This window comes from Dryas octopetala, chromosome 3 (genome assembly GCF_963921425.1).
Source record: "Dryas octopetala chromosome 3, drDryOcto1.1, whole genome shotgun sequence".
Lineage (NCBI taxonomy): Eukaryota > Viridiplantae > Streptophyta > Magnoliopsida > Rosales > Rosaceae > Dryas > Dryas octopetala.
In genome coordinates, this window is record NC_141368.1 from 22639746 (window position 1) to 22692468 (window position 52723).

Genomic DNA, 52723 nt, shown 5'->3' on the forward strand with positions numbered 1-52723 from the left:
TTATAAACCGGAGAAATTATTGTGTATAATAGAAACATCACGTGATATGTTAACGTATTATTACCAATCAACTCAAAACACATGTCAAACTAAACCCTAAATTCGAAAAAATTTCATTAAAAATTGTACACTTGTGATAATTTAAATGGATTGGTAACAGTGTAACACCACGTCGCATGATGTTTCGGTTATACACAATAATTTTCAATAAACCGCTTCTCATAATGCAAATTTCTTGGGATTAAGTTTCACATTGTCCTAACGTGATTTAAATAATGGTGTTATGGTCACACATAATAATTTTTCAATAAACCGCTTGTCATAATGCAATTTTCTTGAAATTGGGTTCTACACTGTCCTAAGATGATCCAAATGGTTCAAGACTACTTTCCAATAATATATATCTTTTAAGTTGCTTATATATTTTGTTCAAGTTCAAGTCATCCAAATTTGTGGGGACTTATAGCTCTAGTAATTCTCTCTACACTCAATATCAAAGTTGGAACTTCCCCTCAAGTAATTTTTGAGGACTTGTAGCCCCTTCTCATAATGTAATTTGGGAAATGCTATCCATCTTCTCCAATCTACCTTCTTCACCGATCTTCTTCTTTATTATTTTCATTTTGTAGTGTATTTTCATGATCAAAACAAGTCATTTTTTAGTCATGTAATTGTTATCAAATAAATGAACGGTGAATCAAATTATTACCAAAACTATATATTTATTTGATCATAGTTACATAATCAAACTATATATGTTCGATTTGGTTAATTTTTTGCAAAGGAGATCTCCATCGAATGATCTTAAAAATTAACGATTCTGATCATGAATTTACATTGTAGAATGAGAACAATAGAAGAAAAAGTCGGTGGAGAAGGTAAATTAGAGAATGTGGATAGCATTTCTCATGCAATTTTCTTTTGCCACTATTTGGTGTCACTAATACGTTTTACAACAACAACACCTTTCATGATAAAAAACTGTCGTCTAAAATAGTATTTTTTTTTGTATCGTCTCTATTGTTATTATTATTATCCAAAGATATATTACTCTTTTTTTTTTTTTTAAGAAATAAATATATCACTCTTTTTGAAGTAATATGGTAGCTTTACTTCACTTAACAAGCGGGGTTTTAGTAGCTAATTTGTCTTTCTTTACCTCTTTTATTTGCATCCTAAAAAGAAATTATTCCCCAAAAAGTTAATGGGCCATGAAACAAAAGTTTGTCGCCAAAAACGTGTATTAGTGAAGATGTTTCCGCTGCCAAATCGTGGGACAAATATACAAATTGTGCTCCCAAGCTTTAGGTCATGATGATTCAAAAATTTGTCATATTCATCTACCAAAGGCAAAGTCGATCGATGAACTTGCCATCGTGTAATGGATGATGTCTCATCCCCTATATCTTTATGTCATTTGGTGGGCAGATCTAAATGTTAACGGTACGTGAGATCGCTAATGATCCAGCTTTGAGGACATGATGGTTTCGGATTTTCGGGAGATGAAGACTATCGCTGCAAAAAGGGTATATTTAGTGACGAATGTCCGTCACTAAAATACTTTTTTAGTGTTTGCTGTTGTGTGTAGTGCTTGGACTCAAAAATGGCAAACATCAAATATTAGTCTCTTTGTTGCTTAGTTTAATCAAAGGTGGCAAACTTTTTTTTTCCTTTTTTGGACTATTTTTCCCAATAAATTGGTCCACACCATTACCACATATCACTTTTTTGGCATGGGCACAACCCCGTTTTTGTGCGTGATGATCCCATGCATGCACCTTTCCATCTTGTTGCACACCACAAAGAGACATTTTCATTTGGTCATTATGTAGTGCATGTGTGAGCTTTCGATCACCATGACCAGAAATCCCATGTGCTTTGGTATATATATATATATATATATATATATATATATATATATATATGCTTCTTTCTAGTAACTATTAAGCAACAGAAGAATAGGATGTACTAGTGGAATAAAGAGATATGTAGGATGAGATCATGAGAGAGAGAGAGAGAGAGAGAGAGAGAGAGAGAGAGAGAGAGAGAGAGAGAGAGAGAGAGAGAGAGAGAGAGAGAGAGATTTGGGTTTAGTGTTTAAGTAAGATCGTACATTACATATAATTAAATAGAGGAGATATTTTCGTACTGTATGGGTGGGTGTGTTTTGGTTTTGGGAGTGGAGTGGGGGTTATATATGTTAGTTTAAGTTGCTACTTGGTAGTGGAGTGACATACATGTACACTAAGCAAGTGTATAGAGTTTGGTAAATATAGCGTATTTCATTTTGATCATTTGCTTTAAGTAGGCTGGGCCTCTCATGTCTTTGTCACATATTTTCAACCCAGAGATGATACCTTTCCTTTGGATGAATCATACACATGTGACAGAGAAATGAATATCATGATTTGGGACCTGCTTTATAGGCATTATCCACACAAAATTAAACGCACACACAGGGAAAGGAAGTAGTTTGTGGGTTCTTTAAAAAATTTATCTTGTCGGTTAAATTGTCTTGAACCGTATATTGATAACATTATAGATTTTTATTTGAATATGTGATTTAGATTAAAATTTTAATAGAATAACATGTCAAATTGTGCTAGAAATAACATGTATAACATACAGACTGTTTAATAATTACACGTGATTTGATCGCATCAGAAATGAACACACAAATCTAGATATGCTTCTTGAGCAGCAGCCAAAGAATTGATAAATCCAGGCGGATAATATCTTCCACCGTGAATTCTTAAGCATTTGTGGCGGATAACTCTAATCCGTCAGCATTGTCCGCCAAGATTAAGCATTTTTGTAGTAGTGTTCATGTTGGATCCCATCCAGGTAAATCTTCGCTTGATAAAGCAATGGCTAGTTGAATTCTGATATAATTAATAATTTACTAATCTGTTGAATTCTGATCAAGGTGAAGCATATATATCAGAAATTCTATCGTCATCCGCTCTTTAATTACATTTTTTTTTATCTTAAATTTGGCAAGATATAATTATTTAGGATATAAATTATCAATCGAAACATATTCCTTGATTTTAACTCTCATGATTTTGAGTTTATATTCCTCGGTTAGAATTTAGTTTTTAATTCCCAAGTTTTGGGCTACTACCGAAATCTCGAGAGTTAAAATTTAAAATATAACCTTGAACAATAATTTTATATCATAAAATATAGAATCCTATACCCTAATATGTTGAACCTTGTAAAAAATGATCTAAATAAAACAAAATGTCTTAGAAATATCCATGTCCGTTATTTAGTTAAAGAACAGATATCCTGCAAAATGAATTTGTGTGTGTATATATATATATATATATATTATAGTTACTAATTAATCAACAACAAGACTTTGTTGAAGCAAATAGCAAACAATACTTTCCCCTCATGAGGTCTGCTCTTTACTTTCTGTTAGGGCTACCCTTTGGTTTAGTTTTTACCAAACCAACCAATTATTGACCAAATTTTTTGGTTTAATAAACCGATTTTCACAATTCGAAAATCAAAAATCCAAAACTGAAAGAATTCGAAAAAAGTTGGTAAACCGACCGATTATCGAAAATTATTATTGAAAGAAACCGAATCGATTATTACCGAAAAAACCAAAATATATACCGAAAAAAACTAAAACAATCATCGGAATTTAGTTATATATGTTTATATAATACTATTATGTTAGTGGAACAATAAATATTAAACTACTAATATTATAAACAACTATAAGAAAATATAATTGTATAATGTTATCATATTAATATTATTAAAAGTGTGAGTTAAGATATAGAGTCATTCTCTTATAAAGTAAATGTTATTACTTTTAGGAAAATAAGAATATCATCTTTACGTAAGTAATGCATATGTATATATATATGTCTATATAATTAATAGGATATGTACTAATACATATTATTAAACTAATTATACTAGTATATATTATTACTAATATTAATATTATTGTAATTAATACTAGTACTATACTAAACTACCAATACTACTTGTGCAAATATATATTCATCAAACATTATATTTTATGCATTATAGTTTATTAAATTTTAATTTATATTGGTATATAATAATTAGTAGGGGAAATTATAGATTTAGTCCACTTATTTTATACCTAGTTCAATTTTGGTTCACGATTTTTTTTAAGTTCTGTTTTGGTTCACTAATTGTTTCACTTGTTCAATAAAGGTCCAGATTTGTGAAAGGCCTCCCTTTTACCCTATCAAATCACACTCAAATTCAACAAACATATACTTATTTTAAAGCTATGCATCTCCATTTTACAACCATATAAAGATTATTCAAGTTGGAGTTCTAAAACTCAAGATAATTGACCCCAAAGTAGGGTACCCGAAACGGCCAATTTTTCAAACTTCACTCAATCTCAATTCTCTTAAATTCTAATACTCTAAATTGGTTCCCATGACTAAGAAATGATGAAATATAACTTATACTTTAATTATAATTGAAGAAAACACAAGCCAAAGGATTTAAAGTCAGAAATCTAGACATTTATTGAACAAATAGAACAATTAGTGGACCAAAACATAACTTAAAAAAGATCATGGACCAAAATTGAACTAGGTATAAAATAAGTAGACCAAATCTGTAATTTCCTCTAATTATTATTATTATTATAATTAAACCAAAAATTAACTGAAGATATACAAAAAATAAATCGAAGATACATCAAAGTAAATCGAAAATGAACCGAAAGTATTCGATACCAAAATTACCGAAAACTGAAGTTTACCAAAAATTACTAAACCGAAAAATAACGAAACTGAAAAATACCGAAATTTTTTTTTTTTTTTGATAAGCCCCTGTATCGAACCGAACTGATGGATGAACAGCCCTACTTTCTGCTAATGCTATTGATACTCCTTATCCTAGCTGTAGTTGTTAGGTTTTTTTTTGGGTTTCGGCATGTTGTACCAAAAAAAAAAAAAAAAAGCAAACAGTACTTGCCATGCTTGCGACTTCTAGTGGGGCACAACTGGATATTGGGAATCATGATGATGGAGCACAGAGGGTCATTTTCAATACTATATAATAAACTAGCCAGCTAGAGAGCCAGACAGCCAGAGTTTCACTAGCTAGGAACCTGGTCCTGACCAAAATATGCTCTGGAACCTAATGGGAATCTACCCCATAGTCCAGTTACTCCAGTATGTGATTAAATATTAGGTTACTGTAATGCCCAAGTTTAACCCATAATCCATATCAACATTTTTCAGCTTTATGCTATTTAAAAATCGATAATGCATGGTGAAAGAAGTGGCTCATACTAAAATAATGTGAAGGACCATATCAATATCATTCCAAATCTAGATTTTTTAAGAAAACCCACTTTATGTTTGCAAAGATATATCTTAACATGGAATGGCATTTTCCCTTTTGGACTGTGATTGATTCAGAAAGCATCTCTCCCACTTTTTCCCTCTCTGTCTCTCTCTGTGTATCAATCAGTCTCTCAAAGTAGAAAAAAGCAATAAGAAAAAAGACAGAGATCTATAGGTTATCCAAGGGTGTCTTTCAATTGTTTTTCTTTAAGGATAAAAATTATCATGATATGTTTTCTCATTAGTTTAACAAATTTAAGACAAGATTTGAATATATTTAGTCGGCTTGCAAATTGTACCTAACAAGTAAATTCGAATATTTTTGCATACACCGAATTTAGAATATCTAAATTTAGAGCTCATTTTATGTTTTTTTTTTTTTTTTTTTTTTTTTTTTTCTAAACACGACTCATCTGTGCAGATTCTTTATTATATTTGCTAAAGATCGATTTGATTACTTAAATATAGTGATAGAGAAGAATTGCATATGGAAAGGGGAAGGTGGAAAGAAGATAAGCTTTATAGCATGTTTGTGATGGGATTTTTTTGTCTCTTTGGTGACTTTCTCCTCTCGTTCACAGTAAGTTCTCTGACTTAGCAGGGATATAAAAACAAATTTAATTAAACAGATCCTCCAAAAGACTCCAAGTGTAGTCAAGCTCACAGGTTCAACCATTTATTATAAGAGTCAACCTCTTGGTTGATTTTTGTCTATATGTCATTGATATAATGCACAAACATACATGGAGCTACATGTGATTGTAGTTTGTACCGTATATTATGGGTGGCACAACCAATTTTTGTCTTACCCAAACCAAGAGATTGTCTATAATGTCATATCTGACAAATAAATAGATTGCGAGATACACCTACTTTTATGAAATTTTTATTTTGGATTACTGATTTCAATTGTGTATTTTCAATACAATATCAATTAAGGTTAAATTATTAACTTTGTTTAAATTGTTAATGGAAACTCTAACGTAGAAGCATGTGCTCTGCAAATGAGTGAGATTTCGGACATTTTAGTCCACCTAGATGTCTATTTAAGCCTCTATTCGCTATTTAACATATTCAATTTAGGGTTGAAAGTAAATGCCAATAAAGCTTAAATAGATGTCTATATAAGCCTTATTTTTCCAAACTAATTGTGTTTCATGACGAATAGGGACTTACATAAGTATCTAATTGTATTTCATTTTGACGCTTGCTGAAGCTGTTTGAATGGGTTGGTTGGGTTTGTGTTAGGGACACGCTTGGTATTTTTTATGTTTGTTGTGTTGAAATCTTGGGCCTTCTAGAAAGTTAAGTTAAGTTTGTGTTTTAGGGTGGTTTTAGTTAAGTATTTAGCTTATCAGTAACTTGAAATTAATGCATTCTTAAAATTATGTTGATATGTTGTATAAGGTGGAATTTATTCCAACCGGATCTAAACACTAACTTAGGTTTGTTTTATCCTACTTTTTTCACCACCATCGATCTGCTGAGATTCCATTCACATGATAAACGAAAATATGATCCATGGATTCTCTTCTTGCACAAATTAGTCTAATTAAGACATGCATGGTAATAATTGGAGATAAACTATGATAAACCTAATGGAAGAGTGGTCAGCTAGCTTCAAAGGACTCAAATGAAACACAAAATAAATAGACTATCACATCTATGAACAGTTCTCTTACCGAATGTTTGATAATCTAATAAGAATCTTGAATAGTGTATGTATAAATGTGGTGCATGTGCTTCCGGTAGATGGTCTCTTCATATATCACAAATACCATCTATTTTGCACATTACTAATTTTGTCACTCACAAAGTGATCATGTGTGAAAAGGGTTAACTCTAAAAATCTGGAACTCAATTTCAGAGACAAAAAGTCCTTGCATCGCTTATCAAAATCCTTTTTAAATTTCCTAGAAATAATAATAGACAGCAGCACTATATGAGCATGTTTGATACATCGTATTAGACTCTGGATATGAATAAATAGTCCATGTCAATTATTTGGTGTCAACTTGTATTATTTAATTACTTGACTATGTTAACCGGACTAGACTTTTAATACTCTCCTTACCTAACTAACTAATACAACTCACACACTTAGGATTAGATAATACATGCTTAATTATAAAGACTTGAGAAAAAAAAAACGCACTAATTATCTTCTTGGCAAAAACAAAGGACAAAAAAAATCTTGTCATATGAATCTTGCCAAAAATAATTTGTCATATGAATTTTAATTTTCACTAAGTTATCAAAAAATTAAAAAAAATAGTCTGATTCACTGCTATTCGAAAGAGCACCAAATACAATATAACTTAGTTAGACTGTTTATTCAGAACAATATTAAATGCCTGATAATATTCTGGATAAATTAATATTATCCGATAGAAATTAGTCAATATAATCCGACGTACCAAACAAGCTCTGAAGACATTTGAATACCATAATATATATTAATTCTTGTGACCTATAATTATATACCACTGTCATTCTGTCAAAGGAATATAATAAAGAACTTATTTGAAATAACCAATGGTGAAAAGTAATTGATTAATGATTGAATTGATGCTAGAAAGATAGTTTGATCCACTGAGTACTTGTCTACTGACCATCAAAATTTGCATACGACTGTCTTCCGTACATGAGCTAAATTAATGCAAGTTAATTAACTTTGATGCACCAAAAAGAAATAAAAATTTCAAACCGGAAATTAACTTACAACCAAAAATAAATTAGCAAATTCATTTAAATTAATAAAATATTTCAATTTTACAAAATAGTCATTGTGGACATTTTTCTCCCATTAAGGTCGATGAGTTTCCAAATTTTACCCCCCATTTTTTGAAATTCATTTACTAATATCGTGTATTTTGATACATCAAAAATTACCAATTTGGCCATTCTATTTTTTTCATTACTTATTAGTATGAAAATACAACGTTATCCTTAATCCGATCTAAGGTTTAGAAATGAGATTTATGGCTTAGAAATAAGGTTTAGGGTTTATAAATGAAATTTAGGGCTTAAAATTAAGATTGTGGAGCTTATGGCTTAGGAAACTCAAGAGCTAAATCCAAAATTGTTTTGTTGTGTAGCAGATAAAAACAAACTTAGAGAGAGAGAGCGAAAAAAAAAAAAAGAGGTTCGAATTTAGGCCCCGTTTGGTATCCTATTCAATTTTTTTTTTCAAAAATTAAGATTTTTTTTTAAATGTGAGTTTTCAAAATTAATTTTTAAAATTTGAAAACTTATTTGGTATGAAATTTGAAAATAATTTTTAAATTTAAAAAATGATGATAGCTAAGAAATAAGAAAGTTAAAAAAAAAAAAACGATGTTTTATCATTTTTTTAAAAAGACATGTTTTTGAATTTTTTTTTCCTAAAAACTGTTTTTGAAAATGGTCTACCAAACACGTTTTCTTGATTAAAACTTATTTTTTTGTTTAAAAAAATTTTTTTTTTGAATAATACCAAACATGCCCTTAGAGAAGTGGGAAGCATGTTGATAAAGAGGGTCAAAAGGATTAATCCCCTGCTTGGTTGCAGAGGAGGAGGATATATTGAAAAAATGAAATAGGAGCCTGCTACTACTAGTCAATTAAGTTAGTTTGGTTGCTTCATAATCTCTTATGTTTCATGCATTTTCTGGGTGCACAAACAGAAAAATAAACAATCATGGTTGTATTATACAATGCCATATGAAGCTAGAAATTTCAAAAAAATTAGAATGAGGGCAATTTGTATCATTAAAATAATAAAATAAATAAGAGGAAAGCATGATGACTTTTTGAGAGTGTCAATAACACCTTTCTTGATCAATTGTGCTTAAAATAGAATTACAAAAAATTAGATTGAGTAATTTATAAATATGAAAATATCAATAATTTCTCTAGTAAAATGCGAATCAAACAACTCGAAAAAGAACGTACACATCCGTGATTAAAAATTTAAAACAGACTTTTACTTGAAGTAAAAGGAATAAATGCACTCACCTTTAACCTTTTCTTTAACTTTTCTCTATTTCCAGAAAAAAGGACAAACACTCTTTATAGCACAACTTCCAGGAACATGGGGAAAAGTGTGTATTAATGCATTAACCAGTAGTGCCTCCGTTGTACAAAAAAAATTGCAGTAACCAGTAGTCACCTTATCAAAAATTAAAAGAAAGAAAAAAAAAATAGAAATAAACAAACAAACAAACCCAAACAAGAAAGGAAATAAATATGGTATAACACATGTGATGCAGATGTAATTTTTAGCATTAAACATGTTAAATTCAATTTTTTTTTAGGTCCATTGAGTTTAAGTATTAAATTGTAATGTTTTTTCATTTTAACTATTAAAATATTTATATCATTTCACTTTAGATATTAAATTTCAGTTTAGATACCAATTTTTAAAAACAAGATTATACCGAATTGTGATTGTCTAACAATCATAATTTTTTTATTGATTTGTTGTTTTTTCAATATTTACAAGGTTTAAACTTTAATGTTTAGTCTTTGAGTTATAAGACTTTATCCCCCAAACCTAAATAAAAAACATTAAAACCTTATAAATTTTGAATTTTCATGAATTTGAAACAGTCACAACTGTATTTCAAACTAATTTGTGAGCTAATCATAAATAGTTTACTCTAGGTTAGTACCAAAATTTAAAAAAAATTAGTATCTTACTACTTTTCTGAAAAATTATTTATATTTGATATTTAATCTAATATTTTATTTTTTATTTTTGCTAAAATATATAAATATTAAATCGTATCATGTATTCGTATCTCATGCAAAACGTTCGCACCAAAAACGAAAAACGTTGTCAAGGACAAATTTGCAAGCATCAAATGTAATGCCAAAATGTGATCCAGATTTATAAGCAGCACAGTAGAATATAGTACACTATTATGGTAGTTTGGTAGATTCGTCAGAAAGCCCAGCTTTTGTCGTGAACTCGTGATCAATGCAAGGTAAAAAAACCAAGATTGAAAATCATAAATAATAATAAAGACACCAACAACTTCTGCAGAACTGAGTGCAGACCTTTCTTCAATGTCGCATTCTTCTTTTTCTGCTTTTTCTTCTTTGTTAATGAATAATGAATGTCACATTGTCACGGGAGCTTACACAGCATGTGCCTTTTCTCTCTTGCCGACACAGCTAGTCTTAACATTTCTCTTTCTTTTTCTTTATAAATTTCTTTTTGGGGTCTGATTCTAAACCACTCATACTCAACGAGTGATAGAGTCTATTTTTACTCACCACAAAAATATGAAGATGGGCATTACTACTATAATGGATGAGTGACACGTGTCATCTGCATCCACCATGGTGGTAATATAGGTGAGTAAAAATGAATCCATGAGTGATAATACAACATGCATACACTTTGACTGCTAAATTCCATCATGCGTTCTGTTTTCAGTGTAGTTTACCGATCTTTGTTTTTGGACAAAATAGACCTTCATTACATGACCTAATAACATGATCTGGTGGCCAATCAACCTCTAAATCTCTCACAAAAAAAAAAAAAAAAAATCAACCTTTAAATCTCTAACACATTTGGGGAGAGTTTTTTTTAGATATTGAAATATCATACATTCACTATTTAAGGATGAAAACTATAACCTACTTTTCAATGGTGTACTCTCAAAACTCATCCAAAGATCACAACTAGAAGTGTGAACAGTTTAATTAACTAAACCGTGAACTCCAAACCTATATCCAAACTGACATGGTTGTAGGGGTCACCAAAAAGTCCAAGGCCCGAAGCCCACCCGAAGCCCGCCCGGCCCATTGGGGCCGAAGCCTGATCTGGCCCGAAATTTGGGCCGGCCAGACTCGGCCCGAATAGTCATTGGGTTGGGCTTGAGCCATCCCCTTGAAGCCCACGGGCCGCCCGAAGCCTGCCCGCTTAGGCCCGGCTCAAAACCCAGTTACACATAATATATCTTCAATAAAAAAATATAGGATTTTGGCTATGTTGTGAATGGAACATAAGACCTCATGGAACAAACTGAACTGACTAGTTTATTTGTTTAATTGATGAATCATTACATATTTAATAAGTTTTTCGTTTGTATACTCTAATAAATTATTAATATGCTTATTAACTTATTATATAGTACTATAATCATATAATGTTAGTAAATAGTAATAGTGTAAATTGTGTAATACCATAAATAATAAACTTTTAAACTTATATACAACATTACAAATTTACAACTATAGTTATTTAAGTTATTATAATAAACTTTTATAATACAACTATAATTAAAGTTATTAAACCACGATCGTTCATTAATTCAACGATCTAAACCGTTCAAAAATCATCTTTACAAAAAATTGGCCAAATAGGAATTCATTTACCCGTTCAAATGTTCGATTATCATTAGAAAAACCACGATCATTCATTAATTCGACCACCGTTACTTCACTCTTACATCTCCGAATGAGCTAATTTTTGGCAAGGATTCTCTTTGAGTAGGGAACTAAAGTTTGAACGGTTCGGATCGTTGAAAACACAATCAATATGTGAGCTTCTACATATAAATACATTTGAAGAGTATAATTCTAATAAATTTCCCGTTGAAACTTTGTTATTTCCATAATTATGAAGACCACAACGTGATTTCAACAATCTGACCCTTCATTTTCTATGTTCATAGTCAAAGATCATCCTTACAAAAAATCAGTCAAATCAAAATTCATCTACCCATTCGATCATCATTAGAAAAACCACGATCGTTCATTAATTCGATCACTGTTATGTCACTTTTACATCTCCGATTGAGCTCATTTTTTGCACGAATTATCTTTGAGTGAGGAACTAAAATTTGAACGGTTCAGATCGTTAAAAACACAATTGCATCATTTATTTATAAAAATATGTAATAAAATATATAATAAAACATATGTACATTTATGTTTTAGAGGAAATTACAAATTTGGTCCACTTATTTTATACCTAGTTCAATTTTGGTTCACGATCTTTTTTAAGTTCAATTTTGGTCCATAATTTTTTTTAAGTTGTGATTTTAAATCATTTTGATTATGTTTTCTTCAATTATAATTGAAGTATAAGTTATATTTTATCATTTTTTAGTCATAAAAACCAATTTTGAGTATTAGAATCAAAGAGAATTGAAGTTTTGTGAAGTTTGAAAAATTTGAAAATTTTCTAGGAGAAATTGATAGTTTCAGGTACCCTACTTTGAGACTAATTATCTTTAGTTTTAGAACTCCAATTTGAATGATCTTTATATAGTTGTAAAGAGGAGATGCATAGCTTTAAAACAAGTATATGTTTGCTGAATTTAGCTGAGATTTGATAGGGTAAAAGACGAGACAAGTAAAACAATTAGTGGACCAAAACAGAACTTAAAAAAGATCGTGGACCAAAATTAAACTAGGTATAAAATAAGTGGACTAAATCTGTAATTATCTCTATGTTTTATTATAGTTGTAATGTTTTATATAATTTTAAAAGTTTATTATTTATGGTATTTAACTATTCTAACATAATAGTATTATATAATAACTTAATAAGCATATTAATAATTTATTGAAGTAAACAAACGAAAGAGCTATTAAATATGTTATGATTCACAAACTTGACAAATGAACTAGTCAGCTCAGTTGGTTAAAATCACAACATAGCCAAAATCCTATATTTTTTTATTAAAGATATATATGTGTCTAAACAAGCCTAGCCCGATGGGCGGACCTTGGGCTTGTGTATTAAAGCCCAAGCCTAGCCCGAAAGCCCTATTGGACTCCTATAATTCAAGCCCGAGCCCGACCCGAACCCGAAAAATTTGGGCCGGGCTTGCCGACCCCTACATGGTTGGCATTGAAATTCCTATAACCATAACAAAACCACATAGCACTCTAAACTACCGGTTTGGTTAACCAATGGTATGGGTTTGGTTCAGTCAATTAATTTTGTTTGAACTGGGTCAAATATTTTATGAAAAAATATTCAAAGAAAGCCCAAATTTCAAATGGATTTGAGCCCCAAATTTTGATATTAATTAAATATTTTTTTTAAAAATAGAATATAATTAAAAATGTTTTCAGTTCATGGGCTTTATTTAACACAAATATATATAAATAAGTGTTAAAAATAATAAATAAATATTTGGAGTAATAAATAACCTTTAGTTTGGTTCAGTTATAACCATCGAAATGAGATTTATAAATCGAAACCAAATCGGTTTGAACTTATCGATTCTTCAATTTTTCAATTATATTTACCCACCCCTAATCACAATTGTGTCTATGGCCTCGTTTGAGATTGTAGTGGAGGACTCAAAAGTTGCTGTGAATGACAATTCTCAATCACCTACACTAGTTTTGGTGTTTGGTAAAAAAATTAAAAATTGATTTTCTCTACAATTCTTAACTCCCCCAACAAAAACAGAAAACAGGTTTCTAGGTGCTTTTGAAAGCTGCAGTGAATCACAGCAACAATAAATATTTTATGTTACCCATAATACCCTCATTGATTTCTATAATTTTTATTTGTTTATCTTAAATTAAAAAATATGTCTATTGTTAGTTATATTTTATATTGTGATAATTAATTATGATATTTTATTTGTACGATTAAAATTATAATATACCTAAAAAAATAATAGGCATACTTATTTAATAATGTTGTTCTTAGAAAAATTAATGCTAATAAAAATTTGTAGCCAAAAATTTAAAAAACAAGTAAAAAAAACATTTTATTTTTACCAAAAAAATAAATGAAAGACACTTTCAGCATCATGTCTATTTTAATAATTATACATAGTCACATCACTTTTACATTAACATTTACCAAACACTTTGATATTGTTTTTTGCACTCATAACACTTTTGAAAACATAGTTTACCAAACACTCAACTGCTTTACTTTACAACTGATTTTACTTTACAGCTGTTTTTCGTCACAGTAATACCATACTGACCCTATATCACATATGGATTTGCACAATAACACGATCCCTTTACATGCATGCTTATTACATACTATAATGATTACATGCATGCTTATTACATACTACCAAGGAATAAAATTTCAGGTTTCAAGGAAATTTCGACGAAAATTTCGAAGATTTTTAAATTTCGACAGAAATTAGACGCAAACGACGGAAAATACTATTAAAATATGGAAATTTTGAATGAAACTTTACCATATATTCATTTAACATATTATCTACTACATTGATAAAAAACATTGAAGAAATTAAATTATATAGTAGATTTTATGTGATATAAGATGAATATAATGCGCGCTGGAGGCAAATACTGTTAAATAAAATTAGTATAATGAATAAATGAAATTAGTATATTCTTTATACTCTATAAATCTATAATCTATACGCTAAATCCTAATACTAAACTCTATATACTCTATAATTTATACACTAAACCCTATATATTCTATAATTTATACTCTATATTGTTTAGGATATGGTATAAGATATTAGAGTTTAGGCCTTTTAGGATATTTTTAATTTTTTTTTATATAAAAATGTGTTGGGTTTAAAAATAACTAAACGAAATCTCAAAACGGCCAAACAAAACCCCAAATTTTTTTTTCTTTCTAATTGCCCAAAGGCCCCAAATCCTAATCAATCATAAATCTTTTTTTTTTCTTTTTTTTTCTTTTCTTCTCTCTCTCTCTTTTTTTTTTTTCTTTTTTTTCTTCATTTCTTTTCTTTTCTCTTTCTTTCCTTCCTTTCTTTTCTTTCTTCTTTCTTTCCTTGCTGTTCCTGTTTCCTTCCTTTTCCCGTAACTCTCCACCTTCTCCAGTCATCTTCCCTCTCAATCTCTCATTACTTCATTAGTCACCTTCTCTTTCTCTCTCCCTCAGTCAGTCACTCCCTGGACATATATCCTTCCCTCTCTTATCTCTTATCTCTCCTCCCTCTCCCTCCCCCATCTCCCTCTCTTCTCTCCGCGCTCCGATCTCCTCTCCCCACACCGATCTCTTCCTCCTCTCTTCTCTCTCCCCGGTGACGAGGCCGGCTCTCCTTTTCCTCCCATCTCTCCCTCTGGTCGCTACCTCCTTGGCTCAAGCAGAAAATTTCGGCGAAATTTCGAGAATTTCGGCAAAATTTTTTGAAATTTTTTTGAAATATGTTTAATATAGTGTTAAAATTTTCATACCTCTAAAAATCAAAATTTAACACCTTGCATACCACTAGCCCCTTGACACACGCTCTGCAAGCGTCAGTTGTCTTTCTCATTATAAATTTGCAACTCTTTTGTTTAATGTTAACTCACAATTATATTTTATTGTTTTAACTAAAATTACTTAGTTAAGAGTTTTTTTAAACATTAATAGCCATAAATGGATAACTAAGCTTTTTATGTCCTTATCCCTAACTTAGTTAATTTTTTTTTACTTGGGCTTGTGTTATAACATGGTTTGATTGAGAGAGAGAGAGAGAGAGTGCGTTAGTGATTTGATTTATTTTTTTAATTTAAATTTTGTTAAATTAATGTTTTACTGTTTTGCCCCTTACTTTATTAAATTGTCCTATTGTTACATTTTTTTAGTAAGAGGGTATTTTTGGGTTTATGAAAATTTCACCTAAGGGGAGTTTGCTTAATTGCTTTATATACATATAGATAGATAATGTTATTGCATGCTAGCATAAAAATTGACAAATATTTTGCTGCAATAACTCAACTATGCATTGATTGATAATCTTAGCCCAATCTTTAACATTCTCTTTACACCAAAATATATTTCAAGGACGTAACAGTCTTTCATTTGTTCATAATTGGGCTCACTGTAAGCATCATTTATATCAAACAACTAAAATTCTATCATGTCACCACATCACAACATTTGGAGAAGTTTTCGGCCTCTTAACATTATTGCTGTTTTAAATTGAGGTGGGCCTAGAGGGAAACATGACAGGCCCTTAACCAAAACTTAGATCAATACTGCTATAAGTTTTTCTACAAACTAGAGGAAGGAAAAAGCGATTGTGTCATGTTGTTTAACCAAAAGCACATCTATCCACCTATTAAAATAGTATTAAACAGGCAATAAATTACCTACACTCTTCAATAAGAAGTTGAGGCCAGCTTCATTTGAAATGGATTGCATAATATTAGCCACTGAGTGGCAAAGTATCTTTATCTCATTTCATAACCCAATAACAGAGGGCAGAATATAGAAATGAGACAGCAATAGCATTCTTTCTGCTTAGTAATATTCACAAAATCATTCCCTATAAATTGTATCATTAATTTACAGTGATAGCAAAAAGAAAATGGTGGTGTACAATAGCTATGTGACGTAGCCCTCATCAATCTTTCCATCCAATTGAAATCATGGAGAATGCCTATGCTGCCCATATGTCAACATCAACACACCTAGGTACACAAATTGTAATATAACATTAGCATCTTTGAAATATAAATAACAGAGCATGACTGTCTATGCACTTCAAAACACAACGTCAATAAATAAGTAGGCTACAAACTTATTTTCTCATTCGACCATAACGCTTATTAACTTCCATACCGCCAATCAAAGCATTGGTTTTTTCAGTCATAAAAATACTTCATTCCAAGAGGAAAAAGCACACAATGCTGCAAAACAGGGCAGACGACACAGAAACAAAACTAACAACATAACTACGGTAGGGACATCTAGTGGGATAGAGAACAAGAGACGAATTTCAATCTATTTCAACAAAAACCCAACACCGAACCCAAGCGAAGGCATGGGTTGGATAACTTGGATCGGATTAGGTCGCAATCCAATACCAAGCCTAAATAATCCAGGTGTAAGTTTTCCCAACCCAAAACCAACTAACCCCACATGATAAAAATGGGTCTGATTGGGTTGAAAATCATAGTTCAAATCCTCTAGAAACAAATTGTCTGTCTCCTCCCTATCCCCTATTTAAATTAGTGATACTTGTCCTTGTTAAACAATCAATAGAAGAAAAATCTAATAAAGAACAGGAAAACCATATTCTCAATGAAAAAAAAAAACAGGTCTACACAAAACAAGACGACAACTTAACTTAATGGAGACAGTCCAAGGATGCTAAAATCCAAAAATACCCCTTTAAAAAAATCCTTAGCTCAGCTGACTCGGAACCTATTCTGACTTGGAAACCCTACTCCTAAACATAATAAAATAAAACAAGGGGTTAATTACAATTATCCCCCCAAACTATAGGGGTGTTGGGCACTATGCCCCCACAAACTAATTGTTTTGCCAGGTAACCCCCCATACTATGTTCCGTTCCCCCAACCCGTCAAAGAAATAGTCTTCTCCGTCAATTTTGCATACGTGTGGCGCTCAAAGAGAAGGCCACATATGCACCATTTGATTTTTTTTTTTTTTTTTTTCGAAAGGGGGTTATGTGTTTGACGGATCATGGTATGGGGGAAAAGTGTTAAAAGATTTAGTTTGGGGGAATAAATTGTAATTAACCCTAAAATAAACATAGCTTTATCCACAGCCCTCACACTTAAATAGAAGATTAACATTGTTAACTCCTAAAAAATACCAAAACATGTAAACACTTCCACTTTAATATTTTTTAGACATTTCATCTTCTCCAAAGTTCTTTTGTTGCTCACTTTAATTTATAACTACATTTCAGATGAAAATAGCCTTCAGTAGAAATCTAGCACCACCATCAGACCCATTTGCAGCACCACCTCCTTCTCCACATCTCTATGGTCCATCATGCCTCCACTGATGCAAGACAGCACAACGTGGGTGTTGCCTATTGGTATGGCGGGATTAGAATAATAGAATGATTTTAGAGAACAAAGAGGGTTTATAACTGCTTTGCAGCCCATACAGCTCAGGAGGCACTTTCCTCCTTAAAACACATTGAAGCTGATGATTCTTATACTTGGTCCAGCTCCATACTCAGACCAATTCGAGTTCCCTTTGGATGGGTAGAAATGATGCAGTAGCTACAACTTGGTTAAAAAAGACGTACCTCTTTGGATGTCCAAGCCTAAGCTCATTGGCCCAACTCTAAAACTAAGGCCTTTTGGGTCCAAAGAGAGGTGTCTGTGGTACCTTAAGAGTCCATCAATGAAAAAAATATAAATTAAATCAAGAGTCAATTTAAGAGTTACTGTCATGTCTTATTATGAGTATTCATTTGGGTCTAAACATAAAGCAGCCATAAACCCTCTAAACTTAAAAGAAACTAAACTAGACTCAATAAATACTCTAAATAAAACTTGACATTAACTCTTAAATTGACTCCGGATTTATTTATTTTTAGATTTTTTATTGACTTAACTACCACAAACACCTCTCTTTGGATCAAAAAGGCCTTAGTTTTAGAGTTGGGCCAGTGAGTTTAGTCTTGGACTTCCAAAGAGGGTATAACCCAGCAGTAGCTACTGCATCATCTACCCTGCTGCAAATTCTATCCTCCAACTCCACCACCTCATCACCACCACTATCCACCTAGTCCTCCATATTAATCGGGATTTGCAAAGTAGTTTAGCCAGTGGTAGTTGCATGCCGTTCCTTTGCTTCGTCAGCCTCAGGACATGACATATAAGATCAACAATCTTATGTAAGTTTCATCAACCTCACACAGGCTTACAAGTTACTAGAAACAAAATTTGGGGTTTTATAAAATAAATAAAAATCAACCATGAACTTTGAACTCAAAGCTAACGGCCCTCAACTTCAGTTTTTTTAGATTTACTGGATGTGTTAGAACTTGCTCATGCTAATAGTGTCATTCTTAGTTTTTGTGATTTTATTGGAGTGGGTGACGGGGCATTGTTGGATTGAGTTGAGAAAATGGTAGGGGATGTAATGGTGGTTTGGTTACTGCAGTGGTTCACATGCTATGTTTGAGTGAAGAACACAAAACCAAAAAAACTAAAACAAGGATATCAAGCCTAGATTTGGTTATTGCCAAGAGAGTTGAATTTCTGTTGATGTCAACCTTTCATCAGGGAAATGATCAGGATGTGCTGCTAGGTACATCGGGCTACAAGTGGTATTGTTATTTGGGAAAGAACAATGTTCGGCTCTTTACCAATAAAAAGCTATTCCTCCTTACTAGCCACAATCACAATTTTGACATGTATTGACTTATAAAAACAAGATAATGCGTGTCAAATTGTAATTGCCTAGTAAGGAGCCAAGCATTTTTCTTTGGGAAATAAGCAATCTCTTTTAAACTTAATATCTACCTTTTTCTAGGAGAGAACCCACAAGAAATATTAATTAAGTTAACATTCCATCTTCACAGGATTTTGGGTTCACCATATCAAGCCAATTCCACTGACTTTGTTGCTCATATCATTTACACAAATTTACACCAAAAAAAAAAAAAAAAAATACTAGCTTTAGATGCACCTAAAAGTGAATGTAAACAAACAGCACAGCTATGTCAAATAGAATGATGAATAGATGCTTTGACATTAACAAATAAACGTAAATACTCCCCCCAACTCTATCCCCCAAAAGAAAAAAAGAAAGAAATAGTCACTCTTGACTATGTATGTCTTGTATTTCATGCTACCAAGATTATTACTGGACTCCACTCTTGTTTCTCTTTGATGCAGTTTCTAAATTATACATGGAAAATAGCACATGGAAGAAGAGTACCTGAATAATCACCGACTTGACATTAGTATCCTCCTCATAGGAAAGGAATAGTTCCAACAGAAGATAATATCTACAAAAAAGAAACAAAATAAAAAACAATTAAATTCTTGCTTCATCAAAAGCTTATATGAACTGAACTACATTCTAGTCATGTAGATAGTGTTTCTGCATTGAAAAATATGTTTTACATACTATAAAGCATGTTAACTTGAAACAATGAAAAGATGATGCAGACGACAGAAGATACAGGATAACACATGCTTGGAGACTAGAAAGTTCTTGAAATATCATTGGATCTTGGCATGATTCCTGTCTGGGACTTCCAGGCTATTAAGAAGAAGTGTCCCTAGTACACCCCGAAATACATGAGAAGCACTAAAAAACTAGCAAGTAAAATCTTAAGAAATCAGACACACTTTAAAGAAGAGCACAGAACAGGTAGACAAATCAATGCCCACTGATAAAGATATAAAAGGACAATAGACTTTAACTGCGGGACCTTTATTTTCTAGATCCTCAAGTCTAACCATTCCTCTTGTTCTGTGAACACCACATGTCAAACTGCTCAATTAAAATGTTTTATCTACAGTAGACTGTGTAAATTGGAAACTAAAACCCATTGAAGCAATACCTCTTACAAAGGTGGAAATAATGATTAAAGAAAATTGATACAACCTCAAACATCCAAATGAACAGCAGAGTCAAGCTTCACACGATTTAGGCGCACAGTCCCAAGAATGTATTCAGGCAACTCTGCCTCCTCCTTTGCCTCTATCAAAATTGCAAGGTCAACTACTATGCTCGTGACATATCCTAGCACAAGTCCGATGATACTCTTCGCCACAGACGACGATCCAATATCCACATCAATCTCTAGAAAATTGTCTTGTCTGAGATATTTGCAAGATACAGCTTTCCCCAGTAGGCAAGCTTTTGTTCCAACAGCACGCTTGACCATCCAATATCCCTCAACAATACTTGGAATTAATTTCAATCTTGCATTGCGAAACATGTCACTCCCATCCACAAATTTAGCAAGCAAAGAATTTGGATTTGCAGGTCTGTCAGCAGCATAGTAAAGTACCAAACTATAGTTTGGTTTTGCTGGAACCTGAAGATTAAAGACTAGTACAAATGGAAGTTTCTTTCCAGCTTCTGACTGAATAAGATTCCTGGGATGCAGTGCAATCCTATTTATGGTTTTATCAACTTTAAACCAATCTACTGCTATGAGCTTGAGGAGCGGATCTCCTCCCATTACCTTGGAGTTATCCTCCAGGTAAGTCTTCCCTCTGATCATAAATCCCATACCACTTGGAGATGTCCAACAGTGTGCGTCAGCATCATCCTTCCCTTTGCGCAAGGAACCATGGAACTGGCTTGGATCAATCATGAGAGGAGCTACTTTAGGATCTAGTTCCCTATTAGCATCTAGAGCTGAAGCTCGTTTCAAAGCTAAGCTTGCAATGGCCCATGCAACATTCCTCAGTTTCACTTTTGCATCCTTAACTTCATCATTGTCACTTTCTTCATCGGAAGATGAAGAGTCCGCAGAGACTGCATCATAAAACTCATCCTGCATTGTCTCCCCCTCGTATTCAGCATGGGGAATGGAAACTTCAGATATTTTCGATTTGATAACTGAAGCAGAAGATTTAAATTTGAGTGCAGGATTTGCCCCAATATATTCTTTCAGACCTGCCACTTGGGACAACAATGCATAAGGTACACTCTTTTCGAACTTTGAGAATTGATTTTTCTTCCATTTCCACCAGCCCCCATAATCTATTTCCAACATTTGCGTGACAAGACATCTTGGAGTATTTGAACCCGTAGATGTGTTCAAATTTCTAATCTCCCAAGTAGATGTATTTATTTTTGTACGATGATATCCAGACCTCTTAGGCTTCTTCTTATGAACAGCTGGGAATTGCAAGATTGTATATGTTCCATCTTGTCCGCGAAACCATTGCCTAGAAAAGATAAAATCTCTATTGGAATGCCACGGAGAAAGATACACAGGATCATATGTCCCATAAACAACATCAAAATGTCCATCATACGAATCTACCAGCTCTAAGTCACCTGTCAACATATCCCACTCATATCTCTGATGTCGATCAAGGTTTAAAACCACTTCAAAAGTAGTATCTGCACTTGCGTCAATAACGGCAACAGCCTTGACAATAGCGCCTTTACCACTCTCAGAGTGGGCAACATCTTCAAATATTCTCATACCATTAACTGTTCGCACACATTTCCACTCATATGAATCAATTGCATCTTCGACATCCCTTTCAAAGTACCCATGTCCGCTAACATTTGCACCCAAGTTTGAGGATTGGCGCAAAAGTGTCTCCGGGCCTTGCCCAATTCTTACAAGCTTTTTAAATCCATGCGCATAGTGCCTTACTCTAGGCCGATGTTCTTCAAGGTCGATCTCTTCCTCCTTGTTACGTATGTGTCTGGAACCACCTCCTCTTGAAAGCTCTTGCTCAGCGTATTGCTTGGCTTGATCAAATGCTTCCATCCATTTTTGGGCTTCACCTGCCGTTGCACAAGCAATTTCTCCCTTTTTTGATTCATCCAATCGATTGTAAAACCGTAGAACATAAATATTCCCACCCCCACTTCCAACCACAGGGTTGACCTTTCGACGCCCAAGCTCCTCTATCATCAGTGTAGGCCCAACAGCACCCCTCCGAATGGGTCTAATGCCGCGGTCCTGGTGGGGATCACGCTTGTACATCTCGACATACTTGCCCCGAATAAACAGAAAACGGAGGTGACAGTACCCATGCCCTAACTTATTCACACCCAAATGATACACCCACCCGAAATACTCAAACATCCCTCCGGAGCTTCCGCTTCCATTTCCGGAGCTGTTCTCCGATCCATCCCTGTCAGAATCCTCGCTCCCCACGTTCTTAAATGTCATTGCATCCATCTGCGAAAGCTAGGATATTAATGCTGAATCAGAGCTAAACGATCATAGACCATCAAAATAAGCAGAGCACAATACAGAGAAATCTCATCTAATCCAAATTCCATAACAACAATGACCCAAATTCAAGAAAAAAATTAGTAAGTGGAATCTAATCATCACAAACAATGAAAAAAATCAACGAAAACAGACTTTAATAACAGAACAGACACAGTACATGAAGCTCAAAGTTGTATCCCTGTTTTCTTTTTCTTTCTATTTCAAAAAGGAAAGAAAAACAAATCCTAATTTTCTGAGAAACCAAACGGATCATAGTATGAATTGAATTAAACCACAAGCAAATTACACAGACGTATAAAATATGAATTCGCATACCTGATCTTCGTCGCGTTGGATAGAGTTGAAAACAACTACGACTGTGTGGACTGAAACAACTGAGATACATACCGACAGCGCTTTATACGCGTTATGTCTGGTCGCATTATGTGCTTCTTCGAAACATCAGGGGCAATTTCGTAAACTAAACTAACGCATTTTTTTTAAAATAAATTATATATAAGCTCGTACTAAAAAAAAAAACATGTTAAGTCAACGTATTCAATGTTTTAGAATGTGAAAAGGTCTAATCTAAACCATTCCACTTTGGAGACACTAAAATTGACAAAACAAATTATTTTAAAAATTCACTAATTGAATAAAAGGCACTTCTTGTGAAATTGAAGAAAAGAATATACTGAAGCACTAAGTCAAATCGATAAAATTGAATTAATCTTATTCACTGAAGTTTTGCTCATTAAAATAGAGCTTACAAAAAACAAACGAAGCAGATTTTGTGGAGCAACATGTTCCATAGTTGACTCCTCCTGGATACTTAGGCCTTCTACTATGGTGAGACTTAATTTTTCTGACCCAAAATTTTGGGTCTCAAATAGTGCTGAGACTCATTTGTCCCTCTAATGGTTTTAAGATCTATTTTAGATTTCAATGTTTTATACATATTTAAAATATAACTAATATTGATTAAGTGATATTTAATTTATCATTTAAAACTCAAATAATTATAAAATTTATAAAATTGGTTTTATTTTAATGAGATCTTTAAAATAAAGGCATGTTTACTAAACTGGAATCATAATGAGTAAGAATCGGAATGAACATGAATCAAAATGAGCATGAATCAAAATGAGCAGGAATCGAAATAAACATGAATCAGAATGAGAATAAATCAGAATAAACAGGAATCGAAATCAGTCATTCTCATTAATATGTTTACTAACCATCATGAATGAGAATGAAAATAAAGTTTATTTTCATAAACGTGTTTACTAACTAATATGAATCAGAATTAAAATGAGTTTGATTACTAAAATGCCCTTATACAACATCCATTATATTTCTTAGATGCTATTTATTAACCACAATTTTTTAAATGATAAATATTTATTTTATTACTATTTATATTTCTATCAACTCTTTATTAATCCATTATTTGTTTTACAATTTTAATATTTTTATTTATTAATCCATTTACTAACTATTTGTATTTACAATTTTAATATTTTTTACAATTTATTTCTATCAACTATTTAATATTCATTTAAATATTCATTTTAAATGATAAAATAAAGGGTATTTTTGGTTTTTGATAAAAAATGTAGGGGCATTTTGGACATGAAAATTTCATTCTGATTTCCCCTCCCTCATTCCGGACCCCCCTAAGTAATCTCATTCACCCAAAATCAAGAATCTCATTCTTGATTTTGGTGGGCCCCACGTGCATTCCCTTTCCCCTCCAAGTTTTGTAAACAAGGGAATGATATCTCATTCACATTCCCAACAGTTAAGTAAACACAAGAATGAAAATGAGAATGATTCCCAAATATTAGTAAACACAGGAATGAGAATCGTTCACATTCCTCTCATTCTCATTCCCAATAGGTAAACATGCCCTAAGGTCAATATTGAATATATTGGGAACGATGACAACAATTTTGATACGAACAATAAAAAATATTTAAAGCAAACAACACTAAAACAATTAAATACTAGAATGAGTACATGAAATTAACAACAACAATGTAACACCCTGAATTTTCGGTTTATGTTAATTTTGTTACTTAAGTCTTCTTACCTTATTCTTAAGGTTTGTTTAAAGGAATTGAAGTTTTCCTTAACTTTTTTTTAACTAACTTAGACCTTTGCTTGATAGTGAATTTTGAAGAAAAGAAATTCAAGAGTTTGGTGATTATTAAATTTATTTTCATTTTTTCAGAAATAAATTATGAGATGAGGAATTTTCATAATTTTTCTGGAAGTGATTTAACTATTTTGAAGCTATAGAAAATTAGTATTCATTGTTACAAGTCCATAAAATTTTTCGGGGAATTATTTGGAGTCCCGACCTATTTTTGGTGAATTTCCGAAGTTGGATAAATTATAAAACTAGGAAAAAGAATTAAATGGAAGAGGTTGCTGACGCGGACATTTACTTGACCAACAGCGCACACGTGGCGTGTTGTCATTGGGCGTGCAGGCTGACGCAACGCCACTGCGGTGTTGAGCAGAGTGAGCTCACAAAGCTCGCATGAAACCGGCTGCACCTGATCTCCCTCCCTCTGTTTAATCATGGTCGTTCCCCCTTATTAAATCTTTTAATCTCAGCCGTTGATTTAAGTTAAGGACCGATAATTGTAGCACCCGGTCATTTTGACTAGCGTGTTTCCCATCCGGGTCAGCCTACCCACTTTGTCTCACAATCGGGGCGACCCACTGGTTTGTGTAAAACCCATTTTGATTTTTCTTGTGTTTTTCATACTTTTGTGCATCTTATCCCACATTGAAAAATTTGAGAAACTTCCCACTCTCAAGTGCCTATAAATAAGGACCCTTGTATCTCATTTTCACTTGCACTACCAAGTGAAATTAGAGTTATTCACTTTTTGGTTCTTCGGGAGTCTCTCTAAGAAGAGACATACCAAAAGGGAAGAAAATTCTAATAGTTTAAAAAGTTTTCTTTTGGAGAGCTTGCTAAGGAAGAGGACTCCATAGGAGTGGAGTCTAGCTTTGGAGGTCTACAACTGGGTAAGTGTTTTATTTATTTTTCTTAGGCTTTAATATTAGGTTGCATTCTTAGATTAATTAAGTATGATTTATTTATTAATTAAGCATGCCTAGGTTTATTTTAGAGATTTAATTGCTTAATTTATTTGGTTAATTAAGCATGATTAGTTGTAACCTTAATTTAGAGATTAAATTAGATTTAATCTATTATTCAAGCTTGATTAATTAGTAGAATATTTTGGAGAAATATTAATTAATTAGAAACTTGGATAATACTTAAGTTTGATTTATTCTAACCTAAATTAATTTGTGAAATTGTTTTGAACTAAAGCAATTAGTCAAGTGATTTAACTTAAAGATAAAACTTGAAATTTAGAAACCCTAAAGAGTAGTGTTTAGTCCACTTAGTACTAGAGTCTTTAGGGACGTGTGAACTAAAAGGATGAGTCATAACGAGTTTGTGTTGAACTTAACTTTTGACTAATTTGTCGCATTGTCAGACACTAGAAACACCAGTTATCGAATGATTTCTTTGTGATGTGACAAAAAGGCGATGAATTTGAGATATATGAGGTTTTATCCTACATTTCTAACTATGGACTTTGTGTGTGTTTGTGTTTTTAAATTATTATAACATGCTATATTTATATGATGAGTTTAAGAGTTGAGGTAGCCTCGTCGGTGACCTTGGGTTCAAGCCCCTAAACATTATAGAAGAATTGATCAGTACATTATGAGGAGTTTAGACAAGCTAATACGTGGCTACGTGGGATTGGGAGAAACGGGGACCCATGATTGATCAAGTGGCAGTAAATACGGTTTCTTAATTACGAGTTCTTATTTCTGTTTACCATGACACTCTCACTATGCATGTTATTTCTTTTAATAGTTGGTCGTAGTTGTACCATTGTATATTGACCATCAGGTATGAATAATTATTGTGAATCCTATTGAATAGCGATTGATGCATATGGTATCGCCTACGGAAAGTCACGGTGTCCTCGATTGGCGAGGGGGTGAAGTAGTTGTCCATGAGACGTTCGTGGGTAGCTAGCTTCCCTATTCTGGTATGTGTGTCGGCGACGTGAAGACATACCACCATACCTTGGACGTCCGACGATGACAGTATGACCTATGGACATGATTATCTGCCCCACCATCTCCCTTCCATCCTCTTCCTTATCCCAATCAGCATCAGATTCTGAAGACGAGGAGGAGGATGAATACACGTACAAAGGATTTAGCTTAATGTTTATGGAATGAGATGTTATCCTGAAAAGAGATTGAGTGTAACATGGTAAATATAGTATTATTTATAATGAAGTCACATGCATTTGAGATAAGGATTGAATGATCTACATTTATTTGCTTTATGATGGAGTACTCATTTCATGCAGTCTGATTGAACAGTCTTGTACCACAGTAGGCCTATTAAGCAGTAATGGTAACATGCATCAGTTTTATCAATTGTTATATGAATAAAGATTAAATTTGAGTCTTCGTGCAATAATGGTGGGAATCCAATGTTGGGTGGGAAATGCAAACAATATAAAGAAAATTTCCCTTCAAATCTTACTTAATCAAATATATGACTTAAACAAGATTAACACATAAAATACAAAATACAAAATACAATTAAAAAGAACCATTGATGGAGTGTGTGACGCCCTAAAATCCGGGCCCGCCACAACGACACTACCTTGAGAGCACTCGAGATTATAACACCCAATACTCTGAATGTCATACTCTCAAATACTTTCAAGATAGGTAAGTCTATATATATTTTAAATTAAAATAGATTGGATCAGAGTTACGTTGTCAACGGAAATAATAAATATATGGCTATTAAAATATTTCATTTATAAATAGACTAACCCACCAAGGTTACAGATAAGTTCAAAGATAACCTTGGGAAACATACAATGATCAATATCGATACTTACAAATGACCCATTCAAAGATAGATGTCTATTTAGTTACAAAACATCCCAAATCAAATAACCATAAGTTATTTTACAAAATCATCCACAAATAACAACCATAAGCCATTTATTCAAATAAAAACAATGGCCAATTAACTCAACCGACCTGCCCAGATGAAGGATCTAAACCAGATAAAATGGTAGAGTTGACAAGACTGCAAAGCGCACCCTTTAGTCCAAACTGTCAACCGGTCCGTAACCTATTGCACCAAAATACAATAGGGGGTAGCATGACGTACGATCAATGTTGTCCCTCTCTCAAGGAATCCTAGCTATGTTTCAAAGTAATACTAACATATTTACTACTAAATAGCCAGTGTAACACATTCCAAAATCATAATGCACAAACTAATAAATCCATAACTGTTATCCAAACCATTTTCATACTCACACATCAATTTCACAAACCTTTCGGAATATTCCTGGTAACAAACCTGATGACTGACACAACCAAAGTCCACTACCTCATAAACAATTTCCAACTCATCTAGTAGCGAGAGTATCCATTTCCTTTAGTGACAACAACTGGAAACCCACCAAGGTATTATACCAGTCTGACTATACTACCGTCTCCGGAGATTTAGGGGATCGAAACTCAAGGTTACACAAAAATTCTCAACACTTCAACAAAAATCTTAAGTCTTCTCAAAGAAATTAAATAACTCAGCAAATAAAATTACAAAAATTTTCGAGGGTTTACAGAGTGTACTTCGACAATGCACAAGCCAAACACTATGAAATTTTACTATGTTGTTTTCATGTATATTAGCTTCTAATATGGATATTTTGGGGCTATTATCTTGTGTATGTAATTTTAAAAAATTTAGAGAAGGTCTCAAGGTCAGTAAATGAGACTCACTGATTTTTGGGTTGTAGCTGGTTAAGTGGCCTATTTAAGTAATTAATTGATTTTGGAATGACCTAAAAATTTTATGACATGTTTTTCTTAGAGTCTAGTATGTGTCTATTGAATTTTGGAAATTTTGAGAACTTGAATTTTTTTCGGTGAATTTTGGACTAGCTGTTGTCTGTGAAGTGGCTTCATGCTGCCAGATAGTTAGGTTACGTCTTAAGAAAGTGTAGAGCTGGTAAATGACGTAGGTTTGACGTCAAAGTTCTAGGGAGTGTTCCCTAAGGTGTCTAGGGGTCTCTGTTAATTTTCATAACTTTTTGTATTCTAAGGAAATTTATAAAAAGCACGGACTTAATAAGGGTCAAATTGAAAGTTGTCAAGGCAGGTTAGAAGTTTTGTTGAAGGACCTTGAATTAAGTGTGAGTGGGCTGTATATTAGATGTGGGTAGTTTAGAGTCGCTTGCAATTCTTTAATCCTGGTGACCTGGTTTGACATCTGAGAATTAAGTTTGACAGAGTCATGAGTTGTTGGACCAAAATTTTCAAACTTTGCATCTATTTCGCTTTTTGCCAGGAATTCATTGACTCATTACCATAATTAGCTATTAAAATTAAACAAATTGGAAGCATGGCATAATTGGTAAGGATATAATCAGAGTGTATCATCTTTCTAATATATTCTACAGCAAGCTCATAACACACTTCCCTTAGAAACATAATGAAATCAGAGACTTACAAAGAACTTGACTGGCCTAGAAATGAACTGTCTAGGTTGGAACCAAGATAATATATAGACATAACAGTTGAAACTATCTGGACAGAAAATGAGAAGGTTAGAGAAGCAAGAGAAGAGAAATAATAGTGAGATAAATCTATACCGATGAAGGACAAAAAATCGATGGGATAAGCAGATTTTATTTGAAATAAATGAGAAGGGAGAAAATTTTCTTTACCCAAATCAATGGGCTGTATACTAGATGTATTATCAGTAAAAAAAAAAAAAAAGATAATGCATTGTTATCACGTATTATCTATAGTGGGAGAGCTGACTCTTAACACTTTTGTTTTTCACGTTGGAAAACAGAGAGAGTGAGAGAGAGAGAAATAAAGAGAGCGTACATGTGAAAATGTAAGGGTTTCAACTAGGAGACTGTGTTTAGCAGGTCGAGTTTGTGACGCCCCGAAACCGGGGCTTGCCACAGCGGCACCTACCTTGAGAGCACTCGAGACTATAACACTCGTATCTTGAATGTCACACTCCCAAATACTATCAAGATAGGTAAGCCTATAAATTTTAAATAAAAACGGGTTGAATCAGAGTTATATTGTCAGCGGAAGAAAATACATAAATTGTCATTAAGACAATTTATTTATAAATAGACCAACCCACCAAGGTTACAGATAAATCCAAAGATAACCTTGGGAAACACATGAGGATCAATGATCAATATCTTACAAATGACCCACTCAAATATAGATGTTTATTTAATTATAAAACATCCCAAATCAAATAACCACAAGTTATTTTACAAAATCACTCACAAACCATTTATTAAAAACAACGGTCAATTTACTCGACCGACCTGCCCAAGAAGAAGAAGGATCTAAACCAGATAAACTGGCAGAGTTGACAATCTGTGATGCCACACCCTTTAGTCCAAGTCGTCAACCAGCTCGTTACCTGCGCACTAAAATACAATAGGGGGTAGAATGACGTGCGATCAATGTTGTCCCTCTCTTAAGGAACCCTGTCTAGGTTTGAAAGTAGTACTAACATATTTACTACTAACTAGCCAGTGAAATACAGTCAAATACCGATATTCACAACCAGATAATCCACAACAGTTATCCAAATGAATTTGTATGTTCACACAAAAATAGTTCAAAATCATTTCGAAAGCTTCCTAATATCATACCTGATGACCAGTACACAATGGCTCCACTACCACTCAACCTAGTAAACAAAACAAAATTACCTGGTAGCGAGAATATCCTTTTCTGGTTACCAACCTTAGACTGTCAGCCAAAAATTGACATCTGTCAGTCTAAATGCATAACCGCCTCCGGAGGTTTAGGGATCGAAACTCAAGGTCCACACAAATGGTGCCTTTTATTCTCAGGTCATCCTAACAATTTCTTATCTCAACAGCAAAAAGCCCATACAACAGATGGCAACCAAAAATCATGCAAATTTCACAAGCATCTAATAATTACTAGCATAAATACATGTATAAAATATCTCTAGCATGATGTGAGATTCCCCTACCTGGAATTCTTTGCTCAGCTTGATGTCTACAACAACCAATCAACAAAATCCAACTTACAGCTCCTCTTACTCAACCGGGTCCAACAATTGGCAAAACTGGAGTATCCTTAGTTAATCTCTACCAAGGAACAATTACAAACCAATCAATACAAGAACTCTTAACCAAAATAATTTACTGAGTCCAAAGTTCACAAGAAAACTTACCATTGGATTTGAGTAACAAATCCTAATCACCACTATGATTCTCTGTTGAAATTTTCTTAAATCCACGTTGGAAATTCTTTAATCCTCTATTAAAATTAGACTACTTAAAAAGAGAGGAGTGCTTTGGGCCAGCTTCATGGCCTGTAATGAAGATTGAAGCAAAATCCCGAAAATGGGATTGCTCTGAGTCAGTGGCATTGCGAAGGCTTTACAGGTTTCAAAACTCAACGAATCGATCTGAAATTTTGAGGGCATAATCTAGACATACAAAGGAACAACTTTCTAGTTTTAAGTTTTATCAAATGGAGCTCGAAAATTGGCGTTATCTGGCTTGCAAGGTGACGGTCTAAAATGAAAAGGGAAATGGTGCAAGTTCTAAATGAAGAGGAGGGGGTAGTTGGGTATAAATTCTATATATACTAAACGCGCAGAGAAGGTCTACTGTAGCTATATTGTAGCTAGAAAATTCGATTTTGCCCATGTTGTTTCTTTTTTTAGTTGGTTGCCTATATGCTTTCGCTGGTTAGTGGGGCCGTTTTGGTCATTTTGCGTCCTTTTTTCTTCTTGCCCTCATTTTTTCATTTTTTTACGCCCCATGCCATTGCTTTCCTTTTCTTCTGTTTCCCCTCTCATTCTTTTTCTTTTTTTATCTGCGTGCCATTCTATGAATACCAGGGTTGAGTCTGCCCTCTTTGGTCATTCACGCCTCTGGGCTTTTGCAAGAAAGGGTTCGCGTCTCCCTCTCTCTCTCCTCACTTTGACTTTTCTCTTCCCTCTTCCGACACTCTGTCTCTCTCTCTCTCTCTCTTCCCTCTCGGTCTCTCTCCATTACCGTCACTGTCTTCGGCGGTGGATGGGGGTGGTCTTTGGCCCATCTTTTTCATCTCTTCATCCTCTTCCTCCTCATACCCTTCGTTTTCCCCAGAACTCAGCCAACCCGAGAACCTAGTTTGGACCAATTTGGGTTCATCGGCGTTGACTCGCCGTTTTCGAGGACTTACAGAGTTCTTCACCCAAGGTAAGTAGTTAGGTATTTAATCAATTATATGTTGTTGAAAGTTCCGTTTAAGGGTATTTTCATGTTGTTAGAGGTGATTTTGGGAATAAGGGTATAAAAATCATGTTTGGATATTAAGAAATTGTAGTCTAATTTGTTGACACATTCTACGCTACAGGGCTAGGGCTACGACTTTGAGAAGGTAAATGTTCATATTTTGAACTGAATTTTTGGTACGAAGATCTAGTCATCTTAAGGTTTTATTTGGGATATGCTTTGGAGTTGATAGGGTTTAAATTGGATTTTTGGTGATTTTCTAGATACCGACAAAAGAATCTGAGTTTTTGCTAATAATCTTATACCTGTAAATTTTGGAACTATTTTGCTGTACTTGGGTTGTGTTTTCTGGTTTCATATTTTTGTATGTTAAATTAGACGTCGTAAGCTTTCCATGGATACAATTTGAATCACGAAAAAATGATAAGTAATAGATTTATTATAATTTTTTTTATTGAGGCTCAGTTTAGTGGATTAGGATATTTGAAAGGCCTATGTAGAATTACACAAACAATATGAAATTTTACTATGTTAGCTTCTAATATGAAGATTTATTGGTCGTTATCTTGTGTTAGTAAATTTAAAAAATTCAGAGAAGGCCTCAGGGTCAGTAAAAGGGACTCACTGATTTTGAGGTTGTGGTTGGTTAAATGACATGTTTACGTAATCAATTGATTTTAGAATTACCTGAAATTTTTATGACGTGTTGTTCTTGGAGTCTAGTATGTGTCTATTGAATTTCGGAATTTTTGAGAACTTGAATGGTTTTTGATGAATTTTGAACTAACTGTTGTATGTGAAGTGGCTCCATGTTGTCAGCTAGTTGGGTTACGTTGGGTTACGTTTTAAGGAAGTGTAGGGCTGGTAAATGACGTTGGTTTGATCCCAAAGTTCTAGGGAGTGTTTCATAAGGTGTCTAGGGGGTCTCTGTTAATTTTCATAACCTTTCGCATTGTAAGGAAATTTATAAAATACACAAACTGAGTAAGGGTCAAACTGAAAGGCAGGTTAGGAATTTTGTTTAAAGACCTTGAATTAATTGTGAGTGAGATGTATATTAGATGTGGGTGGTGCATAGTCGCCTGCATGTCAATAGGTTTCTTGGTTTTTCAGATGATTATTCGAAGTGTAAAATTTTATTACTTTGATTGAACCATCATGATCGGAGCTGTTTGAGTAATTTGATTTCGGTTTTGCTCTCTCTGGTAATTACTCTAACCTACAAAAAATTTCGGTTTTTCTTTCATCATTTTGTTGCCTTTCATCATTTGGATGCCTTTCATCATTTGGATGACTCATTTCTATTAAATAACTCATGCAATTAACATCTTTTCCTTCAAAGAATTATGTCGGCAGCTCCTCATCCCTTTGATCAACCCAAATTTCATCTCTTTGATCAACCCAAATTTGAAGGGCAAGATCATATCACGTGTCCAATTTTCACAATTTCAATAATTCACCAAAAATACATTCAGAATCCAATAAATACTTCGAAAAATACTACATACTCGTAGTAACAAATACAAACTTCCTACGGATTCAAAATCAACTTTTGACCAATAGTATTCACACAACAATTTCTAATATTTCAACAGAGAATTTAAATAACCTAGAAAAATTAAATAACTCAGCAATTTAAAATATACAAATTTTTTGAGGACTTACAGAGTTCTTCACTCAAGGTAAGTAGTTAGGTAATTAATCAATTATAAGTTGGTTTGAAAGTTCTGTTTAAGGGTATTTTCGTGTTGTTAAAGGTGATTTTGGGAATAAGGATATAAAAATCATGTTTGGATATTAAGAATTTGTAGTTTAATTTGTTGACACATTCTACGCTACAGGGCTAGGGCTATGACTTTGAGAAGGTAAATGTTCATATTTGACAGAACCTCCTCTGAAATTGGACTAACTCATACTTATAAAACCTATAAAACACTTCTATAACAAGCAGCCACCTCTACCATAACCAAAAGGGTCTTAGACCCACCAAAATACAATCTAATCAGAGGATCCAAGTATGGTTATTAGAGCCACTATTATAATTAATTCCTTACAACGAATTATGAATTAACATAATAAAGGTGGACATGTTGCCTACAATGTCTAAATATAGACATTGTAGAATGGGAAGAGAGAGAAGAGAGGTGTTGGGGAGAGAGAGAGAGACAATCTGATTTTTGGGTTTTTAAAACCCATTTTTGTAAATTTACAAAATTACCCCTCACTTCAAATGCCTGTATCTCTCAAACCGTAATTCTGATTGACGCACGGTTCGCGTCTATGGACTCGTGGGATCGGAACCTAACCAGCGGGCCCAAAGTAAAAAACATAAGCACATTAGAAACAAAAGTCAACTTTGGGGGTCAAGCCCAATTTAAAAAAAAATTAAAAATTAGCCCCAAAACCTTTCTATTTCTCAAATAAATTTCCTAAAATAATCAAAATAAATCTTTGAAAAATACGGGGTCTCAACAATTTAAAAACATAACACTTTTAACCGATAAGTTTTAAATAGCGTTAATCAATTTCAGTGAAAATACCGAATAAATTCTTAAAACATTTCTAAAGTAGTTTAGTAAAAATTTCGAAGGTCTCTTAAAATAAACAAAGTTTAATAAAAAATTTAAATGGGTCGGGTTGTTACACGACATCTCCGCATTTCGTCCTCTTTTATGTTGTCAGGGGTTCATAGCATAAATACTTACAAGACTTGCTTCAAGACATATACAAAATTAAACGTTTTGACAACCAAGAGGTTAGAGTTCAATTCAAGGTGGCGCCAAGATTTGAAATTCAAACAAGAGAATGAACTTAGACCAAGAAAATGGCTGAACTAAATCAAAAAATCAATTCATCCAATTTCTAGGAATCAAGTCGCCAAATTGTAGACAACCAAGGATTCAAGGCAAATAAAGGCAATGATTTGGGAGCCAATTAATTGCCACCCAAATTGGGATCACGCTGGCATGAAACTCTATAAATACCAAGCATCACAAGAGAAGAGGACACACTCAGCACAACATAACATCCCTACAACTTACTCGTTACTAAAATTCTTGTTCTTCATTTTGTTCTTGTTCTAGTTTAAGTTTATTTTAATTCTACATTTTATTTCAAGTTTGGAGCTCTGCCAAATCCTCGATCCGAGGACTTTGGTATCAATTTTATTGTTTTTGTCATTTAAATTCTGTCATTTAATCTTTAGTTTGATGTGCATGCCTTCAATTTCATGTTATTTCAATAAAGATGTTATTTTTAATTTCCATTTACATTGAAGTCGATTCGATTCGATTACTGCATTCAATTCCGTTACATTTTTGTTATTCGAAGTTTGTTCTTTTTCCTTGGTCAATTTCATTTTCACACACACGAAATTGAACACATCGTCCTTATTAGGCCGGCCCGTGATTCAGCTTCCAACTCAAATTAAAAGTCTTGTTCCCAAGACTAGAAAAAAACTAAGATCGAGAAGCGGTTCCTTGCTCGGCCTCCAATCTCTTGCTTGGAAGTCAGACAATGGTGTAAAAACAACTCTCCATCCACTCACGTACAATTCCAAGATGGCCAAATTGTGGCTGGCTTGGTGGCACGCCCTCGCATTCTAGCCAAAGGACCTAGGTGTTGACGCTGACCTCCCAAACTCCAAAAATAGCCAAAAATAGTTGAACTTGTGAAATCCTAATATTTTAAAATATTAGTATTATGTGAATTTAATTTTGGGTGTTTTAATTAATTGGGTATATTTTTTTCACATATATTTTATTTAAAATAAATTATTTTAAAGTCTATTTTATAGCCCTTAATGATAAATAAACTCACCTAAAATGTTATAATGAAAAATAGGTCTACTTTTCTATAAATAAGCCTACGTTATAACTTTCTTCATGTTTTTTGTGCCGAGCGCTCACTCGTGTTTTTTTTTTTTTTTGAAACTAGACAAATTTCCACTATCGAACAGTGGCAATTAGTAATAGTCATTTTTACGTTATAACACGGGTATATATGACTCCATAAGCTTCAATTTTGTGTTTTATGTTGGTATCATTAGTTTTTGACATGTTTATATAAGAAAAGACATAAGGTATATCTATAAATATTATTTTTGTGCAGTTCAAATAGCTACTGTTGAATAGTGGCAATTGTCGAGCTCTCACTCGGTGGGTTCTGTGTCGAGCGCATTTCATTAAAGTGGACGGAGCTAGGAGTGCATTGTAGTGCGTAGACTTAAAAAAAAAATAACCCTTTTATTTATTTACATTGTCACGCCCCAAAACCCGGGTACGTAACAGAGGCACCCACCTTGAGAATACCTGAGACTACAACAACCAATCCCCCGGTGTTATAATCCCAAGTTTTCACAAAATAGGTTAAGCCTTTTGGTTTAATAAAATAGGTTGGATCAGAGTGCTTGAGTTTGCAGCGGAAAATTAATTCAGAAACAATTAATTCATAATTAAACCAACCCTCGGAGTTACTATTGTTTAGAGTAACTTCAAAGAAACTGTTTATATAGACTCGATAATTCAAAAGTAGACAACCCAAGGACTCAGTGTATATACAGGATATGACCAAGGATATATAAAGATAGTAAAAGGTCATCAAAGACCTGCCCAAGGAAATATACTGACTAAACAGGAACACAGGAGTTGACAAGCTCGAGACCGCACCACCACCCCCTTAATCGAGGCCGTCAAAGTCCACACGCGCAGCACCTAAGAGGGAGAAAAACAACAATGTAGGGGTGAGCATCACATACGTTCATTGCTCCCCCTCAGGGAACTCCCTGCTAGGTTTGAAAAATAGTTTGAGATAATTTAAATCAAATGCACAACACAAACCAGTTGTCAAGCTTTGTAAAACGAGTAGCATGCTCATACAATTTTCAAAATACAGTTTTCCGGGCCCAAGCCGTTAGGGCTAACTACCCTCTCACAAAAAACATAACAAAGTCCTGCAGTCATTTGACTGGGACAGGGTAGCGAAAGTGGCCATTTCATGGTTATACCGCCTAGACTGGCCTCCCAATAAGCATAATCGACCAGTCCGTCCGTACAACCCCTCATGAGGTTTTGGGGATCGAAACCCAGGGTCTACCGTAAGGGACCTTTCATGACAGGACCGCCCCCGGATTCCACCCTGAAACCCGGAGAGGTCCTGCGGGAATCCAAAATCAAAGAAAATCCTGCCGAAAATTCGGCAGAACCTCCCCTGAAAATGGACTAACCCAGAAATTTCAAAACCTGTTAAAAAGCACTTCTAAATCATCAACCACCTCTACCACAACCAAATAGGGTCTCAGACCCAACAATTTCACAGATCCAACTTAAGATTTTAGAGTGGTTATCAGAGCTGCTATTCTATTACAAGGAATTTCTATAAAAATTAAATGGCGCCTACAGGGTCCGACTAGGGATATGGATGTGACTGCTTTGACGTGATTGGCTCGACCTCCACCAAAGCTACTACCTGGGGGGACAATTTAAAACAAAATAAGAAAAAAAAAAACTGTGAGACAAACTCAGTGAGTGGATAGTTCAATAAAAACGAAAAACAAAAGTAAACTTCATGTTTCAGAAAATCCTTCAAAACCACGTTTAGCTCTAAGACCTCACGTCACTCTTTGAAATCCCCCGGTTTAAAACCATAAAGTTTATTTAAACTTAAGAAATCTCATAAAACAATATATATTTCTCAAATAACAATTTCTTAAAACAAACGAACTGTCAAAACATCGTAACAACAACCTTGATAAATTTTCAAAAGAATCCCTCACTTAAAATCATATTTAATAATCTCTGAAAATAACCAAATTCATTTTCCACCATGCTATATACCCTGAATAACCTGGCCATACACCTGTGCGGAATTCCTGCATTGCACAGGCATGCAATATCCTGGCCATACATACGTGCGAATAATATCAGGACGTGCAGGCAATCCTGGTCATACGTGCACGCAGAGCAGCCCCCAAAGGGCGAAGCATCCCGACACACGGCACAAAGCCATATGTGTGCCGTGATGGGTCTCAAAGACCTGTCAATTCTGATAACCTGGAGGGTACTGCAAAAGTGGTTTGAAAACCATTTTTCCATAATCCAAATAAATCTTTTTTCCATCAAGAATAAATTATTGTACTTTCCCAAGAAACTTTAAATCCATAAACTTATTGCATAAATTCCAAATTCAAAATAAGTTATCCTCCACAACGAAAATTCCCAAATTAACTAAGGCAATACTCAACCTGGAAATCTCATTTACAAATTTTTCAAAGCTAGGTAAAATCTTATATTTGGTTATCAAATGATTAAATAGGCAAATAACCATTTAAAACCCATAATTCAATTAAAATCAAGGTAAAATTCACAAGTTATCATATTTGGATAAAATCATTATAAGAATCATGACTTAAATCTCGAAGTTCATGAAAATCATTTTAAAGAAAACAAAATCCAACACTACTCAGAAATCAATTACTCAAGATATTAAACATAAACAAACAAATCCATGAATTTATAAAAACATTCAAGAAACCAAGTCCACTTACAGTGAGAATCCTAGCTCCGATCCTCTGCCGAATCGTTTCGGGCCGCGGTCGTCTCGCCTATAAAATAGAAAATCAACGAAATACAATTAGTTCCGACTCAAGACACTTAAACGTAGATGTGTGCTCAACTTAACATCATGCCCGACACTCGTTCTAACTCGACGGTTTACGACGTTCAAAATTAAACTTACAAACAACTTAGCCAATCACACTCACGTAGCCATGCTCAACAACCCACTCCACAAATGCCCAAAATAGTCCTTAGTTCACGAATGGCAGTGGGGGTTCGGAATTACTGTGGGTGCTACCCAAGGTGGCTGCCCCAACTCCAAATTTAACCAAGAAATGCCTAATTCCTCAAACCCATTCAATCCTTCAATCTTAAACCACAATTGGGGTTCCTAGGAATAGAATTTATTACTTAAAACAACACAAATGGCCCTCTGGTCCGAAAATTAAAGAACAACCCGAGATGCTTCAAAAACTCAGAAACTTCAAATTCCCAATTACTCGAAATTGAACAACATGAATTTAGGGAAATGAAGGCCCAATAGAAGAGGAAGAAAACTCACCAAAAATATGGATGAAAGAGGCTGAGATTTGGCCGGAATTCGGTGAGGGAGAGGCGGCGGGCTGGGCTTCCTCTGGCCCTGATTTCACGCGTGTTGGAGCTGGGCTGGCTGGAGTAGTGGCCGGGAGAGGTGGTCGGCGTCGGGGGAGGTTCGCCGGAGCCTTAGGTCGCCGAAAAAGTGACCAGGCGTGGCTGGGTGGCTGGGGTAGGTGCGTGCAGGGGTCGGTTGCGGGCTGTGTGTTGTGGCCCTCGTCGAAGTGGTGGCTGGCTGGCGAAGGGGGGCTGGTCTGGGGGGATCGGCGCCGACTCGTCGGTGGTCTTGGGTTGTCTAGAAGGTGGCCGGAGCTGGCCGCGCCGGTTAGAGAAGAGAGGGAGAGGTGAATGAGCTCGGGGAGAGAGAGAGGGAGAAGTGAGAGAGTGCGGGAGAGGAGTGAGAATATAAGAGAGAGGGAGAAATGTGTAGAACTTTCTGGAGAGAGAGAGAAATCAGAAGAATTTTCTGATTTTTGGGTATTTAAAAACCCACTTTTATAAATTTATAAAATTGCCCCTCACTTCACATGTCCGTATCTTCCAAACCGTAACTCGAAACGACGCGTGCTACATGTCTACGAACTCGTGGACTCGAAACCTTTCCAACGAACCCAAAGTTAAAATCGAAAGCCCATTTATTTTAAAAGTCAACTTTTGGGTCAAACTCAAATTAAAAATTTAAATCAAAACCCCTTTTTATTTTCCAAATACAATTCAACATCATTTAAAAAAATCTCTTAAAAACATAGTTAAATAAAAAATTAAATTTATAGTGGAAATTTGGGTCGGGTCGTTACATTTCACTCTCAAGTCAAACACAATAACAATCTTACGAGAATATGCATAACAGTCATCATTCCCATCATCATAAAACCAAGCAGATATATGCCAATAAAAAACATGCATCTTTATCACACAGTATTTATTATATAGTACATGCAAGAAATCCACTAATCAGAGTGTGTTGTCCCCCTACCTAGTGTCCAAAGCTTTTGCCTGTTCTCGAGTACAAATCACAATTTGCCACGTCGCAACGATCTTTTTTAGGTAACTGGAGTTCCTAGTTTGACAACAACTTGTGTTAAAAACGGTCTTCATGTAAATCGATGACCTTGTTTGTTAAGACCAGGTATAATTCAGAGGTTTGGCACTAGCGTAACTGCTAGACTTCTCTGAATTCTTAATCCGACATGACCTTGCACCCCGAGCCAAACAGTCATGTCAAATCGTGTGGTTTCTGTATCTATTTTTATTTATTGTCGAGGAGGTTGATCAGATATGAACCTACAACGTGACCAGGTCAGTGCATGGGGAAACTGAGGGAGCTCTGGCTCAGTATCCAACGCCTGTATGCTCATGGACTGACCTTAGTCATCATGTTATTTGGTTACCACTGATATGGCCTAAATATTTATTAAGTTCATTTGATAACAACAGTTTAAACGGCGTTCCGTCTATAACCACAACTTAAATAACTGCAGATTAAATAAGCTGGGTTAAGGGTATACCTGTTGAAGACTTCCCACGGGCAGAGTCTCGGTACTACTAGACTTGCTAAGTAACAAGATTAAAAGAGCCTAATTAACAAGAGATTAATTTAACAAAAATTTTAGCAGAATTTCGACAGGGATCAAGAAATTACCTATGGAGCTCAGAAATGATTTTTTTTAAAACTTCACCAAAACATAGCCTTCACACTATTAGAATTGAAGACCTCGTCGCCACGATCGCGTAGGCGAAATCGGATCGTCGATCGGAGCTTCAGAACTCAAGATAAACTCAAAACAAGATTAAAGAAGAGAGAAAGGAGGAGAGAGGAGAGAGAAGCTCTCTCTTGGGAAGCGTGCGGCTGAAATTGTGAGGGATCAACTGGGAGGTGAGCCATATTTATAGGGAGAGAGAGTGAGTCAACTCGGTTGACTAATCTGAGTTGACCGGGTTAACTCAAGTCAACCGTCACAATTTGGGCCAATGAGAAAGTGACACGTGGCAAGTGCACTGACACTTGGCTGCACATGCAGTCATCAGATCTTGCTGCCATGCAGCGATGAACGCTCCAGATCGTGCCACGTGGAGCGATCTGGTGATTTCCTATTTTATTTTCTTTTTCCTATATTCCCTAACTTCAAAAATTAATTAAAAATAGCTCGGGACTCAGAAAAATACCCCGAAAAATACTACGGACTCGTATCGACTAGTACTAATTAACTATGAGGTCAAATTACCAATTTGCCTTTAGGAAAATTTTAGAAATTTCAAGCTCCACAAACGAAGAAAAAAAATGCTTTAAAGAAAAAGAAAATTTGGGAAATTCATAAAATAATCTCCCGGACTCGGAATAATACGAGACTTGCACCGTTGGGTTTGTGAGTAAAAGTACTACCTTTTAAAGGTCTAACTTGGGTCAAAACCCTAGTCAAAGTTGGTCAAACGATTAAAGTTCAAGATGAAAAAAAATTAGATTTTCTAACAAATAAATTCTATAAAATTTTTAGAAAATAAGGAAAAATTCTAAAATAAATTTGGAAATTTCGAGGTCTCACATACATAATTAAGTTTTGTTATTGTAAAAAAAAAAAATCATGAAAATATGGGTTAGCTAAGCTCTAATATGCTATTGAACCAAAATATGAGTTAGAAGTTCTACATGACCCATCATTTTCTCTCAAGGTTTTATGGAATTAGAGAAAGAATGGAGAAGAAGAAGAGATGAAACCCTAGGTTTCATGTATGTGAGAGGGTGCGACATTGAGGGGTTCAACCCTTCTGTTATTTAGCTTGTTTCATCTAGTACATCAATGGGCTCTATTCATCCAGCTTAAATGGATGACTCTCCTTCACCCATTTTATTCCACCAATCACCATCTTTTTATTATTTGCACTATTTGCCCAAGCTCTCTAATATTATGTGACTTACCCCATGTGATACATGAAAGTCAAAAGTCCTTTGACCAATATATCATTCCAACACTTGATCAGGAGATTAATGTTTTAATCAATAAGTTTAGTGTTTCAGTTAGGACTAACGATTAACTAATTAATCATTTATTTTATTTAATAAGATAATATTAATTATTCTCCTAATAATTAATGATTTAGTTTTGGGTCAACAAGTCTAAGCTTTGACTTTTCAATCTTACAGGGGTGTAATCAATCTAGACTTTTAATGACTTTTTTAAGTGACAGACTTTTATTAAAAAACTTTCATAGACATTTATAGACTTTCAACGCCTTCTAATAATTTCAATGACTTCTATTTAGGGTTGGGTCGGGTTCGGTTCGATTTTAGGGTTGGATCGCAAACCGAATCGATGACAAAGAATCGGTTCGGATCCAAAATTTAAAACTTTCACAACTGAATTGAACCTAAACCCAATCGGTTTAATCAGTTTGCTGCAATTTGTTTTTCTCCCTGTTTTATGTATTATGCATACTAGCCTAAAGGGGCCTTATTCAGTTATTTGCTCATGGTTGACTGGTTGTACATCAAACGGTTCCTAGATTTTCAATTCTCCAAAATATCAAAGCTACCATACACATGAAATGGTTCAGTTTTGGTTGACTAATCTAACTAAATATCCAATTATTCATTATACATACACACAATATATAAGTTAAGTTTTGTTAAGGACTTGTCTAGGCGTAAGAGGCAACATAGCACTATTTCCGGTAGTTGTACTTGTAGACAAAATTTCTACATAATAGGAAAAGATCGAGAAAAACATTATAAAAGAAATATTCTTAACAACAAAATTAAATTGTAAAATACTAAAAACACATGTATTAAATGATTTTTTACCTTTCTCAATTGCTTCACAAAACTCCATCTCCTCAATGGTTGGTAAAGATGTAGAGCAACATGAGAAGACCTCAACCAATTTTGTGTATATATCAAGGCCTTAACCATTTTAGTACTCAATGAACTACATAATGGATTAATAACATGTCCACCAGTGCTATAGGAAGATTCTGAAGCTATTGTAGACACAGGGATAACAAATACCTCCTTTGCAATAGATCCCAAAATAAGGTATTTGACGGCCCTATTAACTCTCCACCAATTTTAAATATCAAAATTTTGAATTTTTTCTCCTTCTATAAGATCAGACAAATATCTATTCACCTCGTTAGTAATAACCCCACTAACTTTGGCGGCTCTCCTCTTTTAAGCCCTTGCTTGTAAATTCTTTTCTCTTTGTGTGAATGTGGTAATGAAGAAGAAGAATCGCCATCACTTGACACTTGTGAACTAGTAACACCACTACTAGTATCTTGGGAAACTCTACTATCCAATGATGCCCCATAAATATCATAGAGACTTGTTAAGAGATCATTCACCTCCTTTGTGCTCTTTTCAACCATTTCATCACCCTCACCATATATCTCCTCAAAATAATCGGTCATTTTCTCCAACTTATTGCGTGGTTCAAGCACAATTGCTATGAACAAATATTGGTTCACAATATCCAATGAACCCCAATACTTGTCATATTTTGTTTTCATGGGAGTTGCAATACTAATCAAAATTGCATCGGTCGTTTCATGCAAAAGACCATATAACACTACAACAAAATCTAGCAAAGGCAACCAATTTTTTTTGGTAGGAATAGATGCAACTGCCATTGTTGTTAGTTTGTATTGCCCATTGCCACCCTTCAGTCACCATAGAGCATGTTGGAGGTTGGTGTTGGGGTGGCAAAGGAGCTAAGGTCACCCACATGTAAGAATGGTGGAAGCTTCTGCCAAAACCTGCCATGACAGTCTGCAAGATCCGGTCCTCACTAATGTTGCAGTTAGTTGGTTTCAATTGTTCACCATATATATCTAATGAGGTTGCTATATTGGTAGATGATTGATATTATTAAATAATGATTTGCCATGGTTTCTTCTACTATCTTGTTAAAAGTGGGTTAGGTAGCTCACTAATTCCAACAGTAGCTTGTTGCATTCTCACCTTCTTGGTATTAATTTCTGATTTGGTTTCAGTAATTAAATGTCCTCCACCAGGCAAAAAAAAAAATGCTTACTAATTAATAGTAATGAATTCTCATGTAACCTCAAAGGAACACTACTAATTAATAAACTGCTCATAAAATCTAAAAACACATACTTGAACCGAATGTAACTTGCATTACACATATATATCAGTTGAAGCCTAAATTACAAATCATTCTATCAGTTTCCTTCAACATTCTTACAACTAGAAACATCTAAAACAATTAAACTTGGTCAAGCAACAGCTCCAAACCCGCTACAAAATACGTAGATATCCTGCTAGTTTTCACAAAAATATGACCAAGCTTTCACCATGAATATCATCCCCTTTAAGATCCCCCTTCACGAACTGAAGATCCTTCAATACCATCAATCTCTTAGAACTACAAAATGAAATTTCTTCAATTGTACCACCAAAATAAATATATAAATGCCCTGATAATTATCAAGAGTGTACCTTAAACATGCAACTTTATCCTCTTGATTTGTTGTTGCTTCAATAGTAACTCCCTCTGCTTCAAGAACACCATTTACAAGTCATATAGTGCATATCTATTAAATTTACTGATGAACACACTTTTTTGTTGTACTTATATAGAATTAACCAACAACAATACTTAGCTATTGTGCATCATTTAAAATCTACACAAATATATACACCAATATATAAACCATGCAATGTTGAATGTTCCATATTGATGTAGGTCAAGAAGTAGATTCAAAGCTTGAGGACCAGACCTCTCCCCAGAGGATCGAACCTCCAGAAACTCACCATTGAAGCCATGAAGCTGAGGACTGGACCTCCAGGAAGCCTCCATAAAGCTGAGGACCGGACCTCCTCCTTGAAGTCCGGACCTCTATAAAGCTAAGGACCGGACCTCCAGGAAGCCTCCATGAAGCTGAAGACCGGACCTTCTCCTTGAGGTCCGGACCTCCAGAACCTCCAGCAGCTCCTAGCTTCACCATGAAGACCGGACCCCTCCCAGTAAAATCTAATACTTCATATTCCTTTTATTTTTGAGTCTTAGAATTTACTACGAAATTAAGTGTTTGTTTATAGCCACAAAATCATAAGGAAATTTATAAAACATAAATAAATATAAACATATCTAAAAAATGAAAAAAAAAAACAAAAAAACATATTCACAACAAATTTAAACAGATCAACTCTCAAACTCTTGTTCATAAGAAAGAAGCTCGCTTTTTATTGTCCACAACATGACTCAAACTCAGTTCAACTAGAATAAAGGTCTCTTAGAAATTAGGGATCTTGGATAGGGTAAAAATTAGAGTTCATGGTGGGTCTCACCAGAAATTCTTCATATCCTCCTTCGGGTGGTCTAGAGGATGTTCTTAAGAAGATGATGATGGCGACAATAGAAATGACTATGAAGATAGAAATTTCAAAGCTCCAAATCTGAAAGGAAACAATGAAACATAATAGTTACAACATAAATCTTCCTCTAAACACCAAATCTACAAATTGTAATAATTTTCAAAATCCCGAAACCCTAGAAGAAAATTTCATGATTTGAGAGAGGAAGAGAGAAAATGTTTGTTTACCCGTGTGTGTCCTCTAAGTTGTATCCATGGAGAATGCAGGAGAAAAGATCTTGGGACATAGCAGTGAGAAGGTGTGAATCCATGTTTCCATTGGGTTGTTGAGCAATCAAAAGGCAAGGATAGAGAGAGGAGGAAGAGACTAGTTGATTGAGGTCTATGTCGCCGGTGTTGGCAGCTGGACGGCGAAGAGACGGCCGGAGAGAGCTCACATAGAGGAGAGAGAAGAGAGAGAAAGAGAAGGGGGTGTGCGGCTGCTTCAGGACTAAAATGAGAAAAAAAATGTTGAAGTTAGGTCTTTATAAACAAACCCTATTTGACGAATTTACTAAATTGCCCTTTAGAAGCCACATGGCACACAACTATAGGCTATAGACTAACTAAAAAAACTAATAACCACAATCACTGAAAATACAGACACATGTACAATTCAGCATAGCCATGAAGCAGAGGACCGGACTTCCACCTTGAGGACCTGACCTCCAGGACGCACACAAAAATCTGAGGCCCGGACCTCCACATTGAGGTCTGGTCCTCCAAAACCTCCAGCAATCAGCACATTTTACATCATTATCCTCAACACAACTAAGACATTCAAACCATGTATGATCTACTGCAAGCTTAACATAAAAGACAGTTATGCCAACAAAAGTGTTAAGATAACCACAAAGCATAAGCTTGTTGGTAGGAGAGCAACAAGTGAAATTGTATAATTACTTATTATCATCTTTATCAAATATCGCTTACCTGGTTGTTGGAAGCTTCAGAACTTCGACAGTCGGACCAACTCAGAACTAACTTATACGAAACACAACTGACCCCTCTGGTTTGTGTAGCAGGTGCTTCCTCATTCACGCACAGCCGACGCACAAAGAGGAGCCACAATTTCTGAAAAAACCTAAGTCCAGGTGCCACAAACATGAATCACGGTAACCATAGAAGCAAAAAAACCCATGAATTTCCCCCACCTATGCGCAACAACAGTGGAAGGATGGAACCCCAGTTATTTGGTAATAACCAACCCAAAGGGAACCCACTTTCCGAGGGTGACTGGAGGAGGAGCAACCCCTTAATTTGGGCATTTGAACTGATCGGCACTTTCTGGCGTGACCGTTGACATCCACCGATGCTGGATCCCGTTTGGTTTGGGGGTGGGAAGAAAGAGATGCTGCCACAAGGGAAGCCCAGTAATGGTTTAGCAACTAGGAGCAAGCAGACAAAATATTGAACTCATTTTTTAACTCCCTTTTTAGTCTCTAAATTAACTAAACCCCTTTTTTTACTTTAAATTACTGGGGTGCCACTGATTAATCAACTAATCAGAAGCATTAGTTCCATATGAATTCATTGTTCATGTCTGACATAACAATGTTATCACTAATGTTAATTATTAGTGAACAACCACATTAGCAATTGGCACCCCCTCAACTTTAGTGGAAATCATTGGAGGCCTTTGGCCAAATTGTTGTAGTGTAATTTGAACAAGTCATCAAAGCGCGCAATATTGAACACATGGAGTCAAAGAACAACAAACCTTCAATGTGACTTCATAAAAAGGCTTCAAAAAATTAGCAAATAATTTGCACTAGTACAAAAACCTCGATAGACATCAGTGCATCACTGTTGACTATTAGGTTCGAAATCGATAAGTACAGGGTTGATATCTAAAGTACCCACAATAGATATCCCTTTCGAACTTATATCTTTTATATGGTTAAACATTTGCTTTTCGGACCACCTGATATCCAAAAACGAGATATGAAATCGGTTTTGAGTTTTTTCGATGTATTAAACATCGAAAACTGAATTCATCTCACATACAAAACAGTAAAGGAATCCCTATATATCTGCACTATGATTCATGATATTACAGTCCATTATTGTTTTTAAATCACCAAAATCTCATTAAAATTCAATAGTTCAGAAAAAAAGAAGAGAAAAAAAACATCAAAGTTATGATTTCAAGCAACACTAAAAAAATCATCCATAGCTCTCAAGAACACACAAGCAATAAATAAAAAAACTTTGCATAAAAAAAAAGAGCATCAAACATAATAACCCCATTCTAGATAAAAACAAAATCAACAAAAAATAAGAGAATATAATAAATAACAATTAATTAAAAAACCAACAGTTATATTATAGATTGCTACTCCAAAATGTTACACAATTCATACATAAGTCTATTCCAAAAGTTTAGTGAATTCAAAAATATGCAAAACCAAAGAGTTTCATCTCTAAAATAAGTACTCATTCTAGCCATTTCTTCTCCAAAAGAACCTTTCATTTCATCAATTCGTAAAATATCCAATCCGACCGCTCTTCATGTGTCATCTTCAAGAATTCAATTTTCTTTGCTTTAGTATTAAGCAACTTAAGCACCTTGAAATGAGCACAATTATCCAAGTTTAGGATCTCCTTGATAGCATCCCAACAACTATTATCGTTTTCCCTTGTTTGCAATAGGCCACGAATTCCCAAAAATTCAGTAGCAATTGAATCAATGGTATGAGCTAGTCTGTCTATAGCATCAGATTGAGTGTTGTTCTCAAATGGGCTAGGATTCCCTTCATACTCGGCTCTATCTCGTTTTCTACTTTCTGTGGGAACATCCGAACTCATGGGCTAAGAGGGTAATGGTGCAGTTGATTGCTTGGGAGATGGAACTTGATCTAAAGGTTCATGCTCACTTGGTATGAATGCCCCAGCACCATGATCATATATTAAGTCATCTATCCCAACACCTCTACTTTCTTCTACCTCAAATGTTCTTACATGCATCAGTATCATCACCTAATCCAATGGAGTGTCTCCCAACAACATTCCATTTTCGATTGCAATTCTCAAATCTTCATAGTCCGAAAAAGTGTTCATGCGATAACTTCTATGGGTAGTATGAGACTAGTAAAGAACAAAAATATAATAAATGTTAATATATGCAACATATAATAATAAACTATATATGCATTTTTTATATATACAAGAAGCTCACCTTGAAGTAATCTTCCCAAACTTCATCACTAGTAGTGAACTTCTTTGTCACAGGGTCTCATCCAAGACCATAGCTATGACGGATAAGCTCGGAATAGTTGTGGTATCAATGTTTATACCATTTCAATCGACTTAGATATTGTGAATATAAGTCCTTTGACACTTGAGTTTTTCATTAAGAGTAGGAAGTATCTTTTTCTCTACAATTACCTTGCTCAATAAGCCATTACTATCACGCCATCCACGATTGGTGGCGTCAACCATGAGTTTTAGCAACTCATTGCTCTCTTCCACCGTCCATACTTTACATTTTTCCATAACTCTTCCCTTTACTTTGTTTTTTCCCTGTTGTGAATCTCCCATTAATAATATTACTAGCTACATTTTACATACAAAGTGATAAATTAGAAATTAACATAAGATAAAAAAACAAATTGCAAGAGAATATAGTCACTAACAGTAAGCTTTACAAGCTTCCCCACTGCTAATGCTTTGTGGGAACTATAAAATATAGTCACTTTCATCAAGAAAAAAAAAGATATGGAAATAGATCGAAAAAAGAATTAGCAATTACTATCCAATGAATAGGTTAGACAATCTGCAATTTGCTAATCAGTTAGTGTTTTCCATTAAGGGATTAGTTGGAGAAGTTGTGATACTAGTTGTTTGCCAATAAATTGTCTGTTTACTTAAATGTTAGCTTCTGCGAGTATGACGGCCCCAAACCCAGTGTCAATATTGTACTGAAATATGGCACTTGAATTTGTGGCGCGAGTTGAGGAAATAAATTCCCTCTTTAAAATCAAATAAACATAATAGTATTTGTGAAAATACAAAATTTTATTCATCCAGAGAAGTTTATGTATACATAGGCTCAAGACCTTCAAAGTGAAAATAAAAATATACTTAAAAAAAAAATACGAATCATAATTATTCAATCACAATATCAATTAGGCAGAATTAAACACTTCCTTAATTCATGCTAAATATCCGACAATAATATTGATGTCTAACTCAACCATAAATAATCTCAACTCTGGCATTTCAGAAATATAATCAAATAATCTCATGATCTCCTTAATAAATTAATCACTTAATTGATAAAAATCTTCATTGATTCAACAATTCTCAACTTAATCACTTAATGAACAAATCATCAAATTCATCTTAGAAATATACAAAAGTATAAACATATGTTTATAAGCATAAGCATAAAATATATAAGTATAAACATAACTTATATAAGTTCAAAGCATAAAATAAATACATAAGCATAAATTCTTTCATTTTTGAATTAGTCTTTCAGGGGTAATATGGTCATATAGTCAAAATGTCCGGAGATTGTACCGTGCACATCCATTCTCGTTCATTTTTGGATGCTTTGTATGCTAATTCTTCTTAAATTCCTCTTTAATATCTAACTCATTTTAAGTCCGATTTGGGCAAGTAAATATGCTAAATTGAAGGATTTTTTGCAAAGGAATCCAACGGACTAGGTCTCATTAACAGATTCAACTTATATTGTCCAGAATTGAGTCAAGAACAAGTCTAGGCAAAAAACCATCTCAAAACAGGCAGCTAGTTTTCGAGATCAATAATTTGCTGTAAACTGCATATCTGAATCTCAAACTTTCCAGATCAATAGTAGAGGTTATAAGATTTAATTTGGGTAAAAAAGGGACAAAAAATGAGTGAGTTATGAATGTTGAAAGTTATGAACTTTCATTGAATTTTCTAGGCAAAATCACATCTAAAATGAGGCAGCCACCTTTATGGGTTCATAAGTTTCTGTGTGTTTCATAGATGAGTTGCAAACTTTCCAAATCATAAGCTCATGTTATAAGCTTTAATTCGATATAAAGAACGTAAAAAACGGATAAGAAATGAGTGAGCTATGAACATTCAAAGTTATGAACTTTTATTGAATTTTCTATTCTAGTGAGGTTCACCGGAAAAGATTTGAGTAAATCAAATTCTAAAGTATTTTTTATATTTAAAAACTCATTAGAAAGGTATATATGAACTATACAATCATATTAGAGCAAGGTATAACCATTAAAACAAATCAATTAGTGAAAAGCAGTGAGAACACAATTTTTCCAGCCGCCGGAAAACTCATGAACTTGCCGGAATTTGTTTGAAAATTTTCGCTGGATTCTGGAAAACTTGTTTTGGCCATAACTTCTTCGTTTCTTAACCTTTTTAAGTGATTCAAAAGCCTAACTTGAAGAATTTTTCATGTAGAATACAATGGTATAATTAGTTTCAACTAAAACTGAAGATTTAAACACTAAATATTGCAGAATTCAAAAGTGACGAGTTTTCAAGTAAAATAATTGTTCTTCATGTTTGATCCATTCTAAAGGCAGAAGAATGGTATAAAAATGTTAAAGTACTTATTCTCTTTCTGAAGTGGATTTGAGAACCTTTGACGGTTGGAATTGAAATTGAACTTCAAAGGTGCAAGTATGAAAGCTTATTGGGAAAATGTGTTTTGCTAGCTAGCTTTTGTTTTTTGATCAAATCAGTTTTTGGTGAGTTCTTTGCACGAAATTGAAGTGTGAAATCAATATAGCCTGAGCCATGCTTTTATAGGCCAAGAACATAGGTGCAATGAACTAAAACTTTGCCCCCAAGTTGAGATGTACGTAATGATAGTTAATTAGCTAGAAGCCTATGATGCAAGTAGGTGAGTGATCTTAATGAATAAATTCATATTTGATGAATCTATGCATGTGCTGAATTTAATAACTTGCAAGATGACCTCACAATTTAGATATTTAATTCCTTTTCACAATTGGTTGCATGTATATTACACATGGAATGTTTTGTACAACAAAGGGCAAAATGGTATTTTCACATATAATTAATCTTAATTTGATTTTGAAATAAAATGCATATGAATGAAAATTAGTTCACAATCACATAATTTTAAAAATAGTACTTATACACTCAAATCCCAAATGTCTACAGTTGCTAATTTCTTAGATTAAGAATAGTCATTAATATGAATTTAGAAGTGTCACATACTTCTAACTTGTTTTGATGTATAGCGGGATCATTTTCTAATTTGTTGGACCTTATTGTATTGTATATGCGTTTCTTTATTTGGGTTATTACGGGCCATTAATAACCCTTAGAGCTTACTAAAAGCTCTAATATATATGTAAAATAATTTGCACCGTTTTTTCATTTTGTTTTGCAGTCAAACATCCATATCCTTAAAAAAAAACAATGGATAATCATTTAAGCTAGCATCAAACTACATATGCTATGGTCAGAGCTTCAAGAAAGCAATGCCTTATTGCGATCTATATCACTAATGTACATCAACATAAAAGAAAAAGATAGGTGATTTCGGAAGAACCTGGTTGAGAACTTGTCAAAAAAGAATTGCAATTTACACACTAATAGGTTAGAAAAAAGAGTATAAAAAAATACATAAGTATCGTATCTTTCTGTTATAGTGTCAACACCATCATATCCATAGACTCTAAACCCATCATATCCATAGACCCTAAACCCATCATATCTAGCAAAAAACATATACCATAAACCTATCATATCCTGCAAGGCACCCATAGACCCTAAACCCTAAACTCTTATCTCTTTTCAATAATCAAGTTGAAATCAAGGATAACATTACTATAAACTACCGACCTATGAAAGAGATGAGAAAACTATGTACAACCCAA

The 52723-nt window shown here is 34.1% G+C and overlaps 1 protein-coding gene and 1 long non-coding RNA gene across 7 annotated transcripts; both read right to left on the reverse strand.

The window, feature by feature from the left end:
• Positions 1 to 16420: 16420 nt before the first annotated feature.
• Positions 16421 to 23344, reverse strand: LOC147291837 (protein ENHANCED DISEASE RESISTANCE 2-like). Of its 5 annotated transcripts, none has more exons than XM_086238740.1 (4): positions 23291 to 23344; positions 20647 to 22918; positions 19972 to 20041; positions 16421 to 16733 (listed from the first exon to the last, which is right to left on the reverse strand). In XM_086238740.1, exon 2 carries the CDS (start codon positions 22916 to 22918, stop codon positions 20648 to 20650), a length of 2271 nt encoding a protein of 756 aa, XP_086094866.1. In that variant the 5' UTR covers positions 23291 to 23344; the 3' UTR covers positions 16421 to 16733; positions 19972 to 20041; position 20647. The 5 variants fall into 5 exon arrangements, with proteins under 5 accessions (XP_086094866.1, XP_086094868.1, XP_086094867.1 ...); XM_086238742.1 differs by having other exon boundaries at positions 20603 to 22918; XM_086238741.1 differs by having other exon boundaries at positions 20647 to 22927.
• A 13518-nt stretch (positions 23345 to 36862) lies between these two features.
• On the reverse strand, positions 36863 to 39864 carry LOC147291838 (uncharacterized). Of its 2 annotated transcripts, XR_015121451.1 has the most exons (4): positions 39451 to 39864; positions 38879 to 38935; positions 37732 to 37800; positions 36863 to 37046 (listed from the first exon to the last, which is right to left on the reverse strand). It is a non-coding gene; the product is annotated as an uncharacterized LOC147291838 (long non-coding RNA). The 2 variants fall into 2 exon arrangements; XR_015121450.1 differs by having other exon boundaries at positions 36863 to 37800.
• Between the last annotated feature and the right edge of the window lie 12859 nt (positions 39865 to 52723).

What these genes read in the sequence shown, in the direction of transcription:
- LOC147291837 (XM_086238740.1), bottom strand. Translation starts at nt 22,918, where the DNA reads ATGGATGCAATGACATTTAAGAACGTGGGGAGCGAGGATTCTGACAGG.